Source organism: Paramormyrops kingsleyae, chromosome 25, assembly GCF_048594095.1.
Source record: "Paramormyrops kingsleyae isolate MSU_618 chromosome 25, PKINGS_0.4, whole genome shotgun sequence".
Taxonomy (NCBI): domain Eukaryota; kingdom Metazoa; phylum Chordata; class Actinopteri; order Osteoglossiformes; family Mormyridae; genus Paramormyrops; species Paramormyrops kingsleyae.
Window position 1 is genome coordinate 24,571,501 of NC_132821.1, and position 60,709 is coordinate 24,632,209.

The window sequence follows — 60,709 nt, forward strand, 5'->3', positions numbered from 1 at the left end:
CATACTGTAAATACGGGAAATATGTGTTGGTCCTGACCGGGTAACTAAGATGTCACTAGATAAATTGCTGCTACTGAGGTTGGTGCTGAGCTGCCCTGTTTTGACATTCTCTCAGCGGAGACGCATATTAGCGACAAAGCCACCTGCAACCCGGCTGATATGCGACATAATGGCAGGTCAGATCTTTAATTGCTGCCAGGGCAACAGGAACGCGGCGACAAATATCTGCTCCCCCAGCACCATCAGTCAGCCCCTCTCAGAAGACCAGCCCCCCCTCGGTCAAAGTAATGGCTATTTGATGATCCTCATAGAAGTAATCAATACGTCGACCGAGCCTCTTTTAGGATTACCGTAATTTGTAAGCCGATCAATTTGGTCGATTCGGAGAATGCAGCCACTGAGAGCGGAAATTCCCTTTTTCCTTTAGCTTTCAGACGATATCTAATGAAGTATGTGGAAAAACTAATGCTATTAAAAAAGTGCCACTATAATCTAAATTACAAGCTAAACCACGCAGAAAGACTTCAACACGGCGAGGGCACGCCTGGTTCATGTAAGCACTCTGGCGTTTGAGGACTGCGGAAACTAAGGAGGTCTAGTGATCAGACGGCTTCTGACCCGTCATACATAAATAACTTAACACGGCCTGTGACACACGGCGATGGTACTCACCAGGAAACGCATGAAGGCAGAATCAGCCAGTGCTGGGGAAGGGGGGGGGGGGGTCAGCGTCGCCCGTGAGACCGCGGCGGTGTGCGGTATGGAAGTCATCGTGGCGGGACAGGCAAGCAGGCGCCGCTAAACTGTACAGCGGTACCCATAACTCTTTGTTCGTTCGGACGCTCTTCATGGAAACCCACACGTGAAATCGACGATAGTGGTTGGGGTGGGGGGGGGAACCCCGGGCGGCAAGACGGCGTGGGCAGTTACGGTTTCTGCTTACCGGACGAGGGTGCGGTGACACGCCGTGCTGATAGGTGGGAGCACACGGGGGCGAGGAGGCACGATCTCTCACTGCGGATCCGGAGCGGCGTCCAGAAGGTTCTGTTTTCCTGCTGTGCTGTCAGAGGGAGCATGCACACACACACACACACACACACACACACAAAGGGTCGAGGGAGCGCGGCAGAAGAAAGAGACACTACGGGCCGCTCAGAGCCGGGAGCGCCGGCACAGGTGAGGCGCTGGCCGGCTGCAGTGGCGACGGAACGAGACCCGGTGCCTGGTGCTGCGCTCCAAAGGAGGATGCGATGAGACTGAATGGCTAATGAGGTCCCCGGCTCCACAGGGTCAGCCTCTCTTATTCATGTTCATAATTAATTCAGCAACGTTGATAATTTCATTAGATTCCGCGTTTTTCCAAGCCTTATCAATAAGTAATGGCGGTGGACCAGGACGTGGGTACACAGAGACACACACACACACAAACACACACACACACACCCTGGAGCTTCCCTGCAAACCAAGCGGGACCCAGCATATGGCAGACAGGGACGGCTCAGGTAAGAGTACTGCCACCTTTGGCAGCTAAAATTCCCAAATATTTCCAGGATTCCTCTCTTGGCAGACAGGCCAGAGCACTGGGAAGCCTGCCGCTACCCCCCCCCCCCCCCGCCCCCACCCCACACCAGACACACAAAGCCAGGAAGTGGGCTCACTGGGACCGGGCAGGAGCGGCGATGGCATCAGGGGGACCCATTTGTTTACTTACTTTGAATTAACAGCGCCCCGCTGGGCTGGTGTCCTCGGTGGGAAGCCTCGCAGCCCCGTTCACACCGCTGGGCCCGGCCCACACGGGCGGCTTCTCGTCCAACCGCACAATGCTATTAATTAAGAGATTCCAGGAATAATAATTCACCAGTGAGGAAAGAGAGAGGAATCAAATGAGAAGCCCCCTTGCAATAACTACTGAAATATTCATTAATAATAAAAAAAAAGATTGCTTGAATTTAATGACAAGAATTACATGTGTAGAGACCATCTCGCCTACTTCTCTGGGCCAGCCCTCACTACATGAGCACACAAACCCCTTTTGATTATTTGATCAAGAGATCAAATGCAGTTACGCATTTCACAGCCTTGCATAGCAGGAAGCCCTTCCCACCCCCCCGACACATACAGAGCAGTCTTACCTTAGCATTTAGCTGCACATAAATGGGGCCACACCTGCTCGCTTTCTTGCCCATCCGCTGATAGCTAACCGGCACTGACGCCCTCCAACGTCACCTTTCGGCGGCTGGCTCCTTTTTCCTCATCCCTGCGACATCGGCATTCTACGAGGCGGCTGATGACGAAAAGCCTGAGAGAGGCCTAATCTTATCAGGTTATGTATGCTTATCGCATACATAATCCAAGGCATGAACAATATCTGTGTCCGCCCTTCAAAACAACATGCCTCAGCATAATGAAAAAATAATTACAATAACAAACAGAACGACACATAACGGCGCGCTCGTCCCCACGTCAACTGATGATTAATTAAGGCCTGTGCTGTGCTTCATAGTATCATAATAAAAATGTGAAAGGAGCAAATCAGAAGCCATATTCTCCTGGCAAACGACACATTTAATGCCTTTTAATGGTCGGTCGGATGCCTTTTGTGTTCAGTTAAAGAGAGAGAACGCAACGCATTACGGCTGCAAGACGGGCTCGAACGGGAGAACGGGAAGCTGTCGCCAAGGCAACAGAGTAGCGGCGGCCTGGAGGCGAGGAGCTCCACCCTGTGCCCTCAGGGAGCACCTGCGGTCTCTGTGCCACGCCGGCGGAATGCTGGGGGCCCAACCAATCAGACCCAGCGCTGCATCAACCTCGAACCCAAGCGAAACCCAGCCAGAACACCTTAAGATTTACCCTGGGTATCCTTACTGCATTTTCAACCACACTCTCCCGCCAAATTGGCCCAAAACACAATAAAATAGTAAAATTGCCAGAGGCAGCAGACATTCCATAGGCTTACTATAGTCATAGAAAAATTCATGTTTGCTTTGTAACATTCAGAGACAAAAAGGAGATATTTTTACTTGGCTCCCCACACTATCTTTCAAATACCTGACAGCACCGCCACAGAAAGCAGGAGAGAACGGTTCTCCGCCCTTGATATAATTCTTCAGTTTGAGCATCTGCTGGTTCCCCACCCTAAGGGCCACCACTTGGTGCTCTTGAAGAAGCCCTGTGTGTGTCCTACAGCGTTTGATCCTTGGAGGAGCGGGGAGGCAGGCCTTCTTGGGAGCAACCCGTCAGAAGTGTGCCGATGCAAATCCAGCCAGCCGGCAGTCAGAGCAGGTGACAAGCCCTCTTCTGGTGGCTGAGCAGAGCGGAGCACTCAGGAGCCCCTGGGAGGTCGTCCTGGAGGACCCGGCTTCTCCACGTCCGGCCTCAGAGCTCCTGGCTTCCGGAAGCTACATGTCTCCCCGGCTCCACGACGGCGAGTTCCCCGGCAACTGACGTGCTGTACACGACAGGAAATAAATTAAACAAAAAAAAAATGCATGCATGCCATTTTCGTGTCACTTGGGAGAGTGCGAGATCAAACACACATACACGCTGCAGATGAAAGCTCTGGCAGATAAATAAAGACAAAAAGAGAGAGACTTCCCTCTCCTGGGTCTGACTCAGCCCAGTCGGAGTAGGCAGGAGGTCATACTGACAGGTCTCTCATAAGTATAGTGACCCAGAGGAGGGAGACCTTACAAACTCCTTTAACGAGCCTCACACAAATGCCAGAGATGCTCAACCTAGGACAGGCCTCGCAGAAAGAACTTTATACCTATGTAATCCATGAACACAAGCTACTTAGACAAACCCCGTACAAGTGCGAAGGGCACAACGGCTGAGGAATCGCAAGCAGGAATGGGAAATAAATTCGCTCTCACATTGCGCCAGACACTTTACGAGCCAGATCCAGCCGGGGACAGTAAACGGATTATCAGGGCAGTTCACCAATGTGTGCAGAGGGATGTAAAATGAGATCGGAGAACTACGGGATGTCTAAGACCGGGCCGTAGAGGCCACAGGAATTGTCGACAACATTTAATTTTAAGGAATCTTCTTTTGCTTAACCTTGCATGATCGTTCGTCTCAATACTGCCAGGGCGGAAAAACAAATCTGGATTCCGTGTAATGGGTGCAAAATTGAATCAGGTGTCTGGTCCTCTTAAGGAAATTAAGTGGTTCTGCGAGAGGGGGGTCTTTAATGAGAGGCAGGTTGGCCGACAGTGACGGATGGGGTGGACAATAGCTACAGCAGGACAATATCTGTGCCGGGTCTCGCTGCTGACTTTTCACCCCCCCCCCCCTCCCCCGGCCCCCTCCGTGATGAGGTAAAGGGGTGCATTCATCTCCAGCATGGTTATTGCTAAACATTTATTTGAACATATATTGCATGGACGATGGCAGCTCATAAGGCGGATCTTTCATGCAAGCTGTATTTTTACATACCGCCCCTGATTATGGTCATTACCGCACGCTGATTTATCGTCCTGCTGTTGCCCGTCCTGTGCATGCGACACCCCCCCCCCCCCCAGGCGCACGCTACCACCACCTAGCAGCGAGAGGTATTTATGGCGGCCCCGTTTCCGGTAAATCGGTTTCATTTAATAATGCTGGGCTGGAGGGAGGAAGGGACAATTCTTACGGGTGGTGTGACGCATGTCGGACACGGGACAGTGAAAGATGCCCGGCGTTCCAGAATGACCCCGAGTCTCTACGTGACTCGGCTTAACTGGAGGAACAGGCGAACACGAGTCCAGACTCCATTCATAATGTGACCAGAGTCATGACCACTGATATTTTTACATTTTTTGTCTATAATGGAACTGTTATTGCCCCCAAATACCTATAAATTTACACCCATCCCCCCATGTACAAGACAACATTATTTCAGTAACATCAAACATACACGTCATACAAAAAACGCATACCTCACCATTTATGTCTTTGCACAATGTTGTTTGCAATGTCTGTTTCCATACACTTTGTCTTGTGCTTTTGCACGTCTGTATCTGTGCACTTTAAGTTTCTGCTGCTGTATGCAAACACGCTTCTCCTTGGGATCAATAAAGTATATCTTATGAAACACACACAAGCACTACCATACTATCATATATTCTAATTGGTTCATTTCGATAGAGGCAGGCGTGAAGATATGCAGCGTTAGTGGTCTGTGTGTATATATTTAGATATATACATAACATACATATATACATATATACTTAACATATAGAAGACATCATCAGCAGTTGATCACATGCCAGGTTTTGAAGGCCCATGTGACTATGTCCGAGGCAGCTAAAATGAACTCTGACCCTTAGTGTGGCAGAAACCAGCCGGCATGCCTTGCTGCCCCACCCCAGGCATCAGTGCAGCCTTGCGATAAATATGAAGGGAGGGGCACTCTGAGCTTTATAAACGTTGACCCCTGTGCCCCTCCCGTTCTCCGCCAGCACGCCCTAATTTGTTTCCTGACAGACGGCGGCGTTCGGGAGCCTTGACGGGGGCATTAGTGACGGGGCCTGCCTTTCGAGCGGAGTGCAGGAGCTGGAGGGGTCCACACGGCCGTCGTTCCCAGGGGTCTGACCCCTGTCACCATGATTCAGTGCTCGCTGAAGCAGGCTGGAAAACGCTGATGCTACTTAAGCAGCACACAGGAGCTTTCCATTTACCGTATTCCGGTGCGGCGCGAGACGCCCGCGAGCTACCACCCGCGTAACGCGCCGCTCCGAAAGGGGCCAATAAAACCAGCCATGGCAGCAAGCCGCACATCACGGTATCTGTGGCGATGGCTATTGAGAGTGAAGGGCGGCGAAGAGCCGGGCCATGGCACCGAGGCCGTGCGGCGGAGGCCTGCCCAAGGAAGCCGCCGAGGCGGGAGCGACCCGTGCCGTGTCGACTCCAGCTCCGTATGAATTATTGACCCAGCCGGCCGGAGCCGGCTCATTACTGAGGAAGTGTCAGGCGGGCGCTGCTCCAGCTGCTGCCTGGTCAGGCAGCTGCGCTCCATCTTTAATGGCCTGAGCTATGTGGGCCCGCCCGCCTGGACGCCATGGAACCACGTCTTGCAGGGGAGGCCCCAGCTCAGGCGCCGAACTCCAGCTGTAAAAACCAGCCTCACCTGTATTGGGGATTGGGAAGATGGCTGCTTATGGAGGCTTTTCTAGAGTTTATTGAAATAACAGAACAGCGAACACTCCGCAGTCAGTCCGCCCAGCTGTGGACACCCTCCCAGAATCTCGCGCTGAATGGACAGAGGGGTGCGAGCCACTCCGCCCGGCAGCCTCTGTTCCACATGACCTGCCGGGTCCTGCTCAGAGGCGGGGCAGCGTGGTCTCTTTACTGATCCATTAGGCAGTCAATGGACCTCATCGGGGGGGGGGGTGGGTCTGCTAAACACAGATGTCAAACATAATGATTCCTCCATTTCCGATATCAGTCCCATAACTTAGGCACCCGCCACCCCAGGGGAATTTTACCCGTATCAGGGGAGCGTGCACATCAGAGCAGTGGTGTGGATTTGGGCTTGGGGAGGGCCACAAGAGGGGCAGGCATGGGGACCCAAACGGCAGCCTGAAGAGACCGGCAGATCCAGCAGCAGCCTCACCGGGAGCTCTTTCTACCGGTGCCATCCTTCAATCCGACTGGGACGGCAGCGCCAAGCTGTCAGGACGTTTCAGCACTGGGCGGGGTGGGGAGAAAGACAGTATTGTTTCAACTGGGAGTAAATGACTTGAAATACACCCAGGTGAGTGTGAGGAGCACGTGATGTTTTCATGCCAGCTTCCTGACAGTGTCATGTTTCAGGACCCAATATTTTAAGATTAAGTTTAAAGTGTGTTTGAGTTCATAAAGAGCTTCGCTACACAAACCTCAAGGCCTCAAACAAAACAGGAGAAAAACACTTACATTTGTTTATTCAGGAGACCCTTATCTCTAAAGCAAGCTACAAGTACAATTCCCATTTCTCAGGTTGGTAATATCACAGTGATTTAGCCTCGCCTATATGGTGATGTCATTGATGCTATGCCCCACCTATATGGTTATGTTATTTAAATGGCACCCCACCTATATGGTAATGTCATTGATGCTGTGGCCTGTCGATATGGTTATGCCATTTACATTATGCCCCGCCTATATGGTAATGTCATTTACATTACGCCCCGCCTATATGTTAATGTCATTGAGGCTGCTCCCTACTTATATAGTGATGTCATTTGCATTGCTCCCCGTCTATACAGTGGTGATGTCATTCATGCTGTGCCCTGTCTATATGGTGATGTCATATACATTGCTCCCTGTCTAAACAGTGGTGATGTCATTCACGCTGTGCCCCCCTATACGGTGATGATGTCATTCGCGCTGCACTCTGCCTATACAGTGGAGATGTCACTCACGCTGCTCCCTGTCTATATGGCGATGTCGTTCACGTAGTACCCTGCCTGCATGGTGATGTCATTCATACAGCACCCTGCTTATGTGGTAATGTCATTTTCACAGTGCCTTGCCTATATGGTGATGTCATTCATGTAGCACTCACCCTACATGGTGATGTCATTCATACAGCACCCTGCTTATGTGGTAATGTCATTTTCACAGTGCCTTGCCTATATGGTGATGTCATTCATGTAGCACTCACCCTACATGGTGATGTCATTCATACAGCACCCTGCTTATGTGGTAATGTCATTTTCACAGTGCCTTGCCTATATGGTGATGTCATTCATGTAGCACTCACCCTACATGGTGATGTCATTCATACAGCACCCTGCTTATGTGGTAATGTCATTTTCACAGTGCCTTGCCTATATGGTGATGTCATTCATGTAGCACTCACCCTACATGGTGATGTCATTCATACAGCACCCTGCTTATGTGGTAATGTCATTTTCACAGTGCCTTGCCTATATGGTGATGTCATTCATGTAGCACTCACCCTACATGGTGATGTCATTCATACAGCACCCTGCTTATGTGGTAATGTCATTTTCACAGTGCCTTGCCTATATGGTGATGTCATTCATGTAGCACTCACCCTACATGGTGATGTTACTCACTCAGTGTCCTACTAATATCTTTGAGAGATGAGACATGCTCAAGGGATGATGGCAAATTCAGCAGAACAAAGAAAAAACAAAGACTGTGCCTTTGTGGACCTCAGTTTAGCTATTAGCATTAGCCAGGAAAGGGCACAATTTAATCGGTTCAAAGTCAAAGAATTCTGTTTTCATTCTTGGTCATGGGAAAGAAATGGCAACTATAAAGTGATAAAAGCATCAGTGCGTGATCCACAGTTGCAGGTAAAAACGAGGAGAAGTCAATTACAAACCGCACAGGTCCCTCCGGCTCCGCCTCATTCAGATCTGCTGCTCCGAGCAAAACAACTTGCTTGAGCTGCAGTCCCTGTCTTTGTATTGACGTTTAGTCTCAGCAAAGCATTTACCCAGCAATTACCCACTCCTTCTCTTCATCTCGTTAACGGGAGGGCCCAAATCTAATGACACGAGCAGTGTGGCGCTTCACCGCCAAGACGACAAGAGACGACGGAGCGAGCGGGCCTTGTGTACATCAGCCGGAGAGAGAGAGAGAGAGAGGGAGAGAGAAAGAGACGGAGAGAAAAACACAAACACTCCACGAGCTTATAATGGTAATGGAAACTGTAATCAGTGGATATTCGCCAGCAAAGAGACAGGGGGATTAAAAGTGAGTCTTATTTGGGCGGATGATGACAGCTCCACTGCCAGGTGCCTTCTGACACATTTGCACCGTTAACATTATCACCGAGGTATCACCAAGCTCCCAAGCCGAGCCCCCCCCCCCACCATTAAACAAAAGCCCTGGCAGTACTATTTTCGCGCTAAGGAGGGCGAAACTCCAAAAGCAGCGGGTGAACGGGTGGACCGAGTCGATTCTTCAATACTATCAGCTGCCAGTGCCATTCAGGTACTGAAAAAGACTGAGCGGTGCATCAAAATAAGATCAACATTAAAATAAGAACGACCGACTTATTAAGCTCCTCAAACTGAGCCATATCATATCAGACTGAGGTACTCCACCAGGATGGTCCATCGATCCCAGTTAAGCACATAATAAAACGGTTGTACGGCCACGGCGTGATGCGAGACGCTAGACAGAACATACTGCCACTCCCTTGGTGTTCAGTCAGACTTTCTGCTCCAGTTTGAAATCAAGAGTAGACAGACACGCATGAATCCACCAATATAAAAAGACATGTACTGACTAGGAGCAGGAGCGAGTACAACATGTAACTAGAACCAGTCTCACGCATCCTTATTGCAGGTGATTTCGCTGACATCCACAGGAAGAGCTCGACGTGTCCATTTCTCCAAGGCTCCCACACAACGGTACGTTTTTATTACATGCTTATCAGCCCGGACCTTCTCGTTCTACTGCTTGGTCTTTTTAGCCTTTCAATCACGGACCATATTACTGCGCCGTATGAGCAAAGCAGTTCCTGGCGACAGGAAGGCCAGCTGGGATACCGAGAGGGCAGCAGGCTCATGCATTAACATAATAATCCAACCGCGCTCCCATAGGCCCTCGGGGCAGACAGCATATTAGGTAGGCCCCCTGTGAGGGTCCTCGTGCAAGCTGCCTTATCACTTGCCTGTCAACCTGTAGCACTCCCTGCCAGCACAACCACATATAGTGCATTAAAACGTGTATTACACGACGGCCCAGTAATGAAAAAAGGTAAGTATATCAACTGTTCAAGACTACGGTTATTTACAGATCTTAAAAACCATGGCAACCATGAAAACAAAGACAGAATTAAAGCACTCCACACAACTGAATATACTTACACGAGGCTAATGACTATTTCCTTTGCCGCAGCCGCTCCGTTCTGTTAGCCAGTAAAACCACATCGCGCATCGCACCATGAATGACAGCCAATTTGAACTTCAAATATCCACAGTGCCGCAAGGCCCCCGCACCTTTCAGGGGGTTGCTGTGCAGTTCGGGGGACAATCACAGACAACATTCTGTCAGCAAAGAAAACGCACCCCCCCCTCCCCCCCAGAAGCCCCCATTCTTCCACCCCATATCCTCTTCCACTCTTATTTACCAAAGTCACGAAAGCATAGCGGCAGCGCTGGCTTTGACTGCGATGGCATAAACGATCTCTGGAGCTTTCCCCTTGCTCGCGAACGCTCATTGGGAGCTCCGAGCCTGGAAGCCTTTGTTCCTCAGCTGGTCCCCAGTCACTTTTTTATTTATTTATTTATTTTTGCATTGTGTGACAGGGAATACTCCCTTTGTCACGTCTCCATAACAATGCAAGGACGGAAACGTACGATGCGGCAGTGAGGATTTCATTTTATTATTTTAATTTTTTTTAACAGATGGGTGGCACACAGAACAGTGCTTTTTTTTCCAGTGGTCAAGGCAGAAGGTGTGGAGCTTCAAAGAGCGGGGGCGGGGGGGGGAGGTAGGGGGTGGAGCTGGCAGTCAAGGAGCAGGGCCCGGCCCGGCCCAGCGCTCATGTCCCACTGCGGCCAAACATCAAGCTCCATGAAGGAAGCATCTCCACAAGTCGCCTGATCAAGTCATGCGGTAGGCCTCCGCCAGCTCCCCCCACCCCCGCCCCCCCGGGAAGGTGGAGGAGCTTGGGAAAGGGGTGGGTGAGGGGGGCTTTCTAATTGGTGGAAAGGGCAGCCAGCCCTGTGCCCGTTTCACTCTCAGATCTCTCCGAGGAATTCCCAGGCAACGCGCCAATTACTGCCAATTGTGAGGATGGTTGTTGAGATGTGGACAGTTGTCCACTAGGAATACGGTTGAGAGACTGGTAAAATTCGCCTCTGTAAGGAACCGGGGTGATCTCTCTGACATCATCGTGTGACCGGGGATGCACATCAGCATTCATCACAGGCCGTCTCACACAACACTGCGCCTTACCTAGGAACCCACTGCCTGCAAGTGGTTCATCACCCAAATAAATAAAACGCAAAGCGAACACATGCAGGCGGCTTCCGATTCAGAGGAAACAACAATAAGCGCGTTTCAAACCTGAGATGCCACTTCATTTATAAAAAAATCTAAGAGGTACAAAGCATTTTGCGTCGGGGGCGTACAGCCTGCTTTCAGTCTGCGATACATTCAGAGCTCAGGTCATGGAAGGACTATAAAATACAGTACGCCAAGACACATAAAGAAAAAAGGAGCAATAATTCATGTTCAGCTGGAATCACAATAATATTCTTTAATTGTGCGGGCAAAAAGCTAAGGAAAAAGAAAAGGCCACAATCGTTTCACACTGATTAATTATTCAGGAGTCATTTGTAAGAGCGGCAGTCAAACCAAAGGAGGAGGCTATTCTAAGAATGGCGAGCTGATGAATCTGGGAGACAGGGTATGTTGTGTTTTTTTTTAATTCTAAAACTTCTGCCAAAGTTAAATTCCATGGAAAATAAAAAATGACCTATTTTACAAACCTCAAGAAAGGATTTTTTACCCTCAACTGCCTCAAAGTCATTTAAAAAGAAAAAAAAAAACGGAACCACGTGGAACACAGTGTTACAGCGGAGAGTGACATTTCTTGGTTCTCTTCTATCCGGCCGCTTTACATATCTGCATATGAATAAACAGGATTTCACCACGCTGTCAGAAATGCCCTCAAATGCACGCTCATGGGAGTCAACTCTCATGCATTCTGCTGTGACACTCACGCTTTCTGACTCTCACTCAAGACATCTTGCAGCAAATCTATATTATTCCATTCTAAACCTAAAATAAGCTATATCAAAACCGTTAGGGTAGTTTGCAAACCCTACTGACTATTTACAAGGTAATGAACTCTTGCATACCTGTAAATGCGTGTGCAGACTTGTCTGGAATTGAAAATCTCACGCCAGCTAGCTGACCAAAGTTGGCAATCCAGCCATGATCCTGTTCCTTTCTGTTTTGCTCTATTAGTTGAATAAAACCCTGTTTGTTTGCCACATCTCCCGGTCCCACATCCTTTGTCCCTTATTGCATGACAGTCTGATACATGCTAAAATTTTTGAGGACATAACTTTTTTTTGTTTTTAAAGAATAATATGAATGAAGATGTACAAGTATTTTGTTTGGGACTGCATTTTGGTTTTATTTATATTTAATTTAATTATAAAGTTCATATAAAGTTATTTTAGAATTGCAAAGAATCACAATGATTCACATTACAAGAGTTAAAACTATGTCTATAAAGACTGCATGTTCAAACCTAATGGCACGCTATAATGACAGCTTTACAGATGATTCCTTCAGGAGAGGTAGACTAATCTGTGCGAGTGCGTGTGTATATGTGCGTGTAAACTACGACTAAACCTGTCAGTTTCATTTGACGGCATGTACTGTAGATTTAATCGACAAAATATCCTGTAATTTTAGTCGACCAAAACAAAAAAAAATCAGAGTAAAATATGACTAAAACTAAGCTGCATTCTTGTCAAAGGAACGTCCAAGCAACAAGAGGAGATGGTACCAACCAATCAGATGTGTTGGTCCTGCCTCTTCTAGTTGCTTGGACCCACCTCCTCTACAATCTGATTGGCTATCTCACTGAACCAATCATTTTTCCTTCAGTCCTCAGAACATTTTAAGTAAAACTCCCACAAGCTAAATGCACATTACCCTTCCACCAGCACTGCCCCCTTTCTTTTTCAGCATTCTCAACTTCTTACACCCATCCATGATGCCTGTATGTACTCCAAATGCGCGGTGCGAGCCCATCCAGCGCAGCTTCAGATCGCATCCGTGGAAGGCTGAATGCGTGGAAAACATGCGACGGCGCCACGTGAGATGAAAACAGGCCGGCCTCCCATAACAACACGAAGCGAGCATCTTCCCTTGGCACCGAACAGAGCTGTGCGATTCTTGTTGTTTCTGCTACTTCAAAGCCAGGGACCTATTCTAAATATTTGTATATTAAGATAAAAAACGCTCAAGATAGAATTAATGGGCCGCTCTTAAAAGTGATGTGGGCCCCCCAGGGGACAGCACGGCGCGTCCCCCCATAACATCCATCTGTATTGCGGTGTAAAATATTCGTGGATTGCATTAAAAGTTTGAAAATAAAGTTCATAAAGGCTCCTCCAAACAATCTTTTAAATTATATACGTCCTGCAGCTCGGCCACATAAGCCCTTAGCATTTTGGCACCTTAAAATGTCTGGCGAAGGGGCCAAGAAGCCGGCTTTCCCAGAAAGCCTCAGTGACCCACTCGACACAGCCCGTGTGGACGGTGGGATTAACAAGTGGGATGTTTGATGAGTCTTTAACAGAGCCCTGGTGCCACTGTGGGTCTCCCCCTTGGATCTCGGGTCTCAAAAAGGTCCTCAACATTTGCTGGCTGACAGAGACACCTCCCAAACCCACCATCACTCCTGAACCCGAGCTCACTGGCCCCGCACTCACATTAGCCCGACACGCTTACACAGCTATCAATGTGCATTTGGGCCTCTTTCATCATAAGAAAGGCAAAGACACATCGAGGCCGTTACACAATCGACCCACCCAGGGCAGTACAGTAATATTAAAGCGCTGTGTGATGCTTCGACTGTATCAGAGATGCCTCTGGACCAAAAGACCAGGTTCATCCCCAAACCAGTTTTCCCGATATCACGCTGCTACCGTTCGTGCATATTTTCTCAGAAAATATGTTTACGACGGCAAAGAAAACACGCATTAGGAGTTTTTTTTTCCCCCTTCTTTTTTTGCATCGACTGCTGCTGCATCACACATCCGTTTGCTCACCCCGGCTGCCGCGGGTTCTGCTGTGGCTTAAGAAATCCTGCAGCGCTTCTACGCCAAAAGAAAGAGTTAATTAGAAATACAAATTCTCCCAGATTGTTATTAATGGGAGCCGTGGAATAAGCAACACATATTTTGTGCCCGTAAGTAATTCTCAGGTACCTTTGATCTCCAGCCCACGGCGGAGGCTGTGGCGTGCCGCTGCTTGGCTTCTGGGACTTTGCCAGAACCAGACATCTGGCTACTTTGTTACCATTGGCTGATCCGGCCCCGGGAGGCCACTCTCGCGACACCAGGCAGAGAGTGTCCTGGCAAGGGAAATTATCAGCACATTTTGAGTGGATTAGAGTTCCAAAGTGGTCCTCAAATCTCCATAGGGGTCCGGCGGGCCACCCTCCACTGGGGTTTCCTAAGCCCCGGCAACCAGAAGCAGAGACTTAAACAGGCTCTATCGTGGAGCCGTCGGCCGGCACAGAGGCTGGTCCTTCCTGCTCCACAGGAAGACGTCTGCAGGAGCCTGGGCTGGGGAGTTCCATTCATTACTTCGTAATCTCCATAGCTATATATGCCATAAAGTAACTGAATAAAAGGGCTACTAACTGTAATATAACAAACAATCATGCTGTGACACACACAGTAGCAGATGACGATGGTGATGATCCACACTCCAGTTAACTGTTCAAAAAGTCTCCTTGATGGGAAAACAACTTCTCTGGTGGGTCAACAGAGGTAACTGGATGCCCGGGCGAGGCATGTAACGCCACCACAAATTCATGCGATAAGTTTGCCAGCTTTTTCGACAAACACACACACACATCTCTAGACGGGCAGTCGACCTAGAGCTGAATAAGCTAAAAATCGGGTGTTTTCTAACAGTCAGGCTGGCACCGGTCACTGTAACCTGCTGACAGGAAGCGTCAGCCCCACTAGACCTCGACACGGTGGCATTTTGAGGGATCACTGGGAGGGCGTTCCGCGCAGACAAATGGAGCTGGGGGACACGCAGAACAGTACTCTGCGCCATTGATGGTGGCGTCGTCTTTCCCGCGCCTCGGTGTTCCCCGTCTCAAAACACATGGCTCCAGTGACCCATACATATTACATACAGTGGAGATGCAAAGCGGGGATTAACGAGCAGTGCGAGCACCAAATCCCCTGGGGCCTGCTAAGCAGGGCACGGCGCTGCTTCCCTCTGGGTAAAGCCCCACCCCCAACCCCCCCACCCCACACCATGCCTACGTCACCGTGGCAGGGGCAACAAAGATGCTGACCGATAGCATCTGTGCGGAGAGTTCCGCTGCTGTACCGTTAAGCTAGACATCTGATCTGGAATGCTCCCATTAAAACATTGAGCTGAATAAATATAAAAAAGAACAACAAACATGCATAAATATATTTCTCTTTATGTATTTCACTGCTGGAGGAGACCATTGCAGCAGTTGCTGGCCCTATTACCTCATCAGCTCCACTGACCTCTCTGGTCAGCCTGACTGCTGGGGGGGGCAAAGTATCCCAGAGTCCATCACAGCTTTGAACTCACTGATGACCTCCGCATGTTAACGGGCCTCACAGAAATCCAGCTCTTTACACACTTACACAACATTCAGAGCTCCGGCTGCCAGGATTCAGATGAGACGGACCTCGGTGGAGATGAGGCAACACGGCAGACCTGTAACGTCACTTCTGAGCTGCTAGGTTAACAAAAGAAGGTCCATAACAACACTCCTGGCTCTGACCACCTACTCATCTTCCATCGCTACCAAGAAGCGTGAAAACGTAAGAACGCGGGCAGGCAAACGCCTGAATGTGCCAGACAGTTTGCGATTAACTGTTTCATTTTAAGCTTGTTATTACCATTGCTAGTATAAATTGTATCATATAGGGCAGGTGGTTGGCTGTCTCAGGGAAATAAAACACTTGAGTAACTGGTTGTTTTCGCCGATTTACTGACTTTGTTCCTCAAACGAGGGTGGTTATTTTTGAGATGCTGCAATCACAACACATGGCACTAAATCACACCACACTGAAAACTGCTTAAATCAGACATGTTAGCTGTTTTTTTCGTACTCTATATTGTCACTGTCCAATGAAAAACAGATATATCCAAAAATCCAACAGCTTGAATAAATACACAAACTACTTCACAAAATAAACCCAAAACACTGCAATGAGAAATCACAAACAGAAGGTATGTTTACACATCAATCAGTGAGTGGTTTAATATTTGAAATGGACTTACGTTGATTGCTGTCGGCAATTCAAACATGTCAGTGTCAACAAGATACAAACTTGTCTCACTTTGTATTAACAATTAACAAGTTAGCTATCTATCAATATTGTTAAAATTAACAATATAAAGTAATTCATAAAAAGTAAGAAGTGGACATAAGTGGTTTTCATTGCACATCGACGATATTTAGTGCTCACAGAAAATCTTGGCACGCTTGCTTAATTTAGTCAAAATATTGCAAATGTATTGGTTTTATAACAAAACTCATTACTTTATTAATTTAGAAAAATATATCTCACATTAGAAACAACCAGTAGTTTTAAGTAAAACATTAATTTCAAGTAGTAATAAACTGAAACCCAAATTATAGTTCTAAATGAGCTATTCTGAGTTACAAGTTCATTGACAAGCAGTCTCATTGGGTGCTTTTTAATTAGTAACACCTTTGCAATAACATAAAACACCAAACATCAGTGTTTAGTATCCCTTTGGGGGCCAGTGACTACAACTGCAATTAATAGCAAAATGGCAAGAACAGAACTGTATGAGTCAAAAAAAAAATGATGACACAAAATAAAAAGAAAATGTCTGTGCGGAAGACGGGCAGATATGTTAAACATCGCTTGTCAATGGACTTTTGTTATGAAACCAATACATTTGCAACCAAGTGTCCCAAGACTTTCTATGAGGACTTTGTTCAGTGACATAATTCACTGTGTTGGGATGCAAAGCGTTGGCACTAGCAAGCAGGTATATGTAAAGTGTAGCAGGCCACTGAATGTATGCTGTGCACTATGCACAGCGCTCACGTATACATGATGTGTCGTATCCCTACGCAGCGCGGCGGCTGATGTGTGGGGTCACGTGCAAGACGCAGCGCACTACGCACTGTCTGGCGTGACGCGCACCTGTTTCAATGAAGAAGAGTGATCATTATAGCTGACGAGAAGCAGTCAGGGCGCAATGACAGTCTGACAGGAAGGAGCTTTTCAATTTGTAGGATCAGATGGTGACATGCACCATCAGAGAACAGGTGAAACCTTTTCATTTGAGGAGAAGAAAAGAGGGAAGGAGCATCAATTAGCATCAACCATTAGACAACCAATGACAAGTTCTTGCATTATCATGAGGGACAGCCAAACTAATGAGAAGGCGTTACACTACAGAGGATAGAACCCAGTAGTTGCGCTACCGCTAACTGGTATACTGTCTGGTGAGATTTTTTTAGCAATTTGGCACAATTTCCCATCACTTTAGATTGATGCAACGAGTGCAAAGCATTTGATGCGGAAGTTTCAAAAAGAAAGATGTACAATTTGCAGCATACATGTAGAGAAAAAAGTATGTGGTTCTTTAGTTAATTGAGATCAAAGGTAAACCTCATCTGACCCAAACTAACCGAAACGTTTCTATATTTCAAGTTAATTGAGGTCAAAGGTTAGGTAAAATGGACCTCATTTTAATACTGGTATGACAGAATGGCATCACAGTTCAAATTTTCAGTAGCAATTTATTTTTAACAACCGATCTACCGATAAGATGTTTTAAATTGTTCGTGATAAGGAGTTAGGGATTTCTCAAAACTCGTTCCAGAAAGTGTGGTCATTTATAGCCTGAAGCACATGTAAGTAACTTTCCTGCAAAAGATTTTGAAGTTTAACTATAAACAATGTGGGGGAAATTGTGATATTTACTGTTTCAGGCAACCTTTCAGCTTAAGACATGCTGCATTGCTGATGCTTTGACAATCAGACTGAAAAGTCCATGCAGAAATGTTTTATTTATAAACAGACGCTGCTTTCATGGACTGTATACTGTAGGTCAACATCTAAATGATACAGATTATCACCCCCATTTACTATATATTCACGTGAAACATGAATACTGCATTATTCTCATCAGGAGATGTTTAGGCAACATACTACAACACAACCGAGTAAGGCACTTGATATTTTTCAAGGTATTTTTGCAGAAGAAATTCTGTACAATTCTAAACATGGAAACCTACAGTTGGTAGGATGCTGAAATCAAGTTCAGCCTCGTTGTAATGTTCTTATGCTGACAATGGCAGTATTTATAATACGCACATTTTATTACAATGATCTGCCATACCATGCAAGTGTAAGCACCTGAAAGAAATGCCAGAGGGTAAAAAATGGATTTAAATGTATCAGAATAACCAATTTATGAAATGTTTTGATATTACTGCACACGTTTATGTCAGTGACACGAAACTTTAGCAAAGCAGAAGCGCCCGAGGCGACAATGAGGATCCCACGCGCCTCTGCAGACAACGCGCGGCGCGCGGAAAATACTGAATCTCGAGCCGTTTTCACATTATTTTTGTTGGGTTTTCTGTCAGAAAGGAACCTTTGAAAAAAATAAGTCACTAAATTTACTTCCACTGTAGCTTTTTTTCCATAATAAAAAGCTATATGAATTCGAGACGAGTACGCGAGTTTCTTGAGTTATGACACTAACGTAAAGTAATATCTGATATTTTTCACGCGCTGGTTTCCACAGCGGGAAACGTAAAATTGTTAATTATCAAAATTACAATATAAGATTTTATTTTGTTCAGCCTAAACCCTTTCGTCTCACAAAATGCCCGAATAAAATATGCGTTTTGTCAAATGTGGAAGATAAAATATAACCCGTTTTCCGTTACACATTGACCATTTCGAAAACATCTTGTGGAGTACTTTAAAGAAAACATGTATTAGCATTACGTGTTATCTAAAATAACCTACCTTTAGCTCAACTGGAGCGGTCATTCTTTCTCATAAACTTCTCAAGAACTTCCTCCAGAAGCTGTGCCAGTTAGATATGTTTGCTTTAGTTTCCGTTAATAAAACCGTATTTAAAAAGTCATCCACTGTCCCTATAAATCACGAAAAAACTACGTTACAAGAACGTCGCAGCAAACAGAATGTGCCTGATACAACCGTAAAATATCTAAATTTGCGCACATCCCCGCTGTCATCCGTGGTGATTTCCATTTTCCTAAAAAAAAAAGGATAAAATAAGTACGAGTGGCCATTTGAAATGTTCGCAGATGTAATAAACAGAACTCTACTGTCAATATCTTTTATTGTAATGTAACCAATGTGCGTTTGCCTTTTGTCATATTAGTCATGTGTTGCGCGTATATTTTAGGTTTTATGGGCTCACCAATAGTTCAAGAATCCAAGACACCCTTCGCGACTGACCTGTGTAGAATTAACAAATGAAAGCTGCTCAGCTCATACTGGTATTATGATTACGTACTTGAATCGGTGCATTATTTTAATCATTATAGGTAAGTTCGTTTAGCTTATGTACGAAAATTACGAAGCTGCTTATTTTATTGCAGTTTGCAATTACTAAATTGCAGGGAACTGCTGCAACTCCTACAGAGCATCTTGCCTTATTATTGTACATCCAGTCTAAAGTGTGCTGGGACGTAATCCTGTTATTTCTTTGGTTAACAGTCTACACACCGACGAACCTATAAACGTTATTCTTTAAAAGCACATTGATAACTGTCAGTGACTTTTCCTCAGGAACATGCGCACAGTTACCCACTTGAACTTGAGGTCCTCCTTTTGCATCTATGCGTGTTGCTACGTGACTTAACTCCAGAAATCTATATGAGGCCATCATTCCTGATGAAAGCGTATTTTCCTGTTCCTGTATTTATAACAGTTTGCTCAGGCCATGTTTGAGGTTCTCTTTTAATCACCAACCAGGCACATTGCCAATCACATCATAATCGCTTTAAATATTACTCTGACACCTAGGATAGTATGCTGTCAAACAAAGAGCCTCTAAAAGAGGCAGTTCTTTATTTTTCGCTTTTCTTGAAAACAGTTTATTTGTATATTATTCATATTTGTACGGAGGACTGTGTTACATGTGTGTTACATTTTTTAAAAAGTATTAAATAATTTGAAGAAGCATTTTAGTTTTTAATCCGATTCCCTGTTTGTTTAAATAATTCTGCATATCTGGGTGGAACTGATGCATATTTACTGACTTCAGCTCTGCAGATACTCAACACAGGGCTATATTCCCTAATTAGAATAGGGAAAATTATATTCCCAAACTCTGGAAAGTCACGGATTTACAGTGTCATTAGTATGTTATTTGGACCTCCATGAAAGGTTTTGTTTTACTTGGATGCTGATTAAAATGCAGATCACTGACGACCGAAGCGTAACCATTAACATTTTGACACTCGTGCCTTGAAGCATTGGCCGAGTTCATACGATCGGGCGGTATTCTTTGATTCGGGGCAAGATTAACAATGCCGAAAGGGGCTTGAATTTCTTATATTATCAATAGCGGAGACAATTTTAAGCGAATGACTTTCTCGCTGGTGCCTTATTTTACTTGCTGACAGGTGCATTGGGCCTTCTATATTGATTTTGAGGACCTAGAGGTATGTGACATCATTATAAGGATTGACCTTATCATCCACTGCCCCGCAGCTTCGGTGCGCTATTCAGGCTCGTGGAGTTTAATGCCCCCCCCCCAATGGACATCAGCGGTAGTCTGTCATCTGGAAATTGGTATGTATTATTTGTTTTGCTGACCTCATATCTCACCTCTCTTTCTTCCTTTCTAATCAGTCTCACCAGTTTTGCAGCTTTTTTTCAGCCAGGCAGACGGCTTGGGCTGGGGGTTCATGTCTGCACAGTTTTATACTGTGCAACCGGACAACACAGAGTTGCCGCGTGGTAATCGTCAGTCAGCCTGCGCACGTGGATAAAACACGTGCTAATGACGTGCATGTTAATTATGCGCATGTTGATGATGCACCTAGGCGGAGGCCAGCAGTATTGACGAATTGATATATATTTCAATACTAATTGCGCTACAATAATTAGTTCAGGACTGTGACCCGCACTGTGTGCACGATCTAGTATACTTTGTGCATTAATATCTTTGCTTTTTGGATAACTGGCTGCATCAAGTGTATATTTTTGACCAAGAAGTTGTGTATCAGCGGCAGGCTGAAAGCAAGTATTAATTTTTTCTAAATATTTTCTGCTCTTATTTTACATTTCTTTCGGTTGTACGCTGATTCACATACATATGACGACAATCCTTTTATGCCCGGGCCTTTGGGTCTTTCTCCTCGTTAATGTCAGCAGGTGAAAGGCGTGGATTCCCGAAAGACTCTGCAGTGACTAAACAACAAGATATACTAGCGAGTCAGCTGATGACTCAAGGTGACTGACAACACTAAGGTCTACAGTTAAAGAAAGCCACGGCGGTGTGCTTTTTTCAGATTCTTAGCTTTCTGTCTGCTTTACAAGATACTCCATGCGGCACCAGGCGAGGCCTCTGAAACTGACACATTTTAGAGACTGGTGAGCTTTTCAAATCCCACACCCATGTGTCAACCCCGCACCTTCTGTCCTGGGCCTGGTCCTGAGAGCTGGTCAATTCACTAGCCATTGTTGGGGGAAAAATCACTAATGCTGCAGATGTCTCCACTGTCACCACGTTCCTTGATTAGTTACGCACCAGAGATGCAGATCTCGATGATGCTCCCATTGCTTCAGACTTCAGAGCTGATGTCTTTGTTCTAAAAGGAGTTTTAGAAATAAAATCATAGTATAATCTCACCGAATGCTGTTGAAATTGTCATTTTAATTTTAAACAAACAAAAAAATAGATCGTTAAACATTGAACAATTTAATGTAAAATTATTGGAACTATTCAAATTTGTTTGAAGTAATTTCCATTATTTTATGTTGACAGTGTTGTCTAAATAACACTGTTGGGGAAATATATGGCCATTTTCGCAACAATGGAAGGTTCTGATATTTACATTTCTGTTTGCCTCCACCCAGCATGAATAACATAGTATGAACAAGCACAAAAAAGCAGAGACATCTTCAGATACATCAGCCATCTAAAAAGCAATTCCTGTCATCCCCGGTGCTAGGACAGAGCTTACAGGATCAGCTGGTGAGCAACCACTGAATGAATGAATGAATGAATGAATGAATGAATGAATGAATACAAAAATTCCTTCACCAAGAAGCAAAAATGCTACAGCCTTCATGTGCATATCATCTTTTGTGTGTCTGGGTGTTGGCGTGTGTGTGTGCGTCTGTGTGTGTGTGTGTGTGTGCCTGCATGTGTGTGTGTGTGTGTGTGTGTGGGTGCCTGCCTCTGTGTGTGTGTGTGTGTCTGGGCACGTGTGTTTTTTGAAAAAGCTACCGGCAGTTACCTTGTTCACGGCACAAAGGAAATGTGTCAGAATAAAAGACTGTCTCTGGTGGTCTTTGCACCATAATTGGGATTGTTAACGTGGAGGAGATCCTGGGGGAGACATGCTCTTCTTTTGGCGTAAAGTACATATGCAGTTCAGCATCGCACCTTCCAGCTTTCATAAGCCAAACACAAAGAAGTCACCTGTGTGAAATCAAGCGGTGTTTAATCTCACTTTTTTTTTTTGCATTATTGTGCGCGGTGTAAATACAATTGAGTTTAGAAATAATTTTCATCATCTGAAAGCTCTTGAGGGAATCTTCAGAATGCCCCCCAGTGTTAAAAACACGTGGAAAAATAACAGAAAGGGCTCATGTTTACAGTGAAGGGGACAAAATTTTGATATACTTGAAAAAATGAGAAAATATCTACACCTGAGGTGAAGAAGTAGGAAAGGCTGTCACATTTGGCCTGCATTCTGGTCCGAGGGTATTATCATACATCCATAATCATCATTTTGTGGTTATTTTGATTGTTCGTAACTCATTTTGTTGAGTGCTGAAGGGACGCCCGCACTGATGTCACATTAATGTGTTTTTCTTATTTCTCTTTCATTCTTACGCAGTACCGCTCCTAGCCAAGGTGGCGCCCTAGGCGAGGACCACCGCCAGCGCCCCCCGTTCGGGACAAAGCGAAATTGGCTGGCAAGTTGGCGCCCCCCCTTCCCCCACAGAAGCTGGCATCCTGTAGGCGTCCGCCTATGTCACCTGTTCTTATGAATAAACACAGACGATAATGTTTGTCAAGGTCTCGAATCTGGCGACATGAGAAATACATCTGTGCAACTTCAGAAAGGAGTGACATATTCTGGAATAATATGGTTGGAAAGTTTCCGTTCTTCTTCCTACCTAATAGTTTTTCAGTGATCTGTAATAATGATTTAGCCTCTATGGATTTTCACATTTACCATTCCAAGAAAGTAAAAAAACAAAAAAAACAACAACGGTGATTAAAATAACTGAAGACGCGGAGAACTTTCATTCAAATTAAACAAATAATGCGAATTTCATTCAACATCGTGTTATCATTGTCGTTAAACGCTTTTGCCCGCTGCATCTATAGTAACACCAGCAGAACCTTCTAATAATGAATAATGGGGCGCAACAGTGCGGAAGATTCGGGTTAAACAGACCAATGACACGCTCAGCCATGTGGAACATCGGGCTTCCATAACTGCACGGATCGTAATTGTAGAATCAAAGCAGTACGCTATCCGAAATAAATAGGAAATAGTAGCGGGCCTATTATTATTGCAATAAACGCATTTTTAGCATCCGTTCATCTCTTCTCTTTAGATATAATTAATGATTCTCACTACATTACCATTCTACAAAAAATACAATGTTATAGTCCATTATTTCATGTGGCAGCAAAATCGGTATAGTTTTTACCTTGGGATAATGCGTTACCCAAAGTCCGCTCTGGATGAATATAATTGAATGATACTGACGTAGCGCAGAAAATGCACTTCAAAGACCAGTTCCGTGAGAGGTAGGCAAGCCGATTGATTTATTTTACTTAAGATACACTTTTTGCGTGTTTCATTGTGAATGAAATTTTCATACACCGATTTAAGGGTATTGAAATATGAATGATTTCGTTAAAGTTTGATCATAAATCAGTCTGTCGGGTAGCCTGTATGCGAGAAGACACCGATGCCCCCCTTGTATGTCTTCAAAAAGCGGTTAATTCCGCTTGAGAGGTAAATCATCCCGCTGGCACGTATCACTGAGAAATTAGATGTGCTAACGGTGTACTGATGGTCTTGTTCCTGCCGCCTTCAAGCATGAAAACCGAGTCTCAGACCCACGTTCTTAACAGACATAGAGCTGTAGTGTGTCGTAAGAGTAGATCAAGTATGGCCAGCCCCCTTGCAAGACACATTGAGTTTTCCAGCTACCTTCATAAAATAGACGTCAGGATAACTCCCGAACACTTCGTTTTTTACATTTGCAATTTTAAAGCCAATAATTGTCTGGTATTAGGCTACATGCTAATGTAGTTGATAGTTTTATGCTGGCTTGTGCAGATATAAATGTATATATATGTGTGTGTGTGTGTGTGTGTGTGTGTGTAAGGTGGCATGATCGGTTTGCGCGAAAATGACCCCGTGCTTAATTCTTAACATCGATAATCCCTATAAGAGTTAACAGCACAGTGTAAATTTATCTGTGAAACATAACAGAAATGTAGATATCATAAATGATGCCTCTGGAACTGCCGTTGTTTTCCGATTATACTGTTACTGGTTTTATCGCAATACACCGACATGGTATAGTAACATCTTTAACTAAATGTAACCTTTGTTTTATCTTTAATATACTAGGTGATACATACAAAATACATACATCTATACATTAAAAGTGTTATATAAACGTATGTTTTACAGTTTTATGCTGGTGTTAGTAATGGCACTTAATCAACAGTTTTTAAAATCAATTAGCTGATCCAAAAGATTCAAACAGATTATAGAAAATTAGATAACCACGTTAATTACAATATGATTAAAGGTTTTTAATTATATCACTGATTAAATGCCCTAATTAGAGCCAAGATATGATAATAGCCCGCTGCGACAAGTATGTCATTTTATTGGGTTTGAAATCAAATCAAAGACTTTTAAAAATCCACTTCCCGTTGTCATTAATTTAAAAATCCCATACAAAGCCTTTTTACAGTAACATATATTTCATAATACGTAGCCGTAAGTAAATCGACATAACCAAATTTCTTTACATATTCATTATAAAAACTAATAAATTCGTCAAGATGAATTAATCACATAAAATAAGATAAGGCGTAGCAGATTACTTATTGAAAAGCTGTTTCACAATATTAAATGAAATTTCAGTCTAATAATACATTCCTGGCAAGGACATAATTTACTTAAAGATTGTTGTTCCACCTCTTTCAATTGCTTTTTGTGTCATAATGAAATTGTACTTCGGCTTTTAACTTTGATTTATGTCGGTCAGTCGCTAGATAAACCTATTGGTAATTATGCGTACATTTTTTCAGTAATTGCCTCTCCAAATCCTCTGTAATAATAATAATAATAATAATAATAATAATAATAATGTCATACGCTTAGTTTTGGTATATAATCCTAATAATTTAATCGCAGGGAAACAATACTTGCTTTAGCCATTTGAAATGAATGTCTTGTCGAGGACTGCCCATGCGCAGTCCCCAGTGGCCCTTGTGGCTAATGAAGAACAATAAATCATGAAAGGTTTTTCAGGTAGAGTCGAGAGAGAGAGAGAGAGAGAGAGAGAGAGGGAGGGAGAGAGAAAGAGACTGAAAGAGAGAGAGGGAGGGCGAGAAAGAGGAAGGGAGAGAGAGAGAGAAACAGTCTGCCCTTCGCCTCAGAGAAGAAGCAGAACGAGTCCCCGCCGCATTAAAGTCGAAGTCTCGATACTCTCACCTAATCATTTAATTAAAATAATTGTTGAACCGAAAACAGAAAATGTCAAAGACCGGGATTTTGCAAACCAATGTTTAGGAAATACAAAGGAGGGGAAAAAAGAAGAAAACTTTTCATGCCACTTATTTTTCATGCCGTCATCCATGAAGAGCTAACAAAAACATCGCCGGCGAAAAAAAAATTAAAGCAGTAAAGACTGCTTTAAAAAACTGAAAGGAAATAAGATAGGAGGTGAGCATATTTGGGGGGGGGGTCGTCGCATGCCACAGCCGTAGCGTCAGAGCCGCTTGGTTGCACCGCCTTTGCACGCGACATCACCCCGGCAAAAACAACGACTCTTTTTGGAGTCCCCGAGACCTGTAGATAATTTAAGCTGTGCTAAACACAGACAAAACAGACCATTGCTCGCCGACAATAGTTATTGCACAGTTAGTCGAGACTTCGGCAAGCGACTGCGCTCCATCTCCAGTCGAAGAGGCGGAGCCTTAACTTATTAAAAGGAACTTGTCTTTGCCCGATCGCCTGCAAATATGATGATGATGTCTCTGAACAGCAAGCAGGCATTCACCATGCCACATACCACCTTGTCCGAACCCAAGTATTCCAGTTTACATTCTTCTTCATCTTCGACTTCGAATGTGCCGTCGTCTTCCTGTTCTGCTAGACACAGTAGCACGATCAGCAGCAGCAGCTCAGAGGCGATGCGTCGAGCGTGTCTCCCAACCCCACCGGTACGTATTCTGCATAATCACCGCTTAAAGGCACATTTTGACAGCCCACTTTTTTGCTTGATGTTTTTTTCATGTCTGCACAGCAAATCACCCAACACCTCCATTTTTTCCTCCCAACTTATGTATTCAGTCGGGTTTGCCTTTCGTATTAATTTTTATGACCTGGGATGTTGCATGTGTCTTGTTTTGTGCGTTCTTTTTTAGGATTTCTTTTTTTACATTCTGGAAATGTTTTAATCCGAAGAGTGGAGAGAGAATTCCCTGCTGACAGTAATGTGTGCATTCTATTTGCAATTGCAGAGCAATATATTCGGAGGTCTGGATGAGAGTTTGTTGGCCCGCGCAGAAGCTCTCGCGGCGGTGGATATAGTCTCTCAGACCAAGAGTCACCATCACCCTCCACATCACAGTCCTTTCAAGCCGGACGCAACTTACCACACCATGAACACTCTCCCTTGCACCTCCTCGTCTTCTTCTTCTTCCTCCGTACCTATTTCTCACCCTTCCGCTCTGGCCGGCCACCACCACCATCACCACCACCATCACCATCATCAACCACACCAGGCTTTGGAGGGAGACCTTCTGGATCACATCACCCCGGGACTGGCACTCGGGGCAATGGCAGGGCCTGATGGATCGGTTGTTTCCACACCGGCTCATCCCGCCCACATGGCAGGCATGAACCACATGCACCAGGCAGCGATCAACATGGCTCATGCCCACGGGCTGCCTTCCCACATGGGCTGCATGAGCGACGTGGACGCCGATCCCAGAGACTTGGAAGCGTTTGCCGAAAGGTTTAAGCAGAGACGTATCAAACTCGGGGTAACCCAAGCGGATGTGGGTTCGGCGCTGGCCAACCTGAAGATTCCAGGTGTTGGCTCTCTCAGCCAAAGCACCATCTGCCGATTCGAGTCGCTCACGCTGTCCCACAATAATATGATCGCCTTGAAGCCGATTCTACAAGCGTGGCTGGAAGAGGCGGAGAAATCACACCGAGAGAAACTGAACAAACCCGAGCTCTTCAACGGGGCAGAGAAGAAGAGAAAGCGTACTTCAATAGCGGCGCCCGAGAAAAGGTCATTAGAAGCTTACTTTGCCATCCAGCCCCGTCCTTCCTCTGAGAAAATTGCAGCGATCGCAGAAAAGCTGGACCTCAAAAAGAATGTGGTTCGGGTCTGGTTCTGCAACCAGCGACAGAAACAAAAACGAATGAAATACTCTGCATGCGTCTAACACGAGCACTTGCGTTAAAAAGAACAATGAAGGCTGAAAAAAACATACTGTCTTAAGACGATTTGTAAAATATTTCTTAGCTCACCGTTTTTTCAATCATCCATGACAAACAGAACTTTTCATTATGTTCGAAGTGACTGAGAATAAAAAAAAACTTTCTCCTCTTTACCCAGAAAGGATGTGGAATCATTGTAGAAGATCGTTTGACAGAACAAGTAAGAACGTTTGTTTTCCCCACTTACTATGCTACACCGTTTTGTCAGTAAAATTCAACTTGTTACGCTTAAATAACCGTAAAAATGGTGATTTACGGAATCTGATGATTTCAGGTATAATATTATAGTAGCTAGATACAGTGATAACACAAATGATAACAATAATATTATTGTTGAACTTGACGAACGTGGTGTAATTTCAGCTGAAATTCTTCGCGGGCACTTAGGCATTATTATTATTATTATTACTATTATTATTATTATTATTATTGCATCTATTCTCCCCGTATAATAAGATCTGGTGTAGTTTGAAGTGACGATGCCAACAACCACAGCGCAACGACAGAAAATGCACTTCCGGCATCATTAGATTTCTGCCAAACACACCTTGTAAATTATTAAAATAACTGCCATCTACTTAATTTTGAGTTCGGTGTAATTAATTTCATGCATTTGGTTTAAGGGGTGTTTGATGGCTAACGAATCGCTGAAAAACTTACAAAAATGCTTGGAATATTATTAGAAATTTATTTGCTATAAAATAACACAGTTTGTGCGTAGGGGTATTTTTACGTCATTATTCGATCATATTGTGTAGATATGTAAAGAGCGAATCAAATGTTTGAAAATAATCGGTTTATTTGGCCAAATATGACTTTTATTGGTTGCAATACTACTGCACTACTGCGTGGGTCTCATTCTTATAAACTATTTATTAAGTGAGGTAATGTTTACTTCATTACATATTTATTGGGATTCCCTACTATCCAGTTTTGCTTGAGAAAATCAAATTCTGACAGCAAGCAAAACATGGTGTATTCGACAGGGAAAGTACAGCGAAAAACGTGTCAAAATATTTTGTCGTTTCTCATAAGGTATGAAATGGGACGATTAAGATATATATTAGATAGCTTACTCTTTTTAAATTATTTTTAATGTATGTTTCTTGGTATTTATTTGTATAAAATATCCGCGTATCATCATTACGTCGTTGGTTGTTAAATCACTTTGTTTAGTAATGTTTTCTTGATGGAAAAAGAAGACGGTTTTCATGGACGTATACTTGTATTATGTAAATATTTCATTGAACCAGTCGATGCACACAAATATATGCGTACAGATTTTTGCTGTATTACTGTTTTAGCAGAGATAATTTGACGGATTACATTCTGTATTGTCTGATGCTTTTAGTTATTTGTCGAATTACATTTATTTAGTACATTTATGTATTTTGAGTTATTTGAGTATTGAATTGCAATATGTGTTTCATTAAAGAAATAATTTTAACATTTTATTGGAATGAAGTTTTCACTGAGTTTAATTTCCAGGTGTAATTATGAAATGGCATTTTAATAGCTGACTCGCATCTGCAAAATCATTAGCGTTATTAATCTACGGAAAAACTGGGAATTATTTTAATCGGGTTGCAGCCACCTGAAAAATATTTCAGGTTAAATAATTTATGTCGCACTTTTCTTGGGATAAAGGTGTTGCTGAGCGAATATGATGTTTTTAATGATGCCGAAGAATTGAGTTTTGTGGTAATGTGTATGTATTTTCCATAAAATCACCGACTTTGATCAAATTTTTGATCGGCATTGATTTTGAGTAGTTCATTTAAGGCCCAACCCGTATAAAACTGATGTTTTGTTTTTTTTTTTTTTGAGGGAGAGAGAGGGTGAGAGAGAGTCAGGCAGCTTCTGGTGTCTTACCTGAGAGCAAATGCTAATATTCTATTAGAGTCCAATCAGAGAGTCTATAGAGATCTCGATAAGTCCCCGGAGCGTATCGCTGCCAGATGTCAGAGCCCCACAAAAGCACCTTCGCCTGCCAACGTGATGATCTTTATATAAATACACAGCCAGCATTCCATTCCAATAATAGCATGAGCAAGCGTTCTGAATTCTGCTTCTTTTTGGTAGTTAATAGTAACCCCCAGAAAAAAAAGCTGTATTTATATGTGGATTTAAGCACTGTTTTTATTAACCGTCCACTTCGGGAATAAATATGATTCAGGATGCGTCACAGAAAAAAAACGATCGTTTTAAACATCAGTTCAGCACCACGGACAGCTATATTCATAGGGAAAGCGGCCACACCTGAGGTCGTTGGGTTTGCCGCTTCTGTCATCCTCTTCAAACACTGCTGGTTATTACCGCGTTAATTTCTGTGTATTATCAACGCAATAGTTTATATATAGGCGAAGGCACACTATAATTCGGCAGTAATGTGTTGCTTAAGTAGTCTCTGCTGCCAAAGCACATCAACCTATTCGTAAAAAGTCAATATTTATATTTATACCAGCGTTCTATTCACTTACTACCTCTTAAAATATAAAACTGCTAAAAAATCTGTCAAAAAAAGATCCCAAACAAACATTTCTTAAAGACATCGGGACCTATAATGAAAATATCGGATGGAAATATTAACCTATACATTCAGAAATCTTTATATGAATATAATAGCGACTATGAATCATTTATGTTCAAAATGATAAACAATGACACCGGCGAACACAATAACAGGTCTTTAGAAAATTCAGGCCGTATGGACTATATATGATACGTTACCGAACATAGTTTTAATTATAATTTGTATGATCACTGAATCATTGTTTCTCAGAAAGAAGTTAAAATCTAATATACTTAAAAGTAAGTAGAGAATAGTATTGTAATATCACAAAAGAATTTTCACATCTGGTTTAGGCGAAAGGTTACCAAGATAGTTAAAGAACATAGGAATTACTCAGAATTACTTATTGCCGTGAAAGTCCAATGTTTTATCAGATACAATCATCATCCTTCCAGTGACTGGTAGTAATTTTTGCACATCTCCTAAATGAGCCATTCACTTAATGCGCTAATATGAGCGAATTATTAAATTACACAGCGAATTATGAAAACCAGATAATTACGGGGAGTAAGTAAGTAATCATTAGTTATCTCTGTTAATTACTGTCGGTCAGGGAGAGCTGAGATGTGAAATTCTCCGCGGGAATTGAAATTAACTTTGTGCGCTGAGTCTCCCCGCTTGACATCCGTACTCTGCGCGAGATTACGCCAGTTCCCTAGCGATACTGCTCTTTATTTAATTCTGATAGGAGCTGAGAAAAAAAAAATCAATTTAGCTTATTTAATATTAATTCTACGTTTAAGCATAAATACAAACATGGATCGGCCTATACGCATATTTAAAGTATATTTTTAAAAGAATATTATTAATTTCTATTTTAGAGATTTGATAAGTATAAGGACTTAAAAGCTACTAACGCGTATATACTCTCAATTTGTTAAGAGTGAAACGTTTATATTTCATCTTGGTTGATTTCGTTTTAAGTTGTAAAGAAAGACCGTTGTCGCGTGGTTGGTAAAGGAAGGCCAGCATCTCTCCCCTTTGTTATAATTAGGCCCTCTGTTTTATTTTCCTCTTTTCCCTTAACATTTTCCCCTTTCACTGGGATGCTGATGAAAATTTAATGAAGCCTGGGACTGTCGGAGCTCCGCCTGGGGACCAGAGAATAGAATATTTTAACTGTACATTTACACCAAGCGTCTGCCTTCAAAGACGTGACTGCTCTCAAATTAGAAGAACCACAGGCCAGAAATTGAATTCGAGACAATACAATCCTTTATTTATCTTTTTTTTATTATTATTATTTTGAATGCCATCACGGTATTACCTGCTACAGTACCCTTGATGTTGTTTATTTATTTTTTCGTTTGTAAATTTGGCTAGCAGATTTCCAGTAGTTGGGTGATTCTGATGTTTTTAATAGAGTCGATTCAATATTAATTACCACCCGTTGTTATAAAAATGTGAAGTGTTTTACAGAAACTGATCGATGGAGCCGAGACTGCAGCGATAAGAGAAATGGGCGGGCAGTATTTCTTTACACTGCACCGGTGAGTACAACATACGTGGTGTAGTTCTTTTCTGCTATTTGTTAGTTTTTTCTCTGCTCCTTTGCGTGCGTGGAAATTTGCAAATGCTATTCGTCGGAAGACGGGAAAGGCAGCGTGCGTCCTGCTCTTTCTCTCGATATGGCCATATCACACATTGCACGTACTCGCTCAGCCACTCACGCGCTCACGCGCCGAGGCGCGCACGTGGTAATATTTCGGCATTTCACGCTCATTGAGGGAATATATTTTATTGACATTGGATTACCAACTGTTCTCTATTCCTAGATGACAAAGGGGAAATTTGTGGCGAGAAATGCATTTTATTAATAACGTCTATTTAAATTCTACAGCTCTGAATTATCTCTCCGACTGTATGCTCTGGAGGACCCAACACATAATTATTCCTAAAAATCATGGGCAACGAGAGGATTCAAGCGCGCGGAGGTAAACCTTCAAGTTAATAAGTTTTATTGTGCTCAGATATTTTAGTAACACTATGAAACAGGTTGTACTGCAAAGCTTAGCTCCCTCGAAGGAATAATTTCCTATATTTAAGTTCTGTACCACGGTACATTTAATACTGAACTAATTTCCCCGTGGCAGTTGATCAGGAACAATTTATTACATTTTTCCAATTGGTCTGTGAGCAGGGAGAATTCGTTATACCTTGCGTCTGTCCACCGGTTGGGGCTGGTTCACCAAAAGCATCGCTGAGTCAGTTACACAGGCTCGCCATGGAGCAGACATTTCCTTTATTTTATACACAGTGTGTTTTGATTCACTGAGCGATAGGGGAATGCAGTTTTGACACAAAATACCCAAGCGATATTCTTCGGTTAACCACCAACGGACAATAGCGATAAATTATAATACTACTCCTGAGCAGGCGTCAAAAGACAAATCCATGGCAGTAGGTTGGGATAACATGTATAAGGTGATATAAATAAAGATAATGCTTTGTTATGAATATGGATCAGTAGCACTGGAATAAAATAAAATACGATATATTCCATATTAAAAATAAAATCGCACACATATTAAAAATGTCTGACATCGTGAAATTAAAACATTTTAGCAGAATTTGAGTGTGAAATCGTGTATTAGTAAAACATATAGTAAATATATAACGAAAATATATTCATTTACAATCTTGCACAAAAGTGGGTATAACCTGAAAACGACGAATTTTGCCAGTGTCTGAAGGCCTTTTGATGTTACGTAATCTTGAATTATTCCGTTTCAGTTTATTATATGTAACACGTCCCTTTGGGGAAAAAAACACTACATTTGCCAAGATTACAAAATAAGTAACCATTTATAGCAACGGTAGATTTCCTCGCTAAATATTAAAAATGATGATTCCAATAAAAAATAAATCACGCAGACAGGCCTAGATTTAATTCAAAAACGTCACGTTGGACCGGAAATGTAACTGACGTAACACATATAGGCCTACAATACACAACGTAAAGCCCATTGTATGGTAAGGAATATTAATTGTTCACATAAGTATTATTTTATTTTATTATAATCAAGTTTAAGGATTAATGCGACAGTTCATTACATTATGGCGGTCAAACACCCGTAGGCCTATAACGTCATCGTCTTTTCGTTATCATAACATTTCCGCCTGGAAAAAGGTTTATAGTTTCGTTAAACTTTTTGTGCCACTGGCAAATACTTCGTCTTTATTCTAAACAAGGAAAATATATAATAAATGCTGTATAAAATAAAATTAAGAATTTGGAATGGTTATCCTACAAAGGGTCGCGCAAAACAGTGGTGTACATGTTTGCATCGGTGACTCTGTGTCTCTGTCACAGTACACTAAATAATAAAACGAGCCATTTTACTGCATCAGTGTGGAAAGACAGATGTTTAGGAGCATTAACATCAACGAGACAAGTTATGTCCCACTTGGCTGACTGGGGAGCGAGCTCTCTCCGTGAGTGCTTGATGTTGGCAGGAACTTTGATTTGATCTGCCACTGATGTCGAAAGGCTAACCAGAGTTGTAGGGGCCGGCCTTGTGGTTTTATCATGCCCAGTAATGATAGTGGTTAGTTATACTACCAGTATACTCATCATCAACGTCATCATCATCGTCGTCTTCATTACCTTTATCGGCATGGTCGAATTTTGAACAAATAGCAGAGCCGTACGCGAGACAAACAAGAGGAAACTGCTCTCAGAATTATTGACGTAATGACTGCTAGCGAATTACTCAAATTGCACCAACAGGTGAAGTAATATTTTGATATTTTGTTAACACATGATTAAAATATTTGTAGCAGCCATTAAACGTAAGTAAATTCAGCTTGCCTCTAGGTGCGTTACACTTTACGTCTTTTATGATTTTCTGGGTGATGTTCCGGTATTTCCACATAATTTACTCATTTTGATTTCACGCCATATAGGTATGTGGAACTGGTTCCCAAAAGAACTTTTCATACAAGGACTCACATGAAGACAGCTTCACAATAAAACAGCACTCCATGCGATTCTGCTAAAGACAGCACTTGATTATCGGTTTAATTTTAATCTATTTAAAACAGATTATGCAGTTATGCATCCAAGCCAGGTACCTGAACGGCTTAAGTAGCCTAATAATCCTTAATGACGGTAATCGTAGTTCGAATTCATGCTTGCAACAAATTGCCTACACGTTCTAAAATTAATAAATTATAGGCGTTAAGGGCATAGCAAGATGTACTGGAGCGACAGTCGACTATTTAAAACGGAGCATAAGTGATTCTGGGATCTCGCTTTAAGCCTCAGAGCGCGTGGTTCACTACTGGGCTCTGAACGCCACCGAACACGTGACGACACAAAGAATGAATGCGATTAACGCTGGTTTAATCTCACAAAAGCCTCGAAGGCAGCTTTATGTCGCAACTGCGGTCTTTAGATCAAAACCTAAGATCCTGAAAAGGTGAAGACATTTCACGCCACGGGTCACTCTCGTCCTCCGGTGGGACTGGGTTGGCACACATCCGGATGCACAGGGTGCACAGCAAATGAGTGAGATGTACTGAAGACCGGGCATCAGGTAGCCAAATAGGGAGGTGCTGGCACTGTCTCGATATATATGTTCACGCAGTTGACAACCCCGCTCCGCTGCGAATCTATTAATCATGCCCACAAAGAGTGCCAGCATCGCAGGGCTCTCTTCAGCTTTCAGTTTATACAGAACAGAATCATTTACATAAAGTCCTTAAGGCAAATAACTGTTGGGGGCTCTAATTTATATCTGATCGAAAATTAGCCGTCATTATGCGTTCCATTAGCAGCGTCTTTAATGTGCTTCTAAGCGCCATTTGTCAAGCAGCTAGTTATAATATCCTTCAAGTCTTTAAAGTTGAGAGCTCATTAAAGACCGTGTGCCCTGTTATTGATGCTATTTTACACAAAAAAAATCAGTATGGGACCACGCATTAAAGGGCCTTTTTCCTCTTTTCCAAATGTAAAATTGTTCAGTGAAAACACGACGCTGCTGAATTTCACGTTGTGTAACAAGGCGAAAAATAATCTGCATACATCCTGTACCCAATCAAACGTTACGTCATCTTAAGTTTTGCAGTATCACAGACGCCCGGTAATAAAAACAACCAGAATTCCGAAATGCACTGGTGTCAAAATTAGCGCTTTGTATAGGAAGATTAAGAGAGAATAACGTTAAACGAGTTAAAGTTTCCGTGGTAATTATGGTTCCGCAAGGTGAACAACGGTGTATGGGCCGTTCAAGACTGCGGTGGCTATGGCGAAAATTTGAAAAGGAAATAAATGTCTTGGGCCTACCTTTTTTTGCAGCGCCTATAAATTGGTTCACTACAAAACTTTTAAGGCGTTAAACATTTTTTTGTTTTCAGGCCCGAAACAGCAAAAATAAGTATTGAAAAACGTAGGTAAGACAGCGTATGGTCCGTCATAGACCGCTTTATTACTGAAAAGGTCATAAGTTACTGATCATCATCTGTAGCCTATAATTAGGAAGCACGCGTTTAGCGCCAGTGGGTGGGAGTTATAATTTTATTATTGGTTAAAACCCAGTGTCCTTATTTTTTCTGCTGATTCCTTCGGGCTAAAGTAATAAAGAGAGTAATTAGAATGCTAAAGACAGATGTAAATAAAAGGAATGAGACAGTGGTGAAGGATGAGGCGCCTGGGTCAGACGCTCATCAAAAAGCCCAGTTGGTAGCAAATGACACGGTTGTCGGTGCCAGAGGCCTCGGGCTAAGGTACGACAAAGTACCGGCGCAATTGGCTAAATTAGCCGGAAAGCGAATTTCGCGAGACAAAACACGGACGTAGGGGTATTAAACAGAAAACACAATATTAGAATTAAATATGATCTTCGGATGTTTTAGTTCATTGTTTTATTACATGAAAATGTATAATTACATGCAGTAGGCCTGTTCGAAGTTTTCGTCATTTTTTTCTATTATTAGTCATTAAAAAATCCAAAACACTACCCCATTTCATGCGTACAAGGTTTCAAAAGTGAATGAAATGTATATATGACCTCCATAATCAAATGTTGCCCTGTTATTGTAAATGACGGGCCAAAAGATGTCACTGATTTTTTTTTTTTTTTTAATTATTATTCATTTAATTGAAAAGTAAAAACGAGAGTAATTCATCTATATATTGTGCTTTAGAGGGTCAATAGATATTGAAAATGAACAATTTGTCCAGATTTTGTGTGAGAATCATATTGTTGGTTGAGAAAAGGTCAGTGCAGTGTGTGTGTGTGTGTGTGTGTGTGTATTATGTTTATATTACATTGTGGGGACCAAATGTTCCCCACTATTTAATAAAAATCTGTTATTTTGACATTGTGGGAACCAATTTTTCAGGTCCCCACAAAAATCTGTGAATGCAATCAAAAAATTAAAAATGCCAAAAGTCTCGTATTTTGTTTAGTTACTTATGGTTAAGGTTAGGGGTGGGTAGGGGTTCAGGTCGTCATGTTGGGATTAGAGTTTTCCCCCATAGAAATGAATGGAGAGTCCCCACAAAGATATAATTATAAACCTGTGTGTGTGTATAAAATTAAATTGAAATATTATCCCTGTACATATTATTTTTCCATCCATCCATCTTCCAGGGCACAAGGCAGAAATTCCCCAGATGAAATGCGAGTCCATTGCAGGGAAGGACATTAAATTTTATTAATACCATCTTAATTGGCCAAATGAAGATGTTACAGCAGTGCTTACCATCGACCAATAAACTTTTTATTCATATGTTTAAATGTTATTCAATTATTTACAAATTTCAACTTTTTCAATTATCGATTTGCATCCCGTTCATGCTGTTTTCAGGAGGAAATATGACAAAAGAACAAAAAAATGCAACTTGAATTAGGGCAGAAGTTCTGGCTGGATCACGCTGTTTTTGCAGGAGGGTGAATTTATTAGGGAAACACAGTGTAGTTCACCCAATTGCTCATCCTGCTTATGGTGGTACGTATCACGAAGACCTTTCTCACCTGGTAACTCAAACAGTTGCCCTTTCGCTTACTGCCCAGTCGCCCCAGATACAGATCTGATGCAATCTCATAATCATTATCCACCCTGAAGAAACCCAGCGTCCAACGCTCGCATCAATTCCAGGCCGAGACAGATCTCAAAATCTGCCATCTTCCCCTTTGTTCTGTCACATTAATGTCTGGTTGGCGTCATTGAAACTGCAGTGCCAGCGAATGGGAAAAGGGGGCGCCGTGGAGACTCTTCCGCTCTGGACGTTCAAATATACGGCAAGGTAAAAGGCTCCTTACCCTGACTCAAGTGTCTCTTTCAATACATTTATGGCGGAGGACCAAGGACCAAGCATAACCCTGAATTAAATTATGGGCCATTAATATGCTGTGGAAGCAGATTTCCATAAATATATGACAGCAGAAAGAACAATGAAAGGAATGCTGCTGACATTTCTGTTTAATTCAGGTTGTTAAATCGCAGACTGAGCAATCTCTGTGACCTAAACAAGGCAGCCTATTGGAGCGGTTTTGGTGCACAGTCAAAATCTGGCAGGTCTTCTTTCAATTGCCGTTCCACAGTGTCGGGCATTTCAGGTCCAGTAGCTATAAATCCAGACCAGGATTTTGTTTCCACCAACCAGTGCAGTACTCTGTGACTGTGACTCTTTATGCATCACTGTTTGGTAGAAACAAAATCTCGGTCTGGATTTGTGGCTTCTGGGCACCGAAATGCCCAGCACTGCCTTTGCTACCCAAGCTTAAATAATAACCAAGAAAGCAAACAACTGAGGAGAAAAAATACAGGCAAAATTTGACATCCATCAATTTTTTAACCAGGGCCTGGGTGTTTGGGCCCCCTAGGGGTGAGATGCCCCCCCCCCCCCACACACAGCAGCAGAAAGCAAATTCTGTCACCTCATTTATGTTAAAACCATTACAGTAGCACAGAGTATCTGCTAAATATGGAAATATTAAAAGTAGTGCAAATGACTGTAAAACCACAGAAGCAGATGAGAGATTTTGTCTAAAATTTTCCCACTTACTCTTTTGCGCCCCCTAGGCGATCACCTATGTTATGGGCCGACTTTTAAGCTCTTGTCCCGGATAGGGTCGCCTACACTGTCAGAAAAAAGGTACAGCCCAATGGTACAAACAGCAGTAATGTACCCCAATGGTACAAAAATGTTCCTCAGAGTCCATTTCTGTACCTTAAATGGTACATTTGCCTACAGCTATAGGGTATAATTGGCAGACCCTTGTGGGTGCAGCCCCAGTGACAAGAAATTGTACCCCCAAAGGTACAAATTGCTACTTTTTTGTTAGAGTGTACAGCTTATCCCATGTAGCACATGGTACAACAGTGTTTCCCAACCCAGTCCTCGGGAACCCCGGACAGTCCACATTTTTGCTTCCTCTCAGCTCCCAGCGCGCCTGTACCAGATATTCGGCGTTTCTGATTGGCTGGGAGCTGGGAGGGAGCAAAAACATGGACTGTCCGGGGTTCCCCGAGGACTGGTTTGGGGAACACTGCAGTACAAAGCAGGGGACACCCTGGACAGGGAACCAGTCCGCATACATGCACACATTCACTATGGGAAATTTAGAGATACCAGTTAACCTAATGGGCTGTCTTTTGAAGATAGAGGGAGCAAGTGGAGAATACAATGAGGCCATGCACACACACAGAGCATAGGTAGGACAGGAACCCACAACCCAGGAAGTAGTGCTGCCTGTAGACCAACCACACTACCCACAACAGTCAAAGACAAGTTTATGGTCATTGTGAACATGCACAAGAAAATGATTTAGCGGGCACACATAGTGCAAGAATCACAAACAGTAATAGTGTTAAAAAGACAGGAGAAGAAAATAACATTAAAAAAAATACAAGAATTACTTGAAAGAGGACATTCCTTTTTCTTAAGACATACTTTTTTAAGAAATATATTCTGCATCAAGTAGAATACACAATGTAGAGGTTAATCGTTACATGGATAACAAATGAGAACATCTTCAGTTATATGGGTGCCCTAATTGGTCATAATCCACCTCTATTAAGCTGTGTTTTCTCCTCGCCAACATTTAAAGACCCGTAAACCAGATAGAAGAGGAAGGTGACAGGCAACCTGTCAGGGGTGGTGACATGGACCCCCCTCCCTCTAGTTTTGGTACTTATGAGAGTCTCGGGGGGGGGGGGGGGGGTCTTTCTCTTCCTTCTTCATAGTCCACCTCCTGCAAAAGATAAAAAATCACACGTCCATTACTGATGAAAGGGATGTTTGGAAAACAAAAGCTTATCAGCATGTGATGTGTTAACTTCTGGGTACTGCAGAGATTGGCACTTACATCACTGACATATCGACTTGGACTCTCAATAAGTAATACGAAGATAAACAATTGCAATAATAGCAGCACAATTACATTGTGATTATTCTGTATGTTGAGGAAATCATGTCGTGTACGTGAGAAAAAATGTACATTGATACACACTGAACGTGAAATCAGACAGTATGAAACTTCAAAAAAGGAAATATTTTTCATAACTTTAATTCACAATTATATGTGTACACTGATATATGCACACATAAGTAGAAATGGCCAGATAACAATGTATCCTATATAAAGCAGTAAGTTCATTAAAAGGAAAAAGGAGGCCTTCAGCTCTGTATCGGCTGCTCTGGCCTGACTAGCACTGATATGTTAGCTGAGGGTTTTTCATCCATTCAGGGGGATGCTGTGCTGCAGCAGGCCTTTTGGACGAGTGCCGAGCAATCCAACCAAGATGGCTTCATCAGAGCTTTTGGCCCGAACCGACAGGGTCCCGTCCTGTTTGTCATGCAGGTTGCCGTGGGAATTTAGGGACGGGCTGGGGAGAGGGGGGGCGGGGCGCATGCGGGCGAGCTCTGTCCGAGAGAACGCTCCCGTTAAAGTGATGAATCCCCTCAGGACAAAGCGAAAAAAGTGATTGAATCGTCCAAGAACACTTACAGCGGCCCATAACTCATGTTCCCTCATCAGAAGCGAGGGGAGGGGGGACACATAAGATTGATGTTTGTAACATTGCTCACAAAAACATAAAATGTGCCCTTTATGTCACGTAACAAGCTCAGCTTTTGTTTGCCTTGCCTCTCTCCTGAACCCACTAACCAACTAACCTTGCCGGAAAGGTTACCAGTAACCAGAGTGTTAGCCTAGGAGCCCACAGTGTAGTAGGGTTACAGAAAACATATTACACAGGTAACGACGTGGAGCGTGATTAAATTCAAAATGCCATATCCGTAGCTAGGGTTGCTAGTTAAAATCAATAAACTTTGGTTGGTGTTTTGTTGTGGTACAAACATACTCAAAAACAAAATAGCAATCAACAATAAAAAGTAATACCGCCTAAGGTTTCATATTGATTTAACTTCCGACTTCATCTGTGGTGCTTCAGTAAGATTGTCTGAAATAACATAAGAAGCCTTGTCATTTGCCAGAATACTGCTTTAAATCCACTTAAATCCATCCAGAACTCATATCCAGTTCAGCACTTGACTATATTGAATAGACTGAACTGCTCAGGCTCCCGATAAACTGAAAATATGAATCCATTGCACAGCCCTAAAAGCCCGAGTGCGGATATTAACCGGTTCATCGCCATACATCTCCTGCACAAACACTGGGCACAAAAACAAGGAAAATACCTCCTCAGCAAAAACATGCCAGTAGACTCATTGAATTGCACGCCGCAGTTGAAGGCTACAGAAATTACTTCTGAAGTGTCTTTGCTGAAGTTGAGTACAATCATATTTAATTCAGTCAGCCGCTGCAGGTTGTGGTGATGCAATAAAGATGCGATCTATGCAGTGAGAAATAGGACCCGAAATGCGACTTTTGGATTTCAAAGGGCTGCACTGCTTGGTGCCCAGTGTTTGGTGGTACACAGAGAACTGGAGACAGAGTGATGTTCCTGCGATCTAGGGTGACATCAACCGAGTGTGCTCCGCAAGCTTTGGTCATAAAGCGCGGGGGCTGTTAAAGCAGAGACCCGGCCTAGTGAATTAGCATCATTCCACCCATGTGACACCCTAAGGTCATCATTCACACGCTACGCAGCGCAGCGCTCCCAAAAGAGAGCCGACCGCTGCGTCCGATTTGATTAACCGATTGTCAATATGCGAAGCCCCTGCCCTTTTGCCCGGCTCCCAGGAAACCCCGTCTTTGGGAAACATGCCTCGGCCATCAGAACCTCCCTTTATGTCACAGCAGACCCAACTTCCACACCGTTCCGCTCTTAGAAAGTCCTCCATGCGCCGAAGACGAGTGGAATAACAAGCGGCCGGTGCAGCTCCCGTAGCAAGCGTTACGCACGATCCCGCCGATCCCGCCGATCCGGCTTGTAATAGAGCACTGTGGGATTTCATCCCCGTTTTTTATCTGCTCGCTCTTTAATTATTTGTATCACCTGGAAGCGCGCCAGATCCAATTACAAGGCGTTTTAACACACAGAACGGGGCGGTTTTGAGGGTCGCGTCTCGAAATATTTGGATTGCGGCCTAAAATAAGCAGGACATCTAGATAACGAGGGAGGTGTTTGGGTCTAATGACCCGTATGGCAAAAACAGCTGTGAACATGGAGCAACAGGCCCGATGCTGGACGGGTCACTCGGTACTGTACACAAACCCAAACTACCTCAGAATTACTTCATTGCAGTCCTATGCTTTCTAGAATATTCTTTTCTACAGGGTTGGGTGTCGGGCAAACATGCTATAGGTTTTAAACTCAATAAGAGGAAAATAGACGTAATATTGTGTCATGTGAAGTAGAACTTCTGAGCGTGTGTTTATATGTAAGTTCAGTGAGGGATAATGAATTGTTGGATCCACAAAGCCCATTAGGTGAAAGCCAAGGAAAAGCTGTGAGGTAACAGATGGATTTGTGGCTCAGCAATTGAAGCCCCACAGGCTTTGTATCCACCCCCACCCTGCAGGCCCATGTGTTGGTCCCTGGCACATGCAGAGGTGGGGGGGGGGGGGAGGGCTGGCCTCCACTCTGCGGCCGACTGGCTAATCATGCAAGGAAGACCGGGAGGGAGAGATCGTGAAGGCAGGGATGCAATCGGCACAGCGGCGGGTGGCAAGGGAAAGGGAATAGATCCATCCATCTTTTGTCAGCGATGCTGTCAGGACGCCCCATGTGACCACTGATGTCAGGGCAGCCTGATGCCGTCCCAGCAACCGTTACGTAACACGCCGATGCCGTGACTCCGTGTGAGTAGTGTGTGTGTAAGTTGGTCCGTGACAGCCAGAGTAAGCGTGAATGCACGTTTGCGGGTTTCACGAGAGAGGACAGAAGTAAAAAAACATGAAGTCCCAAAGCTTATAGCAACTTTGCATGCACTGAAAAGTTTTATTTTTAAAAAAAAATTTTTTTGGGGGGGGGGGGTATGTTTTGAGATCCTTAACTGCATTTATATAAATATACCAAACACTTGTATGATGAGAGCGAAGTGCATTCTGACGTCATCAAGACACAATTACATAAAATTATACCCGTAATATCTAAAAAACGTGTTACAGTACAAAGCTAAGTAAAAGCTAAATATATCCACAGGAAGTTATTAAACTATATTGCAACTTGTTAGCCTGGTTGCCGTGCCAAACAGCATTTATAATGCGAAAGCGTCTTAGAATGCGGCAGGATCGCTCTAAGTCAGCTCCGAGAGTGGCGGAAAGCGACACCATGCGCGGTAAACAACAGAGCGATCCGTCCCCCATCTGTTCATATGTCCCACTTGTTTAGATGTATTTTGCCATTTCTTTTAAACATTGCCAAATAACTGCCTAAGGACATCTAACCCGGAGAACAGAACTCATTTTGAGAAGTGCAAAGACACAAACTAGGCTTTGAAATCCTTGCTGCGGGAAAAAAAAACGCATTTGACCAAATTAAAGGGACAAACTGTAATTTTTTAAACAGACGCCTGTTTTGTATTACCGCAAATCACATTCTATGTATAGGAATAATAAAATGACAAATATATTTGTTAGATTATATATGTACTACGACACCACAAGTGAATACTCCTCATTTTGTTTAGAGTTATAAGAGTGTATGACCAAGGTGCTTGGATATATGACGGAGTACTGGTTCACATCCAGGTTTTCTATTCCGTCGTTAAGACTAATTAAGCTATATTAAGGTGAACGCAGTCATTGCATAGTATCGTCCATGGAGTAAATTAGCAACAGGATGACACTTGAAATATTTAAATACTGAGTAAGTTCATATATAACAATTTCAATAATTCAATTAAGAACGAGAAGCTGTCCCTGTCCCCCTAAGATCGCCCACGACATTTTTATCATACCGAACACATCCCGAAGACTCCGGGCCTTAAAATCCTTCATTTAAATGGCAATAAATGCAACACCTCATAATGATTTCAAATACTTCTATGTCGCCCTACCAACCAACACAGAACACCTGCGCGTTATAGTATTGTACATATTTCCATGTCATGGCACGAAATGCATTCAGCGGCTGCCATTTAAAACCGCCAAATTACCCAGAAACGCCAAGCCTGGCTGTGGTTGGCACATCGGACACACCCGGTGACCTAACAGCTGTTTTCATTTACTTAATTACTGTCACATTCTACAAAGGGCTTTTAATCCTATTTAAATACCACGTTTTATTGAATTATCCTATATATGCATATACATCTTCAAAGGTCCTTTATCAAGCCCGGTCCCAGATGTAATTAAGATTTTTTTTTCAGGATATAAACAAACAAGCAGAGCAGCCGGAATAAGGGGAGGGGGCGCAGCGCAAGCGTAGCTATATGCATTCATAATCGGGGTTTAAATAAGCACCGTGGGTTTGAGCAGGGGGTGTCATTGCGGCTTTTATTCCTCTGGGTGGGATTCTCGGGGATGCAGGGGATCTGGTCGGGGCCTTATCCCTGCGCGCGCGCAGGCACGCGGCTCTAGCCGATTCACTTGTAGTGGCGCGCCTTCCTTTGTACCGTGCAGCCCCCCCCCCCCATTTACTTTATCACGGCAGCGGTGTAATATGCATAATTTAAACAACGGGGGAATGTGTCTGGGCCGCCAACCACCTGCTGGCTTTTATTAGCTAATTAATGGTGATTTATCGGAGTTGCTAATTTGAGTGGCGCAGATTGCCTTCAGGAATTTCTGAACGCCGTAAGAATCCTGATGGTAATTATGCTTATTTGATGGGCATTCTGCTAAAACAAGAAGTTCCGTCTTTGGTGGCCGAGAGCAAAAAAATACTAATAGTGATGACCTTGTGTTTTTCCGTATAAGTACCTGTTGTTGTTTCTTTTCATATCCGTGTGTGTGTGTGTGTGTGTGTGTGTGTAAAAAAAAAAAAAAAAAGAAAGAGAACCTGTGGCTGCGATTATGAGCTCAATACTTCTCCGATGACTTCCGTGTTTATGTTCAAGGCTCCAGGAAATTCAAATGACAGTCCAGCATTGCCTGTTCTCATCTAAGAGAAACTGCCGTTGACAGATATGCAGCCAGATCCTCCCCCGAACGGTTGCTTGAGTAACCATATTAAAGATTAAACATACACCGAGACAAGCCGGTGTTAACTATGATATTGCCACTTTCACGTCATGCTTTAAGTTTGCCATCTAAGATCAGCGTGGAGGTTCTGAGGACTGTTAAAGACATTTTGAATTTTTACATGGAATATTTGCATCAGCAAATAAATCCAAGTGCTTTCAAGTAAAAAAATCTACGACATGGATCTGTTAATCTTTCTTCCATGAGCTCTTATGTAGTACAAGGTTCCATTGAGCCTAGAACTTAACCCAGAAAACCTAGAGCACAAAGCTGGGGACATCCTGGATGACATGCCAATAATCAGAGGTGGATAGTTCAGGTCCAGAAAGTACAAATCCAGACCAAGATTTTGTTTCAACCAACCGGTTGAGTCCTCTGTGAATGTGACTCTTTTTGCTCAAATAGCTGGTAGAAACAAAATCTCGGTCTGTATTTGTACTTTCTGGACTGGACCTTTTCACCTCTACCAATAATGTTATTGCTGTTAATTACTCACATATAAGCATTCATCTTTTTCCTTACTGCGGTGTTTCCCAAATGGGGACCCACAGATGGTCCATGTTTTTGCTCCCTCCCAGCTGAAAATGTGGACTGTCTGCAGGTTGAAGACTGGATTAGGAAACACTGCCTTACTGCATACCTTATCCAAGATCACAGGGGGGCTTGGGGCCTATTGCAGGCAGCTTAGGACACAAGGCTGGAGTCTGGCCTGGATGGGATACCAGCCCATTACAGGGTACATGTACTTTAATTTAAAGATGACTATTAGCCTAACTGAATGTCTTTGGACTGTGCGAATAAGCCCATCCAACCCTGGGTGAACATGCAGAACAGAGGTGTGTTTGAGCTTGTGGTAGTTTTACTGACGCAAAAATGTTCTTAGGGCAGAATGAAATATGATTGGTTCAGAGAGACCCAATCAGATTGCAGAGGGGCTGCAGCCAAGCAACTAGAGGAGGCGACACCAACCAATCAGATGTTGCCATTGTGCCCATCTATACTGATATTGTGTTGAGTCTTTTCAAAATAATACAGCATCAAAAAGGTAGAGCTTAAGAAATATTTGTGTTGCTGTTTTCACTAAATTAGCATTAACCTCAACTTAAGGTGCCGTTAATGAAACAATCAGCGGTCCGGTTGATCTTATTTTTTACAGCACTGTGTTTTGTGGCATTCCACTGCTGTGCATCTTCAGGTCGGCAATCGGTCTTAAAGAAATAATTTGACACACGTGCACTTTATCTTTATTTCTGTTCATTTGTTTTCCCCGAGAGAGAGAGCAATGTTGCGAGATACACTGATGAGGCATAGAACTCTCACACTGCGTGCATATGCTGTTCAAACAACACAGTTGTGTCCCCGGGCTACCTCTGCAAGCGGCTTTGTTGTCTCTGAAAGCTGACATAAAATCTGTAGAGATGCGTTTGCAAAGATCTTCCCCCACAAGTTTACAAGATACATTCCTTTAAGTGCCAGAGACCTGGCCCTGACAGTGAGAGCTGCCCTGTAGGGTCTGCCCGTCTCCAATCCGTCCCCATGCGCCTCGCTTACAAAGAAGCCCAAATCTGCCACATATTGAACGCTAAATCACAGGTCCTCTGGCTGGGGCGGTGATGCATGAGAGGTTATGTAGAGGCATGGCGTTGCGGTCTTCGCCATCACAGGCTCAAGACAAGCCTCAGTCAGTATGCAAATGAAATTTCTAATGCTTTACAGGTAGCTGGCTGTACTTTGCATATTAAAGTCGACACTCTGAGAACTGTGCTGTCTGGCCGTTAGCACTGTGCCAGTGAAGCACAGAGCCGGTGAAGCTCAGTGCCGGTGAAGCACAGAGCCAGTGAAGCTCAGTGCCAGTGAAGCACAGTGATTGTGAAGCACAGTACCATTGAAGCACAGTGTTGGTGAAGCGCAGTGCCAATGAAGCACAGCTTCACTTGCTCAACACCAAACTAGATCTTGATCCAGGGACATACTGGTAAGGAGTAAACAGCTAGTTACACATCTGTCCACCATTTCATCTACTTATTTGATAAAGGCGTAATGTTGAAGATGTAGACAAAGCACGACAACACAAACTTACATGGCAAAAAAAAAAAAGGCGAAACAATGCCCGCATGATTAAAAAAAAAAGTTTTAAGTAGAATACAAAAATAAAACCCTGTTATGCTGCTACCTGTAATAAAACTCTTGCTGGGTTTAAGGGTTCAGGGATATTAGCAATAAGCTAATGCAAACCCGTTCATCAAAGTAATGCCAATAATGTAGCCGGGACAGCTATACAATGGGAGGTCGCCGAGTTTACAACGCGGAACTGTAATGGCTAAATGTCTTTCACCTCTGGGAGAACAGCCAATGCTAAAACTCGAGGGGTTCTTCTGTCTGTCCCTGCCAGTAGCAGCTTCCAGGGAAAGGGTAAAAAAAAAAAGAGATAGCGAGAAGAGGAAGGTGTGATAGCCCCATTTAAGCAAGAGCGACTCGGTCATGGGGAGGGTAATATAAGGACCATTGTGCCCGTGAAGGCGGTTATCATTCTGCTGCTCCTGTCTCGAAATGCTCTGGGGATTCCTGAAACGAATAGGAGCAATAAGTTCACTTTGCAGGTTTAATGCAGTAATCCTTTATTGCGAGGGCTGCGCATTACCTTGGACTGAGTTTTATGCAAAATGGTTTGAAGCCTTGATTTTTTTTTTTTTTTAATGATGGCTCTAATTTGTTAGCCGGCTTTAAATTATTAATCTCTTTTATATTCGAGTAGTTATTACATGTCATAACTGTATATCTATGGGGTGATATTTAATGGCATGTACCGGACCTTAGGAAAAGGGTGGGTATAAAACAATATTAAAATGGATAATTAGGTAAATATTTGCACAGGCACTTTTGCAGGGCACACTTTGCGAGGGCCCGGGAGCAGCAGGAGGGGTCCTCGCACTAATGGCGACAGTAATGTTTTTAAAACCGTAAATGAACTGCTTGATAAAATCAGTACGCGTTTCTCCTACCTGAAGGGCCAGTGGCGGGAAATGAACGCCTGTTCTCCGTGCCGTTATGGTACCACACAGGCATGACAAGATTCATGATTAAGACCACTAGAACACTTTGGAAGGCAACAACACGGAGACATTGAATTAACATGAAGAAATTGTGTATTATTTTTTTCAGATGGTAAATAAAAAAACAATAAGCAGCCTCTTCTGTGCCGTGACAGTGGGTTAGTCCCCTTCATCACCTGTCATGGTGAGTGATTGACAGCCTGGGATAAGGAAACTGGAGGGGCGAAAAAATACAGTGCACATTCTTCTTTGGGAATATATGACACGTCCGCCCCTCCCTAGAATAACAATGCCACAGCAGTCCCTCGTAGACGCTTCCCGGAAGGAGAAGGCGGTGCGTACGTGAGGAACAGGTGGACACGTGTAGCAGAAGGGGGAGGCTGGACCCTCAGCCAGGCTCTGGAGCCGTCCCACATCAGCAAACCATCTGGCCTCTGCATGGATGTACACTGGCCACCCCACCCCCAAAATCACTATCGTTTTCTGCATCCAATAAAAAAGTGCTGTGCCTTCTGTTTTCTCTTACAGACCTTTGGTGGAGGTGGGGGTAAACAGAGCAGGACTTTACGACATGTCCTGCTGTTGTACCCTAAGCTCCTGAGCCTAGCTTGACCAGGTTCAGTGACTTATATCTTGAACGTCTTTTACTTTGGCAGGGCAAACTATGCCTACACTTATATGAAACCACAGACAGACCACCAATTTAAATACCTTCGTGTATAAGAACTCTCCATATTTTGTTAAAGGTGTATCTCATTTCTAAAGTTTGCCAAACAATTGTCCTCCATACCAAAATGTGTTGGCATGTCTTTGGCATTAAGTGCGGTGATTTACAGCTGAACCATGTCTATGTTGCGTGTTAAAATAGAGCATGTACCCCCGCCCCCCCCCCCCCCCCCCGCCGTGTCTGTTTCCTACTACAACTCGAAATTCAATTAGTGATCTCGTGGCAGGCGGCCCAGCCACCCGGAAGTGGGAGGGGTCATAATGATCAGTGTCATGTGCTCAGGCGAGCGTGAGGCGTGTGACGGCTGCCTCTTAATGGCCTGGTGAAAATGGGTGGGAATGGCCCATAATTAGAGAACAATCACGGCATGACCCGCACCCCCAGCCGTTCCCCTCCCTCCCGGCCGCCCTCCTTTCTCCAGCAGCCCCCAGCTATGGTCACCAGCTGGTAGACAGCCCCGTGTTTACGAATCACAGCTGAGGGTGTCTCACTCCCCCTCGCAGAAAATGAAGACAGCGGTGGAAAACAAAGACTCCGGGTTTCCGGCACCTGTGCCAGCCGCCAGCTCGCTCTCGTCCGCGGCGTTTCATCGACGACGTGGAATCCGGAGTGCAGGGAACCGCCCGGGATCTGAGAGCCAGTCCCGCTCGCAGATTCGGGGCCAAGTTTTGCCAAGTGCCGCACCACTCAAAGTAAATCTTAACTCTTTCGTTTCAGATCCACGGTTGGGTGGCAGTTTTAATTGGTAGGTATCGTCCTATTAGATGCTGTGAGTCACAAGCAGTGAGTCTCAAACGCATTTAGTACACACAGGCAGAAAGCAATGATGTTCATTAAGCAGAATTGATATTGGTATGAAATAACTAATGTTTCTGCCTCAAAAGGTTGAAGATTACGGGACTCCTGAAACTCAGGAAATTCAGCTGGTGAGTTAAACATGAGAAAGATGGTCAATCACTTAACAGACTGATTAGGTGAGACTGATTTTGCAGTGCTGGATAAACGTCTTGTGATCATTACGCTCCAAGGCATCTAAAACGATAAAAAAAAAAGAAAATTATCGTTCTGAAACTTTTTTGGCAGATACTGCCACATTGTCTAATATCGTTATTACAATGGAAAGTTTTAACAGGGGTATAACAGAGATTTGTGTGTTCAAATAACTGAGAGAATTTGTAACCAAGCCTGGTAATAAAGTGGCGTATTACAAGTCCAATGACTCAGCCTTTCTTATAATTACTCTAAGCATTATTTTGGGGTGACTGTTCATTAAATCACACATCTAGAATTCGTGCATAAACTCCCTCCCATCTGGTGCTGAAGACCATACCCTCCTCATCCTCCTTCCATACTGGGGCCTCCCTATGTGTCCATGTCTTCATCTCCCAATCTGCCACTGCACTGCCCTCCTCACCAGTTCTCCACCATGCCAACTTGGTACCTGGCATAATTTGGTTTTAACATTGTTCTGGTCCAAATCAGCCTCAAAACTCTGGAACCCCTAAACACGCATGATATGCCCAGAATATTGGTAGGGACATGTCGCTACTGTCCATACCAAAATCGATGCCCTCCCAGAAGGCCCCATAGCTTTTGTCGTGCTGACCCCTGACACTAGGGGGGGCAAAAGCCAGCGTAGAGGGAGAATCGAGGTCGGAGCATGCTGGAATGAAGTCACTTGCCTCACGGCTCAGTGTTTACACTGAGTGGCGGCAGTGGGGGCTTCACGTAAGGGGGTGTGTTTGTGATGCGGAAGCCCATGGGTAATTCGAGGACGGCAGAGCAGGCAGTGAGAGGCAGCCCGGCAAACGAAAACAGAAGTGTCACCTTTGCCGTCTGGGGAATTCTCCCCGGCGCAGGAAAACAAAGAGGCAGTGGGGGGGGAGACGTGGAAATTCTGCGTCAGGTCCCCGTGTTTGTATAACGTTGTGTCAACAATGGAGCGTGAGCGCATGAAGATTATGGGTCTCCTCTCCTGTCACTCCGTAATGTGTTTGTATGAATCCATGAAGCAGGACGGTCAGGTGGAACCAGCATTAAGTTCTGTTAGAATATCTCATCAAAGGATGGTGAAAGGTCAGGCTTTTTCTGCACTGGTTTCTCCTCCAGTTTACTTTTCATTACTGGGATGCAAACGAAGAATAGGTCGTTAGCGTTTTTTTTAGCGGGAGGGGTGCAACCTAGTAGTGTGGAGTAATGGATGTTTATGTTATCATTATGCTTACAAAAAAATACAGGACTAAATAAATAAGATTTCAGGGAGCTTGAGGATATTTTTCTTTTTTTTTTTTCCCTTTGTTAAATTTTAATTGCATATGTCCCTGATTATTTCAGAGCAGCATGAATAACACCAAGAAGTAATGGGACTGCCGATGTTGGCAAACACAGTCAGCTGACCACTACAACTGCCATGTGACTCAGGACAATGACAATCGTGGTGGGAGGGCGGGTGCCACTTGTCCGTTGACCTTAGGGCCCCCTGTGTTGTTATGGGGGGGGGGGGGGGATTTTAGCCCCAAAATCAGAACGAAAATGGAGCCAGGATGGTGCAGATGATTCCTATGTCAAGGAGTTTCCAATTTCCACCGAGTACTGGGGGGTTGGTGGGGGACATGGTGGTTATCACCTCCTATTTCTGACAACTGTCCAATTATGTATATCACACTTGGCCTACTGTTTGCACTAGAAGTAATCAATAACGGATGTGGTTGACTGAACATAGATTTTGGCAGAACCAATGCATGAAAACTTAATCATCTGCTCAGAGTGGAAAAAATCAAATAGAGCAGGTATGAGGCGGCAAGGTGGGGGCCTGATGATTGTGACCACCAGCTTTTTTACCCCCCCGGCCCCTTCCTGGCCCAACAAATGAAATTGGTGGCAGGTGGGGGGATATAAAAAAATCCACCTCACTTTCATGAATTAATGTAAACACAACCCATGCAATTATTTTTCTGTGGTCATTTTTTTTTTGGTGGGGGTGAGAGTGTGGGGGGTGGGGCACCACAGGTCCAATTTGATGAAAATGCTCCGGTTACTGGGGCGTTTAATTGTATATATACAGCAAACTTAAAAGTGTGAAGGACAGAGGGGGGGGGGCAGACACGAGGGCGCCATCCGACAAGTGGAAAATTTCATTCAGCTTAAACATAGCATTCCTGTTTATTGATCCATCGCGGGGAGGGCCGGGGACAGGGAGGATGAGGGGATGGCAGCTCTGCTCATTTTGTGAGGGGGGGGGGTGTACTGCTCTGGACAGGGGAGTAGCTAGATAATCTGGGCCCCCTGACAAAATGTCATCTTATAATTATACCTATTCAAGGGCCCTAGTAAAGTGCTGGGCCCCCCTGAATCTGTCAGGGTATCCACGCCCCCCCCGACACCCCCGGCTCTGAGTACTGTATTGGATGCTGACACCAAAAGCACAAATCCTGAGTTTAAGCATCGCAGTGATGTTCATCAACTCAAGCGGTCAAGTACAGCAAACTCTGAACAACACTTCTTGCCCATCCTACTTATAATGACATCATCCATTATTTGCACAAGTACATTGGAATTCTTCCCCTCAACTACCCCCATTGTGATGTCCATGAGACATGCTTACAGGTGAGAGCCAACTTGGAGGGGGGGGGGGGGAGGCAGCACACAGCATCCCTAGAGCTGGGCGTTAAGGGTCATATTAATACGTCCATTGTACCAAGATTCGAACCAACAACCTTCTGATCCAAGGCCCAGAGACTTAACCCACTGAGCTGCTCACCATCCTGGTTGTATATAGTACTTATGTACATGTAGTTACTCATGAGTAGCTATTTCAGTTATGAATAAGTATTTCCTGAAAGGCTTTAGCATAAATTAATACATGAAAAAAAGATTTTTTTGACACTATGCTTTATAATTTAGGTGATATTATAAAACCTAATAATGTTTATTTCTATTTTTAAAATAATTAGTATGTTCTGTGCCAGAATTATAAGCATTATTTATGAAATACAAATAGGCAGTTCTCAACTGACATAAGAAATCTGTCCCCCAAACCTTTATGTAAGTGACATTTTCACGTAAGTCGGATATACCTCCACATACCATTCAGGACACCTTATAGCAAAAAAACACATAAGCTAGAAATGTAGTAGTAATACATAATAAAGAATACATGTTAAAAAAATGAAAAGACAAAGTGTAAATTAACTTACAGGCATGTGTCTCCTTTTTGCGTTAGCGTTTCCATAAACTCTGCGTATCTTGGCTATTTTTTATTTTTATTTTGCATAAGTCTCGTTTCACGTATGTCGGACGCAAGTTGAGTGCCACCTGCACCTGGTACTCTACGCACCTGGTACTCTACGCACCTGGTACTCTACGCACCTGGTACTCTACGCTCCTGGTACTCTACGCTCCTGGTACTCTACGCTCCTGGTACTCTACGCTCCTGGTACTCTACGCTCCTGGTACTCTACGCTCCTGGTACTCTACGCTCCTGGTACTCTACGCTCCTGGTACTCTACGCTCCTGGTACTCTACGCTCCTGGTACTCTACGCTCCTGGTTATATTACAAACAGCACCCGGATGTTGGGGGGCACAGCTTTAAAAAATGTGGAGGGAATTAAATTACAGACGGGACAGACAGATCAAACTCTCACTGCGCACATGGGACAGCGCAGGCCCCAACGAAAAACCTGCGTACTGCGACGCTCTGCTCGCTCGTAATGGCCTCTTTATCCGTCACTTTGCACAATTAATTTATTACACTATAGGCGATAAAATCTGTATGGAGGGCTGTTTATAATCATCCTCTGCCATGGTAAGACCCTCTTCATCCTCCTTCTCTTGCAGGAGCCATCAAAGAGCAAGTCCTCACCATACAGGCCACAGGAAACATGCCTCCAGTTTAACGGCACGTTTTATAAAATGCTTTATTGCCGTAGTAACCCGGCATCCATATATGCATGTATAGAAGCATCCAGTATCCGGTGGCAGGAATTGAAAGTAGCACCATTAGAATTTCGTGGGCATATTTATATCAGGTATAAACATTAAAACGGTTATTGCGCCTGGAGAGGGAGGGAAGTGTGACCGCAGGCTGAATACGGCCTTGAACGGGACGTTCGGGGTAAATATGCTGGTACATTTCTCACACCTTCTCTGAGGCAGCGAAAAAAGATTAAAGGCTGGTTTTGGGCACAATGGCCACCTACTGAGAAGATGGCGAATCGTGCCCCATTTGTTCTAATCCTGCCTCATCTTCTTCGCTGTATCAATGAAATGTTTCGGGGGTAACGGAACGGGGACACAGCAGAAGCTGCAGCATTCCCGTTATCAAAGCCGATAAATAATTGACGGCACTTCACCTCGGGCTGAGCCGCAAGAAAGAACCGGAAAACGCATCCCAGGCGTTTGTGGGATGGCGATCCGTGGACGCGGGCGGCTCTGTCAGGCGTGCAGGCAACGAACGGCAGTATCCGTTATTCCCTGTGACATGCCGATGCAGCCCGGCGTGCCGTCGGCGAGGAGATAATCTCCCAAGATGCCCCTCTCCCCGGCCCGATGCCACTCTCGCCGGCATTAATCAAAAATCTGCTCGCAAATGGTTTGTGACAGTGAGCGCGGTAATGGGCCGCGGCTGGGGGCCCGCGCTGCTGCGGCCGCTAATGCCGCCCCATCTCGCCGAGCGTTAATGCGACGGCGGCGAGCTCCGAGCACTTAGCGGCCCTCGGCTCGCCGCCTCGTGCAGCACGCAGAAAGCTTTTTGATAGTATGCAAATTTGGGGGGAGGGAGACGGGGACGGGCGAGGGGGACACCACGCCAGACGAATTACGGTCGCAGGAGTTGCGCCGCCTCCCACCAATGAGGACATCCGCGCCGACCGTAAATTAATACGCCGGATTGTCCACTTCTCCATAAGCAAATGCGTTTGGTTTTATTATGGAGTGAATTCAGCCGATGGGGCATGGCCGGGCGGGGCCTGGGGAGCCAGAATGCGGGCGTCACATGGACGTGGAGCAGGAAGGTGGTGCACCTGCGCAGGGAAAGGCTCGCATGCGGGTAATCGTGAACATGCTCAATTATGCGCTTATATAATAAATAACTTATAATAAGGCGGTTCCGCTTAAATGCAGCTTGCGATCTATTCAGGCGCTGGGAACACACACACCCTCATTCACACACACAGTTTTCGTGCTGCACTTATGACACACACACCGTGTCCATTCTGTTTCCAGTGCTGTGGGCCTGGGGGATTTGTGTCACGGCGCTTAGGCCTCAACTCCTGTCTGATTTCTCATTTCACACCAGCTGGATTATTATTTTTAATGGAGAATGCTAGAGAGGGTTATGAAACACACACGCACACACACACATCCTTGGAGAAGCAAGGAAGCATGCTTCATCCATCTGCTTGCATCGAACTCGGTACCTGTCTCATGGGAATTAAAATAAGAGCGCGTACATTTATTTCATTCTATTTCATTCATCCATTTTACTTATATTTTTGTTTGCATTTCTGCAGGCGCGTGGCACATGAGGGGATGGGCCGGGTAAACAGCCGTGTTTGTCGCTCTGGTTATTTTATGCCGTGTAGTTTAGCTGGGCCGCTGCGCTCCCTTTGGTGGGAAACTTGTTGCAGGCTGTTCGCAGACAGGGACAGGTGCTGCGGCGGCGCGGCCGTGTAAAGACGCCGTTTCCTGTCATCGCCATACGTGGGCGCAAAGCCGCATTCATATTTAATCTAAGGAGGAGGGGAAGAAAAGGCGCTTAGGACAAACAGATAAACAGTCATGTATTAATAATGCACTGTAGTGACACTGACCTTATTTTGCCCCTTTCAACCTGCGCCGGTATTTCAGACACTCCGGGCGTCTCTCTCGCCGCCCTCGGTGCTTTTAATCACTGCGGTTCAAAGCAGCAAGACAAAAGCGCTTCGTGTCTCGCACGGATTATGTCATTTTATAAGATAATCTGTAAACATTGCCAGGAACGTGTCGAAAATATTTTATTTATATTGCCGCAGACTGTTTACATCGATATTTTAGTAAGGTATTGATAAGGCTTGAATTACACGTGTCTCGGTGTCAGTCCCTCCCCCCTGTCATTAAAATATAATAATAAAAATATTACAATAAAACTCTTGAACGATAGGATTCATATACAAGCATGCTAAAAATCAACAGGTACACATGAACTGCATTACTATTATTATTATTATTATTAGGGCCTACTGATGGAACAAAAATATTCCGGAGCCACGATTCCAAGCGAGAGATGATGACAAATCTTGTAACTACGCCGTCAAAGACTCGCTCTCCCCCCTTTGACAAGCGCAATCAGTCAGGAAAATATGATAATGCAAGTTTTGTAACGTATTACGGGGAAGATGGAAAAACGTAGCGGCTTATTTGCTGATTAGTTCTGCTTAATAATACAACAAGCCGCAACACAAGGGAGCCGGTTGCACGGAGATATGTAAAACGCCGAATTCTTTGAATAGATTATTATTATCTGCATTTTAATTAGTGTATTATAATTATGAAGACAGTATCAAAATGAGCTCTCTTCCTACACGGCAGTGTTTACGATGTTAATAAATAAAGGCAAACCGAAGGCTTTGAAGGCTGCGACAATCAAGTGGGAAACACTAGCTGGTTATTATTATTGTGTATTTAATGTATCTTAAGTAATAAACTTAAGATCACCCTTCACGTCGGGACTATTTCACTGGTCCAGACTCAAAGTGATGTTCATGCCTTTATACCAATAAATCTTACAAGCATGGGGGGAGGGGTTGTGATATCACAGCATCAATTTTAATCGCTGATTTTAAATCGGTAATGTAAGAGACTGGATTTTATTTAACGTGACGCGCAGTCGCTTAAATAAATACGCCCGCAGCACGCTGCAAAGAAGGTTTAAATGCTGTTAAAAATTCTGTTTCTGTTTAGGAGATTTCGCGTGTTACGATTACACCAAATATGAATAAATCAGATTATTATACCAGAATATGATACACTGGTAAACACACAAACATACAGTGTGCGTGAAAGAAACTTAGACAGTACGCTCAAATCTCGCTCTAACCTAAACTCTATGCATCATGACTTAAAAAGAAGGTATTATGACATATTTAAGAGTTAAAAAAGGCCTCTTTTCGAGATCCTGCATCATACTGTAATACATGCCTCCAAGTTTGAGCCAGCCTATGCTTCATACCCACACATGACAAACAAATCTCCGTAATTAGATAAATAAACAGCAACGACACACAAATCATCGTATCATTCAGTCCCCTGTATCTTAAACGACCAGCCTCGCAGGTGGGCGGCTATTTTTAACAGTTTCTTTTGTGTATGCGGTGTGGGGGTGGGGGTGTGTGTGTGGCGGGGTGTATTTACCCAGTAGCGAGCCGCTTTTGGCAAAGTGTCACCATTCCATCTGTTACCCTTAACCACCCCGTGAGTACGGCAAGCCCCATTGCCCATCCCAGCATTGTCAAAAGCAGCAAACAATGACTAAATATCATGCCTGCCAGAGGCTTTTATCATGTACGTTATAACAACTGGTAATAAGTGTAAATAATAAATGGGTAACCTCTTACGGGGCCCAGTGTGGACTGCTAAACAATTTAAGGTACCTGCTGATGGGAGATTGCTGGTTGGAAGAATTCCCCCTGGCTTCCCAGTAGAGTTTTGGCCTGACAATAAACAACAGTTTAATACTTTATCTAATCCCAGCCACAAGGTGAGTCCAACAGCAAGCCTTTGCAGATGTTCACATCCAATAATCTATCCATAATTGATGAAACAGGGAGGTCAGATGTAATGGCTGTTGCTATTCCTACGAAGAATAAATGGTTATTGACAAAACAAGCCAGAGCGACGCTGGGAAGGAGCAGGGTGACAAGCTCGTGGAGCTGGGGCCGGGAGATGGAACGGCGGAGGGGAAACGGGGGGATCCAGCCCAGATCTCCTTCCCGGACCCCCTGTGGAGCGTATGGACCCGCTCGCTGGAGGATGGGAACACTGAACGCAAGAGGAGAAGATCGTGTCGGACCGGAGGTGAGCGAGACCGGGGGGGGGTGGGTTGGCGTGGTTGCTGGGGGTTCAGGGTGGGTGTCTGTCCACCAGCTGCTTCGCTTTAATCTCCCGTTTCATGTGTCGGGGGAAATATCTCACCCTGTCAGTCCTCCGCTATCCTCACCTCCTTCCCCGAAACGACCCCACTTTCCCGGCACTGAGGCAGGGGCGCCTCGGCGTCTCTGCCCCCACCCCTCTCAGCGAGTAGTCTCTCCTTCAGAAGCACCAAAGCCTCCATCTTGCCTCCCGCTCGGGGAGCGCAAGGTCCCTGGTAGCACCGGAAATTCGCGGGAGCAGCCGGGACGTGGAGAGAGAGAGAGAGACGCCGGAGATTTAAGGCTAACTGCCGAAGCAGCCTCGGAAAATTCCGGATGCACGTGGCTATTGACACCGCAGACCGCGTGCCTCAATCAGCCGTACCAGTTACATCGTCTCTAAACAAGTATTTAGAAAATCGAGGCTAGATTTGTTTTGAAAGAAAGAATGATCTTGAGGCCTTGAAACACTACAGTCAGGAAAATCCAAAAAGTAATTTATTGCTTGATGTTTACCGTGTATCTTATATATTTTTTAAATTTCTTGTGAATCACATCTCAGCATGTATAATTATTTAAAAAACCTTTTAAAGAATGACACAAGTTCAAGGAAATGAAATATGTATTTTGTTCTTTTGCGCAGCACGCCGATTGCTTGGGATTTAATCATAAATTTGGATTCCTGCTTTATCTTATGATTTTTGAACCCCCCCCCCCCCCCTCCCCAGACAGAATTTACATCCGGCATATCTGTCGTTCTGCTCTCCGCGACCCGCATCCCAGTGCCGTCAGAGGATGCCAGGATTATGGGAACGCCGGGCGGCCGGCTCCTGACCTGGCATGGAAAATGAGGCGCTGCGGATCCGTCCGTCTTGCCTCCCGCTAGGCCGTTAGCACCTGCGCTACTTATTTTTCCCTCCAAAAAAACAAAGGCGTCGCGCGGCGGCTTGCGCGGCTAGACGCTACGGCGGAATAAGGGGTGCGATGCGTCTTCACCGGGGGGCCTTTTTCATCCTCACGCTCGTATTGCCCGGCAGATCTGCCCCTCCCGCCTTCTTTTACCTCTTAATTACTGCATAAGATCATAAATTTTTCAGGCATGTGCTTTCCTGCGATGTCACTGGAGTGGGGAACTGAGCGGAACAAGTTCTTTTGCATATTAATGGCGGGGATGCCGGCGCGGTGACAGCGGGAGGAAATGGCACAGCTTCTCTGCAGCTGCTCCTCTTACCACCCCCTCGGGGGGCTGGGGGGGGGGCTGCCCCGAGGAGGGGCCCCCCACACAAAGGGATAAAGGGAGATGAAGACCCTGATGGAGGAGAGGGGGAACAACCACTGAGACCCCCTCGAGCTCCTCCCCCCTCCTCGTCCCCCTGCGCCACCCCCTATCCTACCCCCCACCGCCTCCGCCACCGCCCCCCTCCTGAGGCCCCCAAGGGGCCCCCGCCTCGTGTCAGGACCTCTTTAGCATCCTCGCAGGCGGCTGCTAAACTGTGCATTAGCAGCCGCGCATGCAGGACCGCCTCCTAATGGCCGGCGAGGCCCGGCTGGGCGCGCATAATGACGGACCGCGGTCCCGGGGGGGAGAGGCCCTGATTGGGGCCTGGTACCCATCTGGGGCCCGTGCGGTCAGCAGGGCCATTAGAGCCACACTATAAATGTAAATCCCCGGCAGTAGCTGTTAAATATGGCTTAGTAAGGGGCCTCCTTGTCGCATGCGGGAGAATTACATCACGCACGCTTAGCGTAAATTGTTTGTAATTGAATTTATGGACCTCAAAGCTACCACTTAAAGCTCAGTATCAGATAATTAGGTGCTTTATTTAACGTATCCAAACAAATGTAGTTGGGGTTCAATGGGTGACCCTTTATTTTGTTATAACAGGACAAACTTTAGAATTCTTGAGATATTTTACTCTAACGGTCAATGGTTTTATGAGTACTGTGCAACAATAAATATCTAAAGTATAATGCATAATAAAACGAATTATATATTGAAAAGATTAGTTTTTCAGAATATAAAACCTTTATTTGTTTAAAGACTGCTGGGAAAAAATGCCACCCTTCTGAAGGCAGATTATTAAGATTGTAAAACTGCTCATGTAAACTGCAAGATTTAAACGTAGCAGTTTGGTATTCTGTATCGTCCTCTGTATAAAATTTACAGTTGGCTTAATATGTTACCTACATCCTTCAAAAACCCGTTTGGTCGTAAGATGAGATTTGCACATTAACAAGGTGACTAAACAGATTGGTTTGAAGTGAAGGCTAATTAGTTTGACCTTTCCCGCTATAATTAGACCACTTATTACCGCCGAAAGCTTTTCTCAGTGCTGAGGTTGGTACTGTTATGAAGCAAGATCAGATCTGATGGCAGATATTGGGACACAGTCCTATCATTCACCCCCCCAAAGAAAAAGCTGAAATCAAACACAGTCCTGAGACAGTAGTCAGGTACACAAATAAAGCCTAACCCTAAACCTAACCCTAAACCTAACCCTAAACCTAACCCTAACCCTATTATCAATACTGAATTATGAACAGAACGCAAAAAATCCAAATATCACCTACCTTAAATCATCAAGATCCTCACTCTGTTAATAAATGATGCAGTGTTTTGTGAAAATCTGGAAAGCAGATTTCAATAAACGTGAACAAGGCTTAATTCTAAAGTAATGGAGGCTTGAATATCTCCTCATTATACCGTGCTAAATATCTTCCCATATTGTTTTGTGTTGCACTTTAAATAGAATTAGGTTGCACCAATTACAAAATCTGACTGTGTAAAATATCATCGTGCCTCATTGATGGGTGACACACAAAAATACAGTACACACACACACACACACACACAAACACACACACACACACACAATCTAAATGCTTTTAACATTTCAACCCCCGAGTCACTCAGTACCCCACAAAGAGCAATAAGGAACTTCTTTGAGCCACAAGATGTGTAGGCGTGTTGTGATTTAGTGCAATCAGGTGACAGATGTAGGACAATTGTAACAGCCTTGGTTTTTT

At 44.1% G+C, this 60,709-nt stretch overlaps 1 protein-coding gene and 1 long non-coding RNA gene across 2 annotated transcripts; one reads left to right on the forward strand and one right to left on the reverse strand.

Annotated features, from left to right (window-relative positions):
• Positions 1-1,643: 1,643 nt before the first annotated feature.
• On the reverse strand, positions 1,644-18,882 carry LOC111837268 (uncharacterized). Its single transcript, XR_002836617.1, has 4 exons — positions 18,720-18,882; positions 3,049-3,448; positions 2,133-2,299; positions 1,644-1,823 (listed from the first exon to the last, which is right to left on the reverse strand). It is a non-coding gene; the product is annotated as an uncharacterized lncRNA (long non-coding RNA).
• Positions 18,883-25,614: 6,732 nt separating this feature from the next.
• Positions 25,615-28,117, forward strand: pou4f2 (POU class 4 homeobox 2). Its single transcript, XM_023799435.2, has 2 exons — positions 25,615-26,388; positions 26,689-28,117. The coding sequence occupies exons 1-2, from the start codon at positions 26,188-26,190 to the stop codon at positions 27,622-27,624; spliced, it is 1,137 nt and encodes a 378-aa protein (XP_023655203.1). The 5' UTR covers positions 25,615-26,187; the 3' UTR covers positions 27,625-28,117.
• The last annotated feature ends 32,592 nt before the right edge of the window (positions 28,118-60,709 follow it).

Bases quoted from the DNA above. Each gene is read 5' to 3' on its own strand.
- pou4f2 (XM_023799435.2), top strand. From the start codon at position 26,188: ATGATGATGATGTCTCTGAACAGCAAGCAGGCATTCACCATGCCACAT. The intron at 26,389-26,688 runs GTACGTATTCTG...TTGCAATTGCAG, and splicing joins CGTGTCTCCCAACCCCACCG to AGCAATATATTCGGAGGTCT.